Source organism: Prosopis cineraria, unplaced genomic scaffold (genome assembly GCF_029017545.1).
Source record: "Prosopis cineraria cultivar Desert tree isolate PC_DT_omini unplaced genomic scaffold, ASM2901754v1 PC12, whole genome shotgun sequence".
NCBI lineage: Eukaryota > Viridiplantae > Streptophyta > Magnoliopsida > Fabales > Fabaceae > Prosopis > Prosopis cineraria.
Genome location: NW_026555343.1, coordinates 41,472,062 through 41,544,150, shown reverse-complemented (window position 1 = coordinate 41,544,150; position 72,089 = coordinate 41,472,062). Strand labels below are relative to the sequence as shown.

At 31.8% G+C, this 72,089-nt stretch overlaps 3 protein-coding genes across 17 annotated transcripts; 2 read left to right on the top strand and 1 right to left on the bottom strand.

Annotated features, from left to right (window-relative positions):
* Nucleotides 1-11,850: 11,850 nt before the first annotated feature.
* On the bottom strand, nucleotides 11,851-35,665 carry LOC129288152 (serine/threonine-protein kinase ATG1a). Of its 9 annotated transcripts, none has more exons than XR_008587935.1 (14): nucleotides 35,056-35,665; nucleotides 34,822-34,939; nucleotides 34,487-34,545; nucleotides 28,330-28,394; nucleotides 27,722-27,815; nucleotides 27,571-27,651; nucleotides 27,353-27,464; nucleotides 27,123-27,177; nucleotides 26,736-27,031; nucleotides 26,297-26,649; nucleotides 25,417-25,714; nucleotides 25,259-25,329; nucleotides 23,779-23,976; nucleotides 11,851-12,239 (listed from the first exon to the last, which is right to left on the bottom strand). XR_008587935.1 is itself a non-coding variant. In XM_054924565.1 (14 exons), exons 1-13 carry the CDS (start codon nucleotides 35,299-35,301, stop codon nucleotides 23,780-23,782), a joined length of 2,049 nt encoding a protein of 682 aa, XP_054780540.1. In that variant the 5' UTR covers nucleotides 35,302-35,665; the 3' UTR covers nucleotides 11,852-12,239; nucleotide 23,779. The 9 variants fall into 9 exon arrangements, 7 of the variants coding, with proteins under 7 accessions (XP_054780540.1, XP_054780542.1, XP_054780545.1 ...); XM_054924565.1 differs by having other exon boundaries at nucleotides 11,852-12,239; nucleotides 23,779-23,980; XR_008587936.1 differs by lacking the exon at nucleotides 11,851-12,239 and adding an exon at nucleotides 23,515-23,651.
* On the top strand, nucleotides 12,477-22,873 carry LOC129288151 (protein LATE ELONGATED HYPOCOTYL-like). Of its 7 annotated transcripts, none has more exons than XM_054924558.1 (8): nucleotides 12,478-12,739; nucleotides 13,118-13,146; nucleotides 13,376-13,588; nucleotides 13,874-13,985; nucleotides 14,190-14,251; nucleotides 20,499-20,720; nucleotides 20,819-22,237; nucleotides 22,317-22,873. In XM_054924558.1, exons 3-8 carry the CDS (start codon nucleotides 13,523-13,525, stop codon nucleotides 22,707-22,709), a joined length of 2,274 nt encoding a protein of 757 aa, XP_054780533.1. In that variant the 5' UTR covers nucleotides 12,478-12,739; nucleotides 13,118-13,146; nucleotides 13,376-13,522; the 3' UTR covers nucleotides 22,710-22,873. The 7 variants fall into 7 exon arrangements, with proteins under 7 accessions (XP_054780535.1, XP_054780533.1, XP_054780536.1 ...); XM_054924561.1 differs by having other exon boundaries at nucleotides 13,118-13,588; nucleotides 20,819-21,368; nucleotides 21,528-22,237; XM_054924560.1 differs by having other exon boundaries at nucleotides 12,477-12,739; nucleotides 13,118-13,588; nucleotides 20,900-22,237.
* A 4,800-nt stretch (nucleotides 35,666-40,465) lies between the features above and the next one.
* LOC129289399 (soluble inorganic pyrophosphatase 1) lies at nucleotides 40,466-44,656 on the top strand. The gene is made up of 9 exons (XM_054926154.1): nucleotides 40,466-40,625; nucleotides 41,057-41,190; nucleotides 41,300-41,328; nucleotides 42,210-42,275; nucleotides 42,414-42,521; nucleotides 43,241-43,306; nucleotides 43,536-43,656; nucleotides 43,750-43,831; nucleotides 44,331-44,656. Exons 2-9 carry the CDS (start codon nucleotides 41,058-41,060, stop codon nucleotides 44,371-44,373), a joined length of 648 nt encoding a protein of 215 aa, XP_054782129.1. The 5' UTR covers nucleotides 40,466-40,625; nucleotide 41,057; the 3' UTR covers nucleotides 44,374-44,656.
* Nucleotides 44,657-72,089: the final 27,433 nt, after the last annotated feature.

Sequence of the window (72,089 nt, the reverse complement as noted above, 5' to 3'; positions counted from 1 at the left end):
TTTAAGTAAATGATAGTTTCACGTAACATAAAAAACATATAAATTTATTTTATTTTATTTTTATTTGGGATAATTTTTTTCAACGCATTATAGTTCAAATTCAAGAGGTAAGGGTATTCATTGAATAAGATGAGATGGGACTGAGACACTCTTGTCCTATATCTTTTTTGTCCCAGTCCTGTCCTATCTTGAAACATGATCGGGACTCAAATTTTGTCTCGTGTCCCGTCTCAATAAGAGTCAAGATAGGATTAAGACTAGACTAGGACATCTGGCAACCATCCTTAATTACTTGTATATTTAAATGCCTAGTAATTCTTAACCAACATGTATAAAGAATCATAATTCTATATACAATATTAATCAATTGAGTTTCAACATGTAAACAAATAGATATAAGGACATAAGTCATCTAAACACAAGAGCTCCTGTGCATGTGCAAGCTATTTGGTTACAGTTAAGGGTAAGCATCGATCTGATCGATGCTAAAATGTGTAAAACTAATCAACTGAGTAACATTAAAGATATGAACCGAATCGAATCAAATAAGACAATTGAATTGGACAAGGACAATTCGATTCGGTTGGTTAATTATGTGTTGAGTTTCATGTTAAATTGCTTGGACTTGGGTCAATTTTATTATTTTTTATACTAAAACAGACAAGGTTCATATATAAAATTGAATTTGTAAAGTAACAGTAGCCCATTTTAATAAGGATTTAGGGTTTTAACTTATCAAAATATATATTTACTTTTATTTAAATATACAATTAAAAAGAATAAATAAAATAAAGTAATTAATAAACTAAATATAATTTATAAACTAATAATTTATATATGTGTGTGTGATAAATTTAGTTGGTTTGGTCTATTTGATCTCAAACCTTACTAACTGAATCAAACCGATCAATTGAATTTTTTTTAAGAAAATCAAGTCAAACTAAAAAAATGAATAGATCAAATGAAATAATAAAAATTCTATATTTGATTTGGTTTTTTATTTTAGTCTGGTTTTATTCACCCCTAAATGCAACCTATTGTAAACATAGATTTTAATAAGTACCAACAACAAGACATAGGGCCCATTTGTTTAGGATTTAAAAATAAGTAATTTTTATGTAGTTTATAAATTTTATAAAAGAGATTTATTTTGTAAAATTGTTATAAAAAGCAAACATTATTTTATATTTGATTATAATAATAAAAAATAATTATTAGTTAGCTATTTTTAAATTTTATGATACCTTCCTCAATTTTTATTTTATAAAAAAGATTTACTATTATATTATTTAAAAATTTTATGATATCTTCACATATTTCACTTTTTTAAATAGCTTCTTAAAAATTAAAAACACTATCTCATATATGCATTAAATTATTTTCAAAAGCCACTCAAACTAGCTTCTTAAAATAATCAAAACTATGTTTTTTTTTTGAAATTTTGATTATTTTTAAAAGTTTAAACAAACATCTTAAAAACTCACGAAATAAAATTTTTTTAAAAAATAAGTGATTTTTCATGAAATAAGCTAAAACAAATGAGGTTATTAACTCACAAAATAAACTCATTAGATTATTTAAATGGCAGCAATCTAAGTTTAAATTTTTATTTCTCAAATTAATATCAATAATTATGAAAAGAACCTCTCGCAACTTGTTTGTCCAAATCAATTATCATAGAGCAGTGTAAAATTAAATAAAGTAAATATAAACAAAAAATATGAACAAATAAACAATAAACATAACATAATAATTTATATATATATATATATATATATAACATCAGGATGGGACGAGATGATCAGGATAAGTATGGGTTGGTCGGAATGGGCATGACCCTACAAAAGGTACCGTACATTAGATGAGTTTTGAGACCATTATCATGATTTAAATTATCCGAAATTGAGTTTAAAGATTTGAATTTAAAATTTTTTATTTATATTTTTTTTAAAAAAATAATTTTTGACACATTCTGTACCAATTAAAATAATAATTTATTAAAAATTTAAAAAAATTTGTAGATTGGTGCTCGTTACTTTTGACATTATAAGCACCAAACCTAATTTCGTTGTGCACCGGCGGGAGAGGAGTATCGTGTTTTTTTTTTTTTGTTCCATTTTTCTTTTCTCTTCACTTTCTCAATCTTGACTATCTATTAATTTTATAATTAAAAAATAATTTACAAGATTGGGAAAGTAAAAAAGAAAAGAAAAAGAGAGACCCTCTCCGCTGCAGTCCGCTTTGCATGTTTTCAACCTTTGACTGCGATTTGGTGAGGAACGAAAAAACCATTGACTGTGTAAAAAGCCTTAAAGCATTATGATCTTTCATTTCTTTTTTCTCCACCTTTTTGCAAAGTAGGCAATATCTCGGCGGATTGGGACCTACCTTTACCTGTAAGAGGCGCACCTGCCTTTTTGTTCAGCCGTGCGCGTTTCGCATTTGACTTTTTAGATTTGGTTTGGATAGGAAAATAAAAAAATAAACTTTTAATTTTCACTCTCATTTAAATAAAAAAATTTAAAATTGCATTATGTTTATAAAAAAACATAATCAATACTTTATTAAATGTTTTATATTAAAGATTAAAATATCTTTTTAGAAGGTATCAGAGGGAATATTTAAATAGGACTGAGTATTAAAAGAATAATAACTATAATTGTATTTACAGTCAATTGAATTCATGCAGAGGCCACCGAGGCATCCGGTGGAGTCAGGATCCTAGGTCAGGAGAGGCAGAATTATTTATATATTCATATTTAAAAAAATAAAAAATTATTTAATAATTATATACCTTATAAATTTTCTCTATATAGTTTTATATTTTAAAATCATTGAATAATCAGCTCATTGTCAATACTTTTAAATATTTTTTTTTTCAGTATAAATCGTGAGACAATTATACACCAATAGTTTTGCTCATTCAATTACGCAACCATTTTTCACACATTTTATAGTAGAAAAAAGCTTTTTCATCTGATTTTTTTCTCCAAATTTGATTTGAAATTTTAAACGATGTGGGCTAAAATATTTTTTTTATTTTCTTAAAGGTTTAGTAAATGTTAATTTTTTATAAAATAATATTACTATTTAGGTATATTGAAATTGTAAGCTAAAATTTATTAAGCTTTTGAGTTAAAAAAACTTAATTTTGGATCTGAGTTAAAAAATAATATGAAATGAGTTTAAAATATAAAATATAAAAAAGAAGGAGTACAAAATATAAATATCCATATCCTGTTTAAGTATTTTTTTCCATATACCCTCTTCAAATGCACGTGGCTTGGCCACTGGAGGCATCCCACCAAAGGATTTAAGGCCGCTCTAGCAACTGCAAGAGGTCAAATGCATTGAATCATGGTTGCATGTGGTTTCATTTTTTGACCAAGGCCACTAAACAAAGTAGACACATCAGGTTGATTCCCGCGACACCATGAAGCACGTGTCTCTCGATAGCATGATCGATTCTTTTCTTTTCTTTTCTTTCTTTTTTTTTAAACAAGTACTGAAAACTTCAATTACTCAGAAAAGAAACATACAGATACAGAGTCAGGAAACAAGAGTGGAAAGATTGCTACAAAAAAGGGGTAAAACAAAATCTTTCCATCATACTCCATCTTCAAAGGAAAGATGGCTTATCATCAAAGATGCAAAACTTATTAACTGAAGTATAATCAAACTCTCTGTGCATAAAATTTATGGCACATTCTAATCCCTGTTTAGTAACTTGATAGCATGCTGAATAATGTCCTTGTAAGAGTGGTGGATGATGATCTTGTAGTAATATTAAAGGGAAAAACTATTAAAACTACTAAAAATTTTCCTCCGTTCAAGACAAGCTTACATGTTGATTTTGTATCAAATTTACACATGTCGATCTACATAACTCACGTTCCCCCCTCTAATTGTCTTAGAGGCAGAGCCATCGTGATGGCACTGCTTGACTTTTTCTGTTTTCTTGTTCTCCTCATCTCTAGGTTTCCTTTATCTTGTTGCGCTGTGGTTTTCTTTACTATTCATGATGGAGGAATTTTCAGGCAAAAACTAATGAATAAATGAATGAATGAAAATAAAAAAACAGCGCACGCACTGAAAGATTGCAATCATATTAATCTAAAATATTCTAAGTTAATTCATGTCTAATGTCATGCGTGTTGGGAGGTGAAATATATGAATTCACTTGAGTTGATGTTGAGACTTGAGAGGTCAAAAAACTACCCATTTGCATAGATAATGGAAGGTCAAGTCTTCAATTAGACAGAATTGGTTTGGAGAAAAAGTTATAAGTAAAAGAAAAGCTCATTGCTTAGCTTTAAGCTTTTGAATTTAGATATAGTGTCAAACTCACTTACACGCATCATAAATCCAAAATTCCAAGTTATCCAGTAATATCAACCATTCATTTGCAAAGCAATATTCGTGAACATCTAAAGAAAGACATAATAATGCATTATGCATGCATATGAACATAGATTTAAAGGGGTCCATGGGTTTTTCTAATTGATACAGACTAAAAATCAACCAGGGCCCAAAATACCTCCCCATGTTGGCCCAATATTAGTAAGGCCCATTTGGACCCAAAACACAAATGGCTTGTGTCTATAAGTGGCTAGGCTCGACGTAATCTTAATGGACCACACTGTGGATGAAAATGTTGCAATGATTTTTGTTGGGCTAAAATGGAGCCCATGCATCACTATAACCAGGGGAGATTTCCTTAATTTCGAAAATAAAATTTGACTCATGTATTTTGTTTAGTAAAAAATTATTAGCTATTTATAAAACTTATAAATTATTATATTAGTATTAAATAATATGTCTATCATATTTTTATTTAAGGTACAATGAGCATACTCTACCAACAACAGAGACTAATATCCCTCCAAATACCAAGGGCAGCAAATGGTATACATGTGTATTATGCTTTAATTATGCAACCTAACTATCAAAAGATAAAGAATTTTATATAATCATTCGGGATAAAAAAATCTTTGATCAAACAATTTAGACCACTAAACAGACTATAGGGGCCGCCATTCTAGAAATTAGGAGGATTTGGCAGCTGTCATTCGATGAAAAGGAAAATTTCTGTTTTTGGCGAGGCATTCTTTTTGAAATAAACAAAACAGAAAGTCTTATCCACTGCTTTCTTCGTTATTTAGAAAAGATAAAGAAAGGGATAATGTGGAGTGTTCGAAATGAGCTTATATAATAAGGATAGGCTAAGCATTTGAAAATAGCTTATATGGTGAAGGCAGGCTGCGGGATAGGCAGTAACAAGCGTTTCATTGATCATGATATAACCAAAAAGTTGATGACGACTTAAAAATAAAATAAATATAAATTATTCTCTTATCTCTCGGAAAATATGTCTCTTATAAGTGAAAATATTCTTAAAGACAGTAGCATTAGTCATACCTTAAATTTTGATTCTTAATAATTTTCTCCCATATTTTCGATAACCGTTTTATGATTATTGTTCTTTTAATAAAAAATCAAATGCTAGATTCGAAGTGTAACGTGACATTATATTGTCGGGTATGTGTATTTGATAAAATGCATGTTCATTGCCCTTGATTGTGTGCAAAATAAAGTTTTGATCACTGTACGGGCCAATGAGGTTTTTGAGTGTATTTTTTTTTTATAACATTCAATATCCCAACCCACTAACTCGCGGCCCAGACTAATCCGATCTAAGCTGAAAAGACCCATTTCTAAGGGTAGGCTCTACCATATCCTCCTAGAGGGATTTACCATGCTGCTGCATAACTTGAGACCTAATTAAGCTAGGATGACCCTAGTATCAGTTGACCTAAGTGTTTGGTGATTCTTGAGTGTTAATACTAATGTATGATTTCAATTCACTAATTGGTGTGTAAAATCCTTTTTGTAGCAGATCACGTCGCATCTAGGGTTGGTCAAAGGAATCCCTACATAAGGTTGATGACGGGCTAAATGACAACATGTCATTTGCCCTGTTAGTGAAAGGCATTTTTCTTCCCTAAAGAATAATGGGCTAGGTTGGATATTGATGATTTCGTTAACATTTACAGTACAACTAATTGTAGTGGTCTCATTTGAAACAACCAAGAAAATTAGATTAAAGGCTACTCTAAATATTTTGGATATTATCCAAATATAGCAGTTGAGCTTATGGGCATTTTGGAAGGTTAAACATTTGCTGGGTTAAAAAGTTTGGTAAAGTTAATGTTTACTTTGACTTTACAGAAACTTTCTCCTAAATTCGCAACGAGTTATCTACTAATCACCTACTTTCTGCAATTATCAATAAAGTTAGAGATCTTATCATGTGAGATTGTACAATCACGTTTGATCACATTTTCAGGGAGGCAAACAAATGTGCAAATTGGTTATCTCATCAAGCTTCTACCGACAATATATATGTCCATATTTTTGATACTCCGTCACTTAATTGTTGTAATTTTTTGTATGTTTACGTGATTCATCTTGTTAATTAACATGATTTATCCGTGACTTTCAATTAAAAAAATGCATTTTACCCAACGAAGAAGAGCTAGGCTGCTGATGGCTACATTTTTAGGTTGTGCATCTTTGACATGTTTTGTTTATTGGGAGAACATCACCAAAAGACCGTAGAAGCACTTTAATTTCATAAAAGGACTGTTAACAAGTAAATATTAATAATTATATGATCCGTTCATGTCCTTATTAAATATTAAATTCTTTTAGAGATTTTTCATTGATATTTTTCTTGTTTATTTTATTTTATGGCTTTTTTTAAAAAAAGTCTAATACAAGGCCCCTGCAAAAAAGGTGTATAAATAAACAAGATTAAATCAAGTCATTAGACAAAAGGCGTCTCACGGCCTACAATGATTCATTTAGGATCCTAATGCCAAAATAGTTTTGATGCAATTGGTGAGTAAGCTAATTAACATAATTATTAATTTCTTTAAAAATGTGATTAAAAGTGATGACTCAATTCTTCACACGAGATTCCTAATCTATAGAGCAGTTGTTACTACAAAGTATTGCTTTTGCAGTGATTTTATCCTAAACTGCTATTAAGTTGCAACGCCTTAACTTGCTACTGCAACAAAGTATTATAATTTGGTCGAGCTATGTTCACTTTTTAAGTTGTGCGTAGAGATGTTGACCTTTGATGAGTTAGGTAAGTTGCTGAACAAAATTATTGTTACTCTTCATCATCTTGAAATGATATATTCTTTTTCTTCTTCTTCTTCTTCTTCTTATCATGGTTCATTTTATTGTACACCTTTTTGAATAAGCGAAGATCAGTGGCCTTATTCAATATTGAGAGGTGAACATAGATAATTATGAATTTTATAAAGACATTAATGACAATTGAAAATATTAAAATATTAAAACACTAAAAAAAGATTATAGTATTTGCGATTAAAATACTGCTAATTATTAAAATAACTAATAGAAGATGACTCATGAATTTAAAGAAGATCAATTGTGAATATATGAAAAATTAATTTTAAATAAATAAATAGTTTCATAAATACATATATTGTCATTCATGAATTTTAGGATAGTCATTTGTGAATTTTAAGAAAATTATTTGTAAATTTATTATGTATATTCAATTGTGAATGGACGTTAAAAAACATGATATGATCCCAAAATCATTGATTTATAATTAAGATTATTTATATCTATCTACAATTGATGTTCCATATATATTCACAAGCAATATTCTTTAAATTCTCAATTGATTGTCCTTAGATTACAAATAATATATAAATGGATGAAACTGTTTATTCATAATTAAGTTTTCATAAATTCACAACTGATTATTCTTAAACTCATAAATGATGATGTATACATTCATAAAACTATTTTTCCATTCACAATCAAATTTTTACTGATTTACAAATAACATTACTTAAATGATCATGAGTCATATTCCATTTGTTATTTTAATAAATATTTATTTTTTAATTGTAAATAAATACCATGATAATTTTTTTATAATATTTCAATAATTTGATGTCTTCAATTGTCATTAATGTCTTAACATGGTCTATAATTGTTATCTTCTCTATTTATTTCTTGTTCGTTTTTATTCAGGTGCTTATATTTACATATTTTAAAATTTTATTTATAAATTTCCAGAAAAATTAAAATTATATGTAAAAAAAATTGGGCTTGGACAATGGTTCAATCATAGAAGGCACTTGAGAGACGAGGATTTTAATTTTTTTTGAGGTAGCATTTCAATTATAGATTTGAATTTGTTTGAGTAGTTTAAAAAATTTCTAGTGAAAAAGATAGATGAGTGAGATTTGAAATGAAAATAAAAAATTAAAAATAATTAGTTTAGTTTTATTTTTTAACTGACAAGAAATGAGAATGAAATGTGAGAAAAGATATAAGAATCATAGAAGCATTAATAGTAAAAATAAAAAAAAGAGATATTTGAAGTGATTATAATTTTAAATAACCAGAAGGTAGAGAAAATTTAAAATTACAAAAACAATTGTATTAAAAAATAGATTTAAATTTAAATCAAATTCAGATTCATAAATTTTTATATATTTAAACGAGGAGTTTGGATCAAATTCAAATTTTTATTAATCTAAACGTATAATTAATATATTCTCATGGTATTGAGACAACTTCAAATCTTCCAACATGCGTTGTGTCATGGCCAAAGGAAAGCGGGTTATTTTACAGTCTGATGACAATATGCACACAAGGGCATTTGGGACAAATACCAACTGTACGGATAATTCCACAATGATTGGTTCGGAACAGGTAGTGTGCGAAGAGGATGAAAGGATTCAGGCTGTGAGGCGTGCCAATGGAGTGCGCACCAAGAGCTGGAAGCTGCATGTGAATGAGGATATATGAGGCTTGGGTCTCCTTGAGAGGGTATGGATAAATATGTTCTGAATCTCCCTCTGTATGTTTTCTTTTCTTCTGAGTCTTTTCTCTCTAGGTTTCGTTTGTTGTTCTGCAATATTCACCTCTGTAATGCCTTGTAATCGCCTTCTGCCATTTTCCCTTGTTGTGTAGGAGTGCTGAACCTTAGATGATGATTGAATAATACTGTTACTGAGGGAATTACTTGTTAAACTCTGTTATTATTATCATCCGATATTAACCTCGAAGTGCGGGTGACCGTAACACGTTGGTGATAATTGTCTTAATGATGAAGTTGGTCCTTCTACAGCAAACTTGCTTTCCCCTTGTAAAAGCAATTGCAAGGCTCGGGAACTACAACTTACATTGAAGGAAATGCTGTAGGTTCACATGCGCGCGCGCATATATTTTCAAATCTATCTCTTCATCTGATAAGCATTGCTCACATTACATTAACAAATTCAAAAAATGTTTCCAAATCTTCTTATCAATATATATATATATATATATAGTTACAGGGAGTTTAGAAGTGCTGTGAAGTGGCAATAAAAAGTGGCAATACTTTGTATGTTCTTGTCAATATATATTCTTATATGTGCCACTTAGCTTCTACCACGATAATTCACAAAGTGTTTCATATTCATTTGATTTAAAAACGCTCCCTTATAATATAAGTATTTGAGCTAAATATGAAATATTGCTCAAATAGGTCACAAGGTTAGTTGGGCTGAATAATTGAAGCGTCAGGCCCAATATCAATGAAAGGGGTCAGTTCCAAAGCTCAATAAAAGCCACAAAAAGGAAACATACCGAAATTCCATGAGCTGCAAATATTAGATCATTGGCACGAAAACACGATTTTAAGTAATGCCGAAATCTACGTCAAAGTAGCTTGATGAAGCGGGCTGGTTATCAAAATGAAGAGATTGTGCCATAAATTTTGCGAGATCCCTGATTTTTCAACAGAACGTGTTAAGTTTCAAGGAAAAAACTTCCACTATTCTAACCCTATAAATAAAAGGAGAAAATACAGAAAAAACTAGTTAACACTCCATCAAAGACTCGCAAATTTTACATTCATTAGCCCCTTTCAGTTTTTCAGTTTTTAGTCTATAATCTTTTTAAATTTCAATAAAAATCATACACTTATTCTACTAAAGTCTTGTATCTTTTTATATCCGAATGAACTGTAATGAGGGAGTTTGAAACTCTTTTCATTATCTATTAAGATCCAACATCTTTGATATGCTTGGTATTTATTGTTCAACCACGAATAATAAGAAAGCTTATATATAAATATAAAAGTAGTGCTAATAAAAAAAAATAGCGTGAGAAAGTTTACTACATGCAATGCCAGTGAGTTCAAATTTTTTACGCTTTCACGTGGTCATAGATTGCAAACCCACAACTTTGGTGTATTTGGAACGTGAGAGTTATGTAAGTAGTTGTGACGACAATATGCATTTTCCAAGCGTCTCTTATTATAGAAAGCTTGATAATATAGTTGAATTAAATTATCAAAAATGTTTTCCCGTGACACTTTTCAAATGTGTTTAGGCAAATACCACACTCTGACGAGGGCAACCCCAAGCTTGGTGAAATTTTTTCAAATTTCAGTTTTTATAATGGTTCAACACTGCTGCAAAAGAAGATGTCAAAAACTTCAAATTCTCAAATATGGTATCATACATAGCGCCAAAAAAAAAAATTAAAATCTTCAACTTTAGTAGTTTTTTTTTTTTGGGGTAGAACTTTAGTAGTGGTTTAAACTGTAAAACAGTTACAAAAGTTGATGCAAAAATATTCAAATTCAGAATTGAAACTTTGCATTTCAATTGTAACAGTTTTAAATCACTAAGATTCTTGCAACAATTAAAATCACTACTAGATATCTTGCTGTGACAATTTTAGTAATATTTTGTGAAACCGCTCTCGCACATAATAATCGTTAAAATATTAGCCAACTATTTTTTTTTTAATGGAGGGACAATCACTAAAAACCTGAAATTACATGTGAAATTAGACTTGTAACCTTTCACTTAATGATAACCTTACATATCACTAGGTTATGAGGCTATTGGCTAATAGTAGCCAACTACTAATTGCTACTATAGATACATTTTTTATAGTGCTTATTAAGTATAATTTAGAGTTATTTCAAACACCATTTCCTTTCAGTTATATGACTTATATTTGTAAAAATATATTAATTATTTTTTATTTTTATCTTTATGTTCTTAAAACAAAATATAATTTTAAAATTCTTAATTATTAGGAAAAATTGCCATAAAATCCCTTTATGGGAGGAAAATTATTTAGAGGGACTAAGACAAATTTAAAAGACCAAATGCATACCAGGTCTACCATCTTGTATGCCAAACATATTACTTTACATTCCAAATCTATCACCTTGCATTCTAATTAAATTACACCTTATACACCAAATCCATGGCTCTGCATTCCAAATCTATCATCTTGTACTTCAAGCTTATGACCTTGTACACTAAGCCTTTTATCTTGCATCTCAAACTTATCACCTTGCCTCCCAAACTCATTACCTTGCACACCAAACTTATAACTTTACACACAAGCCCTAATAAAGTTATATGTTAGTCTTCAAAAAGTTTATATAATTTACATGCTTCTAATTTGAAGAATTTATTATTCATATTATTACTTTCATAAAAACCATCACTTTAAGATAATATATTGTATTTTCATGAGATTTGCACCTCTGTGGTATGCAAGGTAATAATAGACTTGGTGTGCAAAGTTATAGATTTAGAATGCAAAGTGATAGACTTACGTACAAGATTATAGATTTGGTATGAGAGGCGATAATTAAACTTGGTATACTTTTAATTCTTACTTAAATTGACCTTGATTCTTCAAAACAATTTCCCTACCAAGAAGAATTTCTTGACAATTTTCCTTTAATTATTAATGTTGTGATTTTATTAAGTTTTTTTAAAATAAGATTTCGTATTTTTATGCGTACCTAAACAAGTTGTCACCGGACATAATTCAGGCGACATTGCAGGTTCACATTGATTATGAACCATTAAAAAAAAAAGGACAAACTTTACGAGTATCAAGATCGTACCCACACTTCCCACGTGTCTCCAATAAGGATCACAGTGCCAAACAGTTAGGCAGTTAGTGCGATCAAACGCCACGTACCGGTCTCTTAAAAGCGAAACGCCACGTTGGCTGAAAATCTCACCACTACAAAGCATGTGTCTGCACTCCTCTAACCGGAGCAAGCGGTTGCTCATGCCACGTAATCTCTGGGACCCGCACGCTGGCATCGCTTTTACGTACTCACTGAGAGCTTGTGGATGACATTTGAGCCTGAAGACCAAATTCTGAAAAAGAAAGCAAAAAATATTCAGGAAAAGCGCAAGCTGGGGTACGTGCAACATCCGCCACTAATTTCCTTCCACGTGGCGTGATTCAAAGAGAAATGGTTTGACGACTTTGCCCTTCCCCCCTTGCGAGCCTCAAATAAAAACGACTCCTAATTTTTACAAAAAATAAAATAAAATACCGAACACAAGAAATTATTAGTGGCTGAGATTGCTTCTCAGTCTCCGAACTGTTTGGCGTCGTAGTTTCCGGTAAATTGTAGTGGAGGGGCCTCTTACAGAGGAAAAGATTAATAAACTATTGCTGCTTCTGCTTCTGTTTCGTTCTGCACTTTTTCAGTTTCCTTATGTTCTCTTATCTCAAAGTTCCTCAGATTCGAATTCTTCCCATTGCCGAAAATGAGTTCTCAGGGGAGCGTCCGGTGAATTTGTTGTTTTTACATGCATGATCGCACCCCCAATATTCTTGTTCTTCATCACCGCCATGGTTTTATGCCGAGGTACTTAACTTTTTTGCGTACTTACTGTCCAGTTCCCTAGAAATTGAAGAAAAATGAACAGCGAAATGTATGTTTTACTTCACGGTATGATACCTTCGTTGCCAACATATCACTTAACACTTCTCTTCATTTGATATTGTATTTGATTTTACTGGCTCTTATTGATTTTAAATTATGGACGTTTATGATACTAATTATATGTTTTACTCTGCTGTCTGATACTTTCGATTTTAACATATCACGCATTCAAGTTAGCTCGACTCTTGATTAGATTATGTGTTTGATTTTCACAACTTATATTTATTTGAAGATGCGAATGGTTGTTTAATGTACTGATTATATTCCCATCTCTTTTTTGCTTGTTCACGTGATTGTAAGGTGTTGGCACGTATGGGTTCGTTGTTTTGGTGAGGATTCTGATCAAGCAACTTTGTTTTATTGTTTTGGAGAAGCGTCTCTGTTGCGGTGGATTCTTGAAATTTTAAGTTTTTTTTTCCCTTGGTTTCTGGATTGTTATGGATAATATGTATGACATAACTATAGCCTCGCTGCTTGTGAATTGGAGTGCTTATCAGTGCTGATACCAAACAGAGACGGATCTCTGCCATTTTTTCTACCTTTTTTTCTTTTTTGCAGTAGCACCACTATATCAGATTCTGCTTCCAATCACCACGGCTTTACGATTCAGTGTGTTTCATGTTGCCAAACATGAAAGGAGGTCTTCCTTTTATCCACTGCTCGTCAGGGAAGATCTAAAGCAGCGCTTGCTGCAGAGGTCCTATAATGGACGCATACTCCTCAGGAGAAGAAGTGGTTGTTAAGGTAAGGTTAATATCTGGCCGAGAAAAGGTAAAGTTAATAATGTATTATGAAGAATTAAGGTTGTGTTTATTTTCGTGCTCCCATCTTTTGTTCACATAAAAGACAAAGAAGGGAATTAGCCAAGCTGAATGTTTTTTAAGTAGAAACCTGGCAATCATAGACAAGAAAACTGTTTACTTGCTGCTATGGTAAGGTTATTATGATAGATTAAGTTTTTATTTCTTTTCTTGCTGCTATGTTTTGTTGATAAGACTACAAACAAGGGAAATAGTAAAGCTGAGTATTTTCTAAGTAGATAACTGGCAATTACAGACAAGAAAACCTTATACAATCACAAAGCAAAGAGAAAGATGGACTGAGGAGGAGCATAATAGGTTTCTAGAAGCCTTAAAGCTTTATGGGAGAGCATGGCAGCGTATTGAAGGTAATCGTTTTCTCGTTTCTGAAACAGGTCTTCCCTTCTGTTCATTTCTTCATATGCAGAAAAAGTTTAGAAGTACACAGTAAAAGTGCTCTGCAGATTCATTACTCTGAATTCTTTTATGAGAAGATGATTTGGACGTCTCTATTTATTTTATTAACAGTAAACCCAGCGATCATTTGTGATGTTTTACCTTTTGACATGCAGAGCATATAGGAACAAAGACTGCCGTGCAAATCAGGAGCCACGCGCAGAAATTCTTTTCAAAGGTTACCTAGGTTTATATGAAATTTTGGTTGCTTTATTTGAATTGTGCTCTGTTTTGATCTTCTGCTGATTTATTTATGATATATATTTTCTCATTTTTATATCATGTTTGATTCAAATTAATCAAAAAACATTTCCATCTAAATTGCACCAAGAATTCCTTGTTTTAACTGCCCTGATGAACTTGAAATTATAGAGGAATCAAGATGCAAATGATATATGAGAAAGTTCTAATAAATGACCATCTCTCTGTATGAAATTCAACTAAGGTTTTGAAAAATATATTAACCAAGAAAATTTCCAACTCCTACCAATAGTTTGGCTAGGTGCTAAATGATGATTTTTCAAGTAAGAGTTGCATAAGAAATCAGTCGAATAAATGAACTGAAATGCAGCAAACAAAACTGGTAAGAAAGAACAAAGAGATGTATAGAGAAAATGACAGTGATTTGTAATTAATGGCCATTTTGTCTATGTTAAAAAGTTTATGACCAATTTTCTTTAACAAGGATACTTCTTTTTTGTGCTAATTAACGGAGAATTAATAATGAAATAAGAATGTGTAATTATTTTATTGCAAGTGTTAATGTGTTGTATAATTTTGGACGCAGTCATTTGAGAATTTAGAAATTAGTTTGCCTTACATAAGGCTGAATATTGTCATGGGGTTTTCAGTTTGTCATTGAAACTTATCAGTAACAATATGAAATTTTTTTGTTTTCCCTGTTGGATTACACTTTCTGTTCTAGCATCCTGATTAAAATGTCTCACTGGCAACGTAGATAACTAAAGTTGCTAATTTATGTTTATTATCAGGAGAGCCTGAACTACTAATTTAACAGTGGAATTATATTTTTTATTTAAAAAAATTGTCTTTTCTCATATACCAATGTCTTTGATTGTTTATATATATATATATATATTTTTTAAATATAACTTTGTCGGTAGTTTCTAATGCACTCAACAAAATAGTTTGTGACTTGGTACTTTATCATATCCTTGGTGATTGCAAGAGCCTTATATTTCATTTATAGTCCTATTCAAGGTGATAGTCCTCGTTTTCTCAGGTTCATTACATTAGTGTTGGGCACAAGTAGTAGACCCTTTTATTTCATTTATATTAACTTTCCTTGGGTAAGTTTTAGAGATTTTCAAAATTCTCCGCCAATTTGTGATGCCATTGGTTTATTTGGAAATTACTTTTGAGATTGTTGGAACTTGGAATTAAAACACTAGTTTACTTGGAAACATTCCCTTTTTTTTGGGGGGGGGGGTAATAACTACCCATTGAGATGTATATTTATTTCCTTAAATTCCATGCTGAAATTATTCGAGAATATTTCGTCTTTATTAAAGATTTTTAAACTATTTTTTCCCTGTAACTTAGGAGGTTTGTTTGTTCAAATTTTAAGTGAGGTTATTTAGAGAAATTAGTTTAGCATTAGCAATTTCTTTGCAAAGGGATTGTACATGCTGGCCCTGTATAGTTTGCTGATTTAATCTCAGAGTTTAGAGACAGATTATTAACAGATCTTTATATGATCTTTGGAGGTGGGTGACGAGAAATACTAGTTGAATGATGTATGACTGGTCACTTATTTTACTCTGGAGGTGCGATTTTAAAATCTGTTCTCTCTAGAAAGGTTGGTTTCCTAGTCCCTTTTGCTCACTGATTGGAATTCTTGGATGAAGTTTTGGTTTTAAGATGTCTAAATGATTAGGAGTCATTTATGCTTAGAGTTTTGTTCTCATGTCAAACTGTTGACATGATACAAGTACTGGTAACTGTGAAAGATCTGCTGGACACCAAAATTGATCATAGCTGTTATTAGTAGTTTGATTTGATATCTACTCATGTGACTGGATAAGTTTCAGTGACCTCTGTCTTTCCAGGGGTGAAATTTTCTCCAGAGGTTGTAGGAAATTTTGAAAAAATATCAGAACTCAAAGCTAGTGTACTCTGTAACAAGGAAAGTGTGGCAGGGAGCCATTGGACTGTTTGATGGCAAGGATATGGTTGATTTGGTAGTTTTTTCCTTTTCTTTTTTCCCTGAGATCTTTGGATTATACATGATGGAGAGAAAATTTTGGGATCAGTAGCACTGGGTTATTACTTATTAGGCTTATGAGATAAAGGAGCAATTTGAAATCCTCCAGCTTCTATTTTGTGGTGGTGTGAAATAACTAATTTTATCTGATAGCAGAGGATGCCTATAGTTCAGAGTGACTTTATTGTATTGCTTGGATTTGTTGGGATTTTGTGTTGAGACCACTAAATTATATACATATCGCAGGATGACTGGAAGAAATCAGAAGGACTTTCTTGTGTGTTACTTTGCTTTATTGCTCGTTGAAAGCATCAGTAGTCATTTCTAATTGCTTTCTCTTCTGTAGAGTTAGTTTTCCCACTTCAGCAAAGGGGGGCTGGTTTGGTCAAGTGATCAATTTGATTGCTCGCTCAAACCAGTCCCCCCCCCCCCCCTAATTGCGCTACTACAGAAATGAATTTGAAAAGAAAACGGAAACACGATTGTTTGGAATATGTAATTGAGAAATTCTATCTTATATATAGAGCAATGCAAGGTGCAGTCCCATCTGTAATATAACTGAAGGGCAGCCAGTACAAGGATTAATCTATACACTATTCCGACACTGCATCTTTAGCTTGTGCGTATATGTCATATGGACCAAGCTTATTACAAATGTAATTAATCTAAGGACCTCGGAGAGATTTAGTGTTTGCTAGTTGGTCATTGGAGTGGGCAGACCAAGTGGGCAATACAAAAAGACTGAATCTTTTCCCTAGTAAGTGGCAACCAATTTCAATGTTTGGTTCTCTCATGAAACCCAATTCTGACAGCATTCTAGTATTTGGAAGAGAGAGATGTGGTTGCTACTCAACTCTAGTGCAAAAACTCAGTATCGTGCAATTGGCTTGATATGCTGCAAATCCTCTTGAAAGAGATGGGTGCCGTTGGGAATGTGAACACGTGTTGCATGGTTATCATTAGCTCATGCCATGAGGTGCTGGGTTAATTCCCACAACGAGTGTACCCCTCGTGTTTAGTTGCTAACATTGAGTTTGAAACCATGAGCAAACTAACATTAATAAGCCAAAGGAAGGTGAGGATGACATCAAGTCATCATGTGCCTTTGGCAACATGTGAACTGATTAGATAGCTGTGGAGTAGTATGAGAAAAGACCAAGGGGTGACCAAGGACTGGAATGAAGCACCATCAAGGAAAGAAAAAGGAAGGTGCTGTTGGAGGGAGTCACAGCAAGAGATGATATCGTAAAGAATATAGATGAGGAAAAGGAGACACAATTGTTTTAGACCACGCAATTGAGAAAGTCTTAACTTTTAAATTTTAATCTTATGTAGAGTTATACAGGATGTAGTACAATATGCAGTACAACCGTAACATAGCTATAGCTAGTAAAGGACTAATATTTACACTAGTTATACAGGGTAAAAACTATAAAGTTCCGGCTGTCAAGATTGAAACTCATTCTAGAGGTCTTGGTTCATGGTAGCACGTTGAATTTGAAAGGCAAATGCTTCCTCTGGGAAATAATCCAACCTTCAGTTAAATGGCTCATGAAGAAGAAGGAGCTAAAGCTCCAAGAGCTTTGTCAAGTGGAGTTATTGCAAAAGCTGTTCATAAATATCTGTGACAGATTTTTGAATTGCAAGAGTATAAAGGAAGCTCACAAAGCGAGATGAGGAATATTGCAAACGGTAGAATGGAGATCAAGTATTTGAAGTGTCAAGATCATATTGCAGATAGTTTTTTATCAAGACATTGAAGACTAAAGATCATATTGAAAGTTTAAAAGCATGTTATGGAATAAAGAAAATTTTGAATTTAAGGAGCAGTGTTGGGAAATGTAAACTCAAATTTATAGGTTGGTTAATATTATTAATGAGTTTTAGAATTTCTAGGTTTAGTTTTGTGAGTCCAGTGTTGCGTGCAAAAATATATGCATTAATGTTCTTGAAAAAGTGCAGGTTATGGTTTTCAGTAAACTTTATTAAATAGGAGAAAATTTAAGGGTTATGAAGCTTTGTATAAATGGGGAAAATAAGCTTTTGTGTTTTGTGGGAGTGGAGTTGCAAGAGTATTGCATGAAAATTTTGAGTACTTTTTTCTGTGTCTCTCATCCCTTTTTTTTTAACAGGACTCAACTAGACTGGGTTAAGTTGGTCCAAAAAAAAAAAAAAAACTAGACTGGGTTAATAGTGGGGGAGCAGGATATAGTCCAGGTGTGAAATCGGGGTTTTTATTTTTATTTTTATTTTTTGGGTGGGGGGGAGGCTGGGACTGCAGGATCAATGATATTAAAGTAATCTAGTGCCCTGGGTGTTTCATGATGGGAAAACATGAACATTTGCTACAAGTGAATCTCAATTGTGGAGCTAGTGTAATAGGATCACATGGAAGTTGGGAAGTTGGAAAATCTCAAGACTGTAAGGACATTCAACTTGCCTAATCTCGTAAATAATCAAGGCCAAAAAAATCAAGGGATGGAGGCTTCATCAGCACGTGACAATAAAAAAAAAATGGAACCATGTTTTCTAAGCCGTTGCAGGTAGCCACGTGCTCTTGAGTTTTGTCTTGCAGAGGCAAAGGCCAAGGGTGCATGATTGAACAATATAGATAGGTGGTTTCACAGCTATTCTATGAAATCTAATTGAGGCGTATGAGTTGTTGCAGTCCTATATCTAAGGATGATCATCAAAGCAAAGAATTTAAACAACTACAAGGTATATAAAGACAAACGTGGAATTTAAAGTGGTAAAACATACCATGTTAATGAGAACATACATACATACATACATATATATATATATATATATATCTTGCTATTGGGTCATTTGTTGCTCTTCGGTAGCTTCTAAGTAAGTCAGCGTCAAGAACTAACAAAGAGGGGGGAATGTTAGTGATTAACAATGCATATGCAAGGAGGCAGTAGGTGCACGTTCGAAGTGAGGAGTAGAATTGAGCATACGGCTACCACACCATGTTTGCAAAAGATATAAGATTTTATCTAGTTTCTTTTATCATATAGTAAATGGATACAAGACTTTAGCGCTCTGACAGGATGTTTTAGGATAGAATCCTAAGTATGATCTGAGAATGAAACACCATTTAAAGAGAACTGAATAATATAACTAGAGAGGAGAAAACTTCTACTTCCTCACTTTTTATTCCTTAATTATTTCTTTGCTCTCATTTTCCTTCCCTTTAGATATATTTGGTTTCAAACCAAAGATGATGAGGTAGCTGTAGGGGTTGCTTAGACCAATCTAATATTATTGGCATTGGCTTCTATTAATTTTACGCTTGACATTTGAAAGAAGCATGTCATTGGTTTAAATGTGAAAAAGAAAAAGAACATAAGGGATATTTAAGAATATATTAATTCATAAAACAAATATTTAGGCTAAGGAATTGCTTTTATATCACAAAAAAATTTATACAAGATACAAAGATGCAAAACTTCTAAGTAGTTATTAGTAATGCTTGAAGACACTACAGCCAAAATAATGAGCTTGTTCAGAGTTAGAGCGGTTCTTCTCCTCTTACAAAATAAATATAGAAAATTTTCTATAAAGCACCAAAAATTAGAGATGAAGAGTTTAAAAGATAGTTTTGCTCAAGAGATCAGTTTTAATGGAAAACTGAAGCTTTAAGAGAAATATATCAGTCTTCCTTCAAAAAGGTATTTGCTATCCAAATCTCTAGTAATGTTTGTGCATAAGTTGTTTCTTTTTGGGCACAATGTTTGTGCATAAGTAATATTAAATGAAGACATATAATAATGCATAAATTTTCTGAGGCTGGTCATTTACCACTTTATTTGGGTTATACTTGACTAAAACTAAAGGAGATTTTTCCTCAAACATGATCAGAGAAGGATTCTGTAGGTTTTCTTTTCTCAGCTTTAATATAGCGTGGTGTTTTGGCTTTCAAAACTACATACAAGGGCAATCACACACACACACACACACAACCAGCAATGCATGCTTCCTTTAAAATCTCACTTGCTGCACCATTGCCAAAGCGTTGATATATCAATAGTCATGCATGAATGTGCTGAAATACCGGGTATCAGACATTTAAATTCTTTTATAACACTTTTGGGACTGCACATAAAAAAATTGCTCAGACGCCTCAATCAGTGATTTTGAGTTGTTCTTAAGATACATCACTTGCTGATAATCCAATTACAATTTTAACTTTCAGCTGGAGAAAGAGGCCCTTGAAAAGGGTGTTCCAATAGGTCAAGCTCTTGACATTGACATCCCTCCTCCACGGCCTAAAAGAAAACCAACTAATCCTTATCCTCGGAAGACCAGTACTGGCTCTCCAGCATCACATAATGGAGCAAAGGATCGCAAACTAACGTCAGTTTCACCTCCGCATGGTAAACAAGCACTGGACTTAGAGAAAGAACCACTTCCGGAGGTTACTTATTCACTCTTATTTTCAAAGTTTCACTTACCAAGCAAATTTCCGCAGTTTTTACTTTCAGTTCAATTATACATTCTTTCTACTTCTCTCAGAAATGTAATGGAGATGAAAGACCAATAAATGTCACTGAAAATAAGGATGAGAACTGCTCAAGAGTATTTGCTATTCCACAGGCCTGTTCCACTATATCTTCAGCAAAAAACAGATCAATTTCATTGTCAGTACCACTGAGAAACTCATGCATTTTAAGGGAGTTCATACCTTCAGTAAGAGTGGGAATTACTCGAGATGAAACAAATGATTCTTCTGTCACTATTGAACTTGAAAATCAGAAGTGCAAAATAGATGATGGAAAACCAGAACAGACAAAAGCCTCTAAGTTGGAGGGTTCTGATGCTTCAGGTGTGAAATTGGTTCCAAGTCAGAAAACAGATGATCTCAATTGTGCATTAACAACAGATGGGATACAAGACAATCAGAATTACCCAAGGCATGTCCCAGTGCACGGTCTTGATGGGAACCTGGGAACAAGTGCACAAAACCCTCCCCAAGAAATGCTATTACGAGACTCTATATTTCAGCCTGTGGGAGAGCTTAGTGGGCAACCTAATATTTTCACAGATTCAGCTACGTCAAACACAAGTAAGAATAACACACCTCAATGTCCTAGTCATCAAATATTTCCTGCTTGTCCTCCCTTCCCGCAAGTTCTCTGTAGTCAAGATCATTGCCATTCATTTTTTCACATGTCCTCCACATTTTCAAGCCTCATTGTCTCCACCCTAATGCAAAATCCTGCAGCCCATGCTGCAGCTAGTTTTGCTGCTACGTTTTGGCCCTATGCAAATGCAGAAGCTTCAGCTGATTCTCTTGCTTCCTCTCAAGGAGGTTTCACATCAAGACAAATTAGCTGTCCTCCAAGTATGGCAGCTATTGCAGCTGCTACTGTGGCTGCTGCAACTGCATGGTGGACAGCCCATGGACTGCTTCCCTTGTGTGCTCCACTCCATTCTGCTTTCTCCTCTCCTCCTGCATCAGCGGTGGTAGTTTCTTCCATGAATACAGGTGAAGCACCAGCAGCTAGAAAAGATCAGAAAGAGACTACAGTTGAGAATCCTCCTCTGCTAGATCAGCTGCCAAATGGAGAATATTCAGAAGCTCTGCAAGCTCAACATTCAGACTCCAAGTCGCAAGCTGTTTCTTCATCAGATTCTAAGAGTGGAGATGCCAAGTTAACCACTTCACCTAAGGCTGCTGAACATGACAAGAATGAAGCAATTTCTGAGCACCTTGATTCTAACAAGACCAACGGAAGAAGACCAGTAGACCGTTCTTCATGTGGCTCCAACACAACCTCTAGTAGTGATATAGAGACAGATGCATTAGAGAAGAATGAGAAAGGGAAGGAAGAGTCCTTAGCACCAGATGCAAACCACTTAACTGAGCCCAGTAACCGCCGTAGTAGGAGTGCTGGCAACCCTACTGATTCTTGGAAGGAGGTCTCTGAAGAGGTAACAATATCTAGCTATTGGATTTTACTGTGATGCATATATTTAGTTGTTTCGCTTCTCACATCACTCATATTATCAGGGGCGACAGGCCTTTCGGGCTCTCTTCTCCAGAGAGGTTTTGCCACAAAGCTTTTCACCACCACTCTTGGAAAAGGACATTCAGAAAGACCACAAAAACGAGGATCACAGGAAGAACATGGTTGACAAAGAGGAAGACCTTGACAGCAACAAATACAGTCCTGATCAGGTAGGAGTAAAGAAGAACATGCCATTCTTAGAATACACACATAAAGAGGAAGGACTTTTAACGATAGGGCTCGGACAAGGAAAGCTTAAGGCATGTCGAACTGGGTTTAAACCTTACAAAAGATGTTCAGCGGAGGCCAAGGAAAATAGGGTTGGAACTACTAGTAACGAAGGTGAAGAGAAACGTCCGAAGAGAATGCGATTGGAGGGGGAGGCTTCCACTTGACCGCATTTGATATTTGCATGCAGTCACACAAAATGAAAACTTTGGTTTTGCATTTCAGTTCTAACTCCCCTTGTCACCTATTGTTTATTCTCTAATTCTGCAGCTTCACGAAACTTGTGTAGGAGTGTGTACTATATTAATTTTCTACATGCTCATATTTACTATCTCGGGACTTATGTTACAACAATTAAAACTCTGCTAAAGACTTTTAAAAGAAACATCGAGTACCGTTTATGCCTTGAATAGAAAGTAATCTATAAGCCTTCGTTCAGTGATTTTCGTCATCCTGTAGATTATTTGACATCCAAGAACAATTCTCTTTGTGCAAACTTCACAAATAGATGTTTTTTCTGGTTGGGAGAGCTTAATGTCTCCTTTCTTTAAAAAAAAAAAAAGGATGATTGTGAGCCGCTTCCTCATGAGTTTTAAATATGTAATTTTCAATTTTAAATTATCTGTTGACTTCTTCCCTACCTTCCTCAATAGTGCCATGTACCCTTCATAATAATATACCTTGGTTTTCAATTTTCATTGTGAAATTATCAGATTTGAAAAAGATGTTCAACCACAGCTACTTGTGAACCATATCTGCTGGGATGAATGTAAAAGAAAGCTAAACCTAAATTCCCTGCAAAAGGGAACCACAAACACATCTTTACTTTGTGTCACTCTCAACTATTGTATTATCGTAAAACATCTAAAATCCTCATCAAAGCCTTCAAGGACAGTGAGATTGTAAACAACTCAACCGATTTGAACTGATCAACACTTGATCAGAACTGTACAACATACAAAACTATGAAAATTTCATGTGGAAGGATTTATAATATTATATACAAAATCGTCCAATAAAGGTAAGTTCCTCTACAGTACCACCATGCTAAGTCATAAAATTCACTGTACATCATATCTATCAAATCAAAGCTTTTCTTTTTCTCTCACCTAGGCATAGAAAAAGTCAATATTCAATTCACCAACAAATTGCTCCTGTTTATCAGCAATCCCACATATAACTGTACAAGGACTACTATACAAATGGTTATTTACTTCATAAAAGAATGTCGGATACCTTAGAAGGATGGCGAAGACTGAAGTTGACGTGACTGCAGCTTGGAAATATACTGTAAAATTCTCTCCTTATTAGCAGGAGTTAGTGAGAATGGTGGGTTCAGTGGAAGGTGCACTGCTTGGTTCACAACGAATGAAAGTAGAAGCATCGCTTTTGAGTATGATGCAGCTGCCTTGCCTCTATTTTCCAGACACTCATCTACCTAGAAAAAAGGCAATCACTGCTTAGTCAAGTAATAATTAACACAGGGGTCAGTTATACTTTACTCCACGTACTTGACCTAAAATCAATGTCTTCGCATGTTTTAAAGTGCGTCATTCAACTCCTTTGTCATTTGTTGTATTATCATTTACCCATCTAATACTAATTCCAGTATATTGAAGTTAAAAAAGATGAACAAGTCGTTGTTTAACATGTTTCACTTGTGCTTTGAACAAACTTAAATCTTTCACAGCTATTAACATTTGATGGGGACCCAACTCCCAAAACTAGCATGAGGCAAAACAAAAGTTCCACTTAAATACTGTTGTGTAAATATAAATAGATGTAGGAATTGGGTCAAAGGGCAAAAATACCTGACAATTTTTTCTCTAGGAGCACATAGTATCCTTATGTGAATAAAGGTGCAATAATACCAATGGACTTGTTTTAATGAGTGCAACCTTCCCCATCTTGTTAAATTTGCTTGATGTCCGTTAACGTTGACCGATACAAAAAAAAATGGAAGCAACCGTAAGGTACAAAAATACTCATAAACTTTCTCTCCAAGAGCTTCTAGTTCGCTAAGCCAACAATGGTATATGGATACCGATTAACTTTATAAAAGATTATATGGGCTGTTGTTGACTTAATGATATTAGAAGATTTTGGAGGAAAAGTTTATGGATATTTTTGTACCTTATGTTTGCTTTCTCTCTCTCTTTTTTTAACAATTAAAGTTAACGGATGTTAGGCAAATTTACCAGGATAGGAAAGGCTGCACTCGTTAAAACAAGTCTATAAATACTCCTGCACTTTGTTTACTTAAGGATATTGGGTGCTCTTGGAGAAAAAGTTGGATATTTTTGCCCTTTAACCCATAGGAATTAGTTATGTTGGTTATGTTCAGTTATGTTTGCTAATGACCAATATACTTAGATCAGTATAAATAAGGAGGGTTAGGACTGGATATCTATCATGCATTGCTTATTGACAGACTAGTAAATCTGAGTTCTCCTTCTATTTCCTCTCTGTTCTTTCTTCTCCCAATGGGCCCAAATATTCACATGCTTATTTTTGTTAAAATTTGGATATAAAATATCATAGGATCATTAAGTGATAACTGCACAAACTTCAAGGGCGTTAAATGACACAATTTAAATCACATGAAGTTAAAAGGTAATTTATCATTTGTTTGTAATAGCCACCATTTTTATGCCTCGGCAATAGAGGACATAAGAATGTAAAGAAAAAATTGAACCGGAAAACCATGTCTACTTACAGCACCGCTTGTGCCGATTGATAGTACCTTTTGAAATATGATCTCCATTGCATATGGCATCTCAGCTGCACCTGCAATATATTTTATATTCTTAGTACATAGTGCAGAAAATTTTTCCTCTGAAAGAAATAAAGTTAGAACAAGAAAGGAAGTCCTACCATCCATATTTTGAATAAGGCTTGAAAGTTTATCAGCATGATCAACTGCAAAAATAAATCCTTTCTTGGCCCACAAGGACACAGCTGAAGGATCACTAAAATCTATTTTCTCTAGCATGGGTTGTGATATGCTTTCATCTCTGTCTGAGATTGTGGATTCCTTCCCTGAAGTGCTTCCAGGCAACTTGCCCTCAGCAATGGAGGCCAGCCACGAGTTACAAATTTCAAGGGCTTTCTTCCATATAGCCAAAACCACCAGCTCGATTGCAAATGATTCTAGATACAATCCTGCATCATACTGCAAGAATAACCATTTAAACTAAAACCAAAAGACAAAAGCAGAGAGAGAGGTAGAGACATGCCAGTAGACTGTTGAAGCCATGACTAAATGGGCTGGCATCTAAACACATGGGATGTGTAAGGTGCGTGAGTGCGTGAGAGGTTTTTTGGTTGAGTATATTGGGGTGCAAAATTATCAATCATTTTAATATCATTTTGAGCTTGGGTTCCATCATAGAGTTTTGATATAGCATTGATATAAGTAACACTGAAATTATTAATTAGAGATACAGATTACACATTCAGTCCGTTCTGGACTATATTATACTTCCAAGTAAATGAGTTAACAGGCAAAATGTTATATGAGCTTCTTGCATGAAATTCTGATTGTTGAATCGTAAACGTTATATTTGCATATATCTAATGAATGTATAGACCATTCTTGAGAGTAGGCAGAACGAATAGGAAGGGGAAACATGAAATAAAATGGAGGGGAAAGAATGAAAGAAGAATTTAGCTGTGATAATAACGCAAGCATAGTTTTAAAGTCAACGCGCATAATATATTAACACAAAGATGTAACTAAAAGAGCAAGACTAACTTTTTCTTGCGAAAGTGCCGAGAGAGCCTGTACATATTGATGCAACAAATCTAACCTACTTGAAGGCTGCTTTGAGGATGCACCCTGCTCTTTCCTCGGGACGGCAAACACAGAGGATGTCTCAAGTTTACCACTTTTTGACCTTTTTTCTCTATCGACATTGCAAAAGGCTAAATCCTTCGTTTGCTTTGCAACTCCAACTTCAAGGTCAACCCTCTTTGAAGGACAAATAGAAACCCTGCTTGTGATATTATCTTGCGTAGATGCCTCAAAGTAATCAGAGGAAACCTCCAATGATGCAAAGTGAGGAACTAGGACATAGTCTTCCTCAATGGACTCCATCAAATGAGAAGCTAAATAAAATGAAAATAAAAAGGATCAGGAAAAACAGGTGAAAAGCCATGAAACTACAAGATCATAGTAATAGAAAGTATTGGACCTTGAGGCTGGTCTGACAATTGAGCAACATTACCAAGTCCCTGCTTATCACAAGTAATTCTTGAAATTATGCCCTTAACACTCTTGGTGTCAGCAGTATTTCCACTATGCTTTCTTTGTAACAGCACAGTCTCATTGACAGCTGAACTAATTACCACTGGGTCATCTACTGATTTCTTCAGATGAAGAGCAGAATGCAAATGAGGCCTTTTGTCAGATGTTGAAATACTACCACATTGCTGGAACATTGATCTTTCTGGTGGTTGTACAGAAGACCGTTCAACATTCACAATTGACCTATATGAATTAATGAGATGTTACTGTGGCATGGAAGAACATGTGACAGGTATACAAGATGAAAGGTTTTAAACTACTAGTAAATTATAACCTGGGCTCCTTCAGGAAATTGTGACCAAAGAACTCTTTGAATGTCAATCGCTCAACTGCACATCACAGTTCAACTTCAGAGAAGTTGTCTGCATGCATTCTAAATGATATAAAATGTGATAAACTGACTGATCATATTCAATCTCAGATCCAGCACCTTTACACAAACACACAGCCATAAGCATATAAGATAGTGCACATATGTGCAGGCCATGCAGCTGCCATCGATACCTGGGTTTAGACGTAACAGGCTTCTGCAAAGATCCAAACAGTCTGGATGTAGCTCATTCAAAGACTCTTGTGGGAACTGCAGTTCAGTGGATGTTAAAATGTTCTGAAAAAGCTGCAACACAAAAAGTGATCAGGGGAAAAAGGTACTTCCAGTAACAAGGAAATACTGTCTTCATCATTCTTGAAGGAAAACAATAATTGTGATCCTTCTACAAAACCTGCAATTGATTATTTCCATCAAATGGTGGCCTCCCAGTCACTAGCTGGAACAATATGGCTCCAACGCTCCATAAATCAGCCTGCAACAACAAAATCAAATAATTAGAGGGGGACATCTGCAAGTGATAATGTCATTCTATCTTTCATCACCTTGGCATCATACTTCTGATTTTGAATTATCTCTGGAGCCATGTACAATGGTGAACCACATAACGTGTCTGCCAACCCTTGGGGTGTGAGAGACCTAGGACATCCATAAATCAGGACTTACCAAATCGGAGGGGAAAAAAACTCCAATATCTTCACATTCTACTTCTTCTTTTTTGTAACAAACCATTCAGTATCTGATGCTGCCAACTAATCTAAATACAAGTCATGTTTAGCCCCAAATGGGAGGTATCTCTCCCGACATGGATTTTTCCATCTAGGCTGAAATTCAAGACCTTGCTTTAAAGGTGTTGAGTTCCTTATTACTCAACCAAACAATGATCGCAATCATGTTGAAGTAAAAAATATTCAAAACCAATAAAATAAAAAATGTCATTTGACTGCTTGCCATATAAAACTATGAGGGAGAGCATATAAAGAAATATTCATTAAAAAAGCTGATCTTCACTGAAAAAAAAAATGTCTTATGTGTAAATTCACACCCACAAAATGTGCTTAATTCAATCATCAACAACATTTTGGCCAAAAAAAATGATCAACAACATAATAACCCAATTTGCAAAGTTAAACCACTTACAGAGCTATCCTACCTTGCAAAACCAAAATCGCCTATTTTTAGAAGTGGTAAACCTCCAGTGCTAGACAATAGTAAGTTCTGCAAGTTCCAAAAATATAGAATCATGACATTAACATATTAAAATATGAGCAATAGTAACTATGAAACAACTACAGATGATCATAAAGAAGTTCCCCATATCAAGTTAACAAAAGATTCTAAATCAGCAATGTTTCTGAACTAAGAATGGCACTGCAAATTTTGATATTTAAGTCAGTAATTTATTCTTCCTTCATTACATCGCTTTATTTAGCAGTGACTCATTTTTGTTCTAAGGAATTAGAACTATAGTTTTGCTTCACAATGCAGCTTCTATAGATAAAGGAATAAAGCTATAATAAATGGAGAAAAATTATGTACAAAATTTAAATTTTTGCCATCAGGTTCTCTAATAAAAGCATGACACATAATCTTTTAAGACAAATGCTGAATTATTGTCATTTCTTTCACACACACACATATATCTTTTATTAAATAACCTAACGACAGTGAAATTAAAACCTATATCAAAGTCTGTTATGTTTTTATAATTATGACATTAGTTAGTTTAGTTCAATATAGCTGTTGGGGGTTATAGCCGTTGGGGGTTTAGGGTCCTATAAATACTTCTCTATTCAATTGTATCGTTGTTGTTGAATCAATAGACTTCGGATTATTCACAGCCCCTCATCTCTCTTTCTCTCTTCCTTCTCTAACCTCTTGTCTCTCTTCTTCTGTCTATCTTCTCTGTTCTTCTCTCTATCCTCTTACTCTCCTAAAATCTCTCATTCAGAATTATTCTACCACAATAGTGGTATTAGAGCTAGCCAATCCTTGGCCATCGGCTCTTTTTAATCTTCTCCTTACACAGACAGTTTATGGTACAAACCAGAAACCAGAAAAAGCAAGAGATGGATGATTGTGTCACAAGATTGGAAGAAAGATTCGAAAAGATGGACACTTTAACAGAGATGGTTGAAGGCATCTCTAATCAGTTACAACTACTTATACGAGAAAGAGAAGAAGGCCCTCCTAATCATGAAAGAAGAGGAAGGCGCAATCTTAGAATAGAAAGTCATCAGGACCGAGATGATGATTTACGCACTAGAAATGAGCACACACGCAAGACCCAATTTACAAAAATGGAGTTTCCTAAGTTTTTCCGGTCTGATGTCGTGGGATGGCTTATGCGATGTGAGCATTTCTGTGAACTGGACAACACCTCAGAAGACGAGAAAGTATGAACAGAAAGTATATACTTAGACAATAAGGCATGGTCATGGCACACCATGATAGAGAAAACATGGGGTGGTTTTGAACCCACTTAGAAGCAGTACGTTGAGTGGCTTCAAGAAAGATTCGGGCTTGTACATGAAAGACCTATAAGCAACTTGATGCGACTTTGCCAAAAGGGGTTTTTGGCAGACCATAATGATGATTTCAATGCCATTGCATGCAAGCTCCACCTTTCCCAGGACTATCTTGTTGATGCTTACTTGGAAGGACTTATGGAAGAATACGCAGGACCTATGCATCTTTTTAAACTGAGGATTCTTCAAGAGGCTCAATCGCTAGCTCACATGCAAGAAATCTCGATTCAATGCCTGGCAAAAAAAAAGATGGGTGGCAAGACTCCATCACATGCGTCTCTTTCTAGGAATATTTCATCACTGTTGAATCAGACCACTTGGCCTTCCTATAAAAATGCCCTTCTGAGCAGTGGGGCCCAGCAAAAGGGAAAATCCTCTTCTCTTCCAAAAATTAATAATTCTTCATCAAAAAGTGGCAGTAACACCTTTAAAACTCTGATTGCAGAGGAAGAAGCTGGACATCGAAGCAAGAATTTGTGCTTTGATTGCCATGGAAAATTTTCTAGAGACCATAAATGCCCCCAAAGACAGAAGATGCAGCTCCATTTCATTGAAATTCAAGAAAACACAGATGAAGAAAAGTCAACTGAGGACTCAGAAAATAATGATAGTCCAGAAGAGGGGTCACCCTTAATTCCATTATATGCAATAGAAGGAATTGACGACGCTTTATCAATGAGGATTGTGGGCTACTGTGGCGGAAAACAGCTCCAAATTCTCATTGATAGTGGAAGCACGCATGATTTTTTAGATCTGGAGTTAGTAAGAAAGTTAGGGTGGCAACCTGGTAATATTCACGAGTGATGGGTTGAAGTTGCTGGTGGTCAGAAATTAAAAATGCATGGGTGTGGAAGGGTTTCAAATGGCACATGCAGAGCTTGGATTTTACCTTTGACTTCAAAATTTCAGAATTGCATTCATATGACATGATTTTAGGGTTACATTGGCTGAAAAGCATTAAGAATACTTTTTGGAACTATGAGACCCTCACTATGTTTTTCTAGTATGAAGGAAAGCTGAGTAAACTCTAAGCTAACATTCCTAATCAATTGAGGGTAGTCCAGTCAAAGCATTTAGGGAGGAGAGACTCTTGGGAAAGTTAGGTTTATCTAATACAACCTGCTATAGAGCATCCAACGAGTCTGCAAAATTTTTATCTTCAAGCTCCTGAAAAAATTCCAGCAGAAATTGCAGCCAATTTGACAGATTTTTCTGACCTATTTGTGGAGCCTAAAGGATTACCACCTTTTAGAGAACGCCATAACCATCCAATTGTTTTACAAAAGGGCACCAATCAAATTAATTTGAAGCCTTACAGACACCCCGTTGCATAAAAGGATGTAATTGAGAGATTAGTTGGGGATCTTCTTCAAATAGGGGTTATCCAAGAGAGCTCTTCCCCTTTTTCAGCTCAAATTGTCTTGGTTAAAAAGAAAGATGGTACATAGAGGATGTGCATAGATTACAGAGAGCTAAATAAGAAGACTATTAAAAACCAGTATCCTATTCCTTTAGTGGAGGATTTATTTGATGAATCGAGCATAGCAAGGTGGTTTATGAAGCTAGATCCATCATCAAATCAGAATGATGCCGAAAGATATACATAAAACTGCCTTTAAAACTTATAGCAGACATTACGAATGGTTAGTTATGCCCTTTGACTTAGCAACATTTCAAGGCGCTATAAATAACATTTTCAAATCATTTTTTAAGGAAGTTTGTTCTGGTATTCTTTGATAATATTTTGGTTTATAGTGCTAATATTAATGACCATGTGCAACATTTGAAGCAAGTTTTCTCTATTTTAAGAGAAAACCATTATTTTGTCAAGAAAAGCAAATGCTCTTTTGCTGCCAAAGAGGTGGAGTACTTGGGACATTTGGTTGGAAATGGCTTAGTCAGAACTGATCCTAAGAAGTTACAAGCAATAGCTGATTGGCCTGAACCATAGAATGTTATGCAATTAAAGAGCATTCTTGGGTTTGATGGGGTAATACAGATGCTTTATTAAAGGATACGGGATTTTATCATTTTAACTAAGCCCTTAACCCTTCTCCTCAAGAAAAATGGGTTTGAATGGTCACAAGCAACTGAAGCATTTAATAAACTCAAAGATGTTTCGATTTCAGCACCTGTTCTCATACTTACTGCTTTTTCACAACAATTTATAGTTGAGGCAGATGCTTGTGGAGTGGGTTTGGAAGCTGTGTTAATGCAAGAGGGACAGCCGATTACTTATTTTAGCAAGGGTATGACTGAGAGACATCAAAAACTCTCCATTTATGAGAAGAAACTGATGGCAGTGGTGCTGGCAGTAGTCTGTTGGCACCAATATTTGGAAAGGCAGAAGTTTATCATTTGATCAGACCAGAAAAGCCTGAAATATTTGCTTGGACAGAAACAGAAAACATCCTTTCAGATGTTTTAGATTCACAAATTAGCTGGATTATTATAAAATTCAGTAAAAAAAGGGGCATGAAAATTCTGTAGCTGATGCTCTTTCCAGAATTATGCAAATTATTTAAGACATTTCTTTGCTTGAAATGCCTGACAAAATCAAGAAGAGTTGGGAAGAAGGATGTCGTAGTTACAGAAATCCAACAAAAGGCTCAAGCAAAAAATGGATTTTGGAGTCATTTCTCCTGGGATGGTAACTTATTAAAAAGAAAAGGGAAGTTGGTAATTGGTCATGATCCTATTTCAAAACAACAAATTCTTGAATGGTTGTATTCTAGCCCTCAAGGGGGTCATTCATGCATTCAAGCTACTTACCAGCAGGTTAAGGCATTGTTTTGGTGGAAAAAGCTTATTAATGATGTCTCAAACTTCGTCAAACAATGTGATACCTGTGCATAATATAAATATGAAGCTATTGCATCCCTAGAGCTGTTTCAACCTTTGCCTATACCTCGTCAAATTTGGAAAAGTATTACTATAGACAATATTGAGGGACTTCTTAAATCTAATAATAAGGACATGATTTGGGTTTTAATAGATAGGATGAGTAAGTATGCACATTTTATTTCTTTAACTTGTCCTTATTCAGCATCTTCCTTAGCACATATTTTTATGGATTGTGTTTATAAATTACATGGTGCTCTTGCTAAAATTATATCTAATCGTGATCCAATTTTTGTAAGTGGGTTTTAGAAAGAATTTTTGCAGATTTTAGATATTGAACAACACCTTTTTTATAGCCTATCATCCTCAAATGGATGGCCAATCCAAAGTTCTTAATAGGTGTTTAGAAACCTATTTGAGGTGTATGTGTTGGGAGCAACCCAAGGAATGGATTAGATGGCTGTCACAAGTTGAATGGTAGTATAATACTACTTTTCATACAGCAACTAAGACCACTCCGTTTGAACTTTTATATGCTCAGGCTCCTCCTCTACATTGCCCTTATTTACCTCACAATTCTATTCTAAATGTGTTAGACAGCTCCTTCACAGCTAGGGAAGAGATGATAAAGGTTTTAAAGCATCATTTGCACCGTGCTGCCAATATGATGAAGCAAAGGGCTGATGCTCACAAATCTGATCAAGAATTTATTGTGGGACAGTGGGTTTTTCTTAAGCTACAACCCTATAGACAATTATCTGTTGCTACGCTAGGAGTTCTTAGAAATTAGCACCATGATTTTTTGGCCCTTACAAGGTGCTGGAAAAAATAGGGGCTGTTGCTTACAAACTTGATTTATCACCTGACTCTAGAATACATCCTACCTTCCATGAGTCTTTGTTGAAGTTGTGCCCTGATCCTAAGGTGAAGCAGGGATATCCACCACTTGATTGGCCAAAAATTCCAGCCACAATCGAACCTGAGCAGATTTTGCAGAAAAGAGTGGGTCCGGTCGAATCATTACTGAAATTTTAGTTAAATGGAAGCAATTGCCAGATGAAGAAGCATCTAACATCTTGAATGCCTTTGCACCAATTTCAGCAAAAGTTTTCTATCTTTGTTATCACTAATCCTTGAGGGCAAGGATCTCTCTCTCTTTTTTTTTTGGGGGGGGGTTATTGTTATGTTTTTATAATTCTGACATTAGTTAGTTTAATTTGGTATAGCTGTTAGGAGTTATAGCCATTGGGGGTTCAGGGTCCTATAAATACTTCTCTATTCAATTGTATCATTAATGTTGGATCAATAGAATTCGGATTATCCACAACCCCTCATCTCTCTTCCTTCTCTAACCTCTTCTCTCTCTTCTTCTCTCTATCTTCTCTGTTCTTCTCTCTATCCTCTTACTCTCCTAAAATCTCTCATTCAGAATTATTCTACCACAACAAAGTCTGGTCAGAAACAATCTGAAGCAAAATCTAGGTATAATTGTAAAGAACTTGCGTAGGAATTCAAAGGTTTAATTTTCCTTTTAACTTATTTTATTAGAATGGAGCAGCATGGCATTTATAGTTGATAAACAATCAGAATAAACTGCCGCTCCAACAAATAAATCTAAAAAATAAGATATTTTTACCCAAATCAAAATAAGATAACTCTCTTTATTAAAATAAAACAATCATAAATGCATAGAAACATTGTCCAAAAAATAACTGAAAAATAAATAAACCTTAATTAAAATAAAACAAATAAATAACTTAATCAAAATCAATGTAACTTTCCACAACTTGCATATTTGTTGTCCTCTGTGTACAAAGATTGGACCTCATAAATAATAAAAAGGTGGGTACTTGAACATAAACTAAATAAGCAGCTGACAATTATTAGAAAGAAGAGATTAAGATATACCCGTACAAGCTATGAAAAGATTCACTCTGGTACCTGAGGTTTTAGATCTCTATGAATGAGGTGATTTTCTTGGAGTACCATCAAGCCTGCAGCTACAAGTAAGCCCAGGGTGAAATTAGAAATTCACAACATAATTTTATATACAACAGAGGAGGCCAGGAGGGTAAATTAGAGGATCAAGTTAGTATATGCAGAATCGTCAAACCATTTGCAAAATCCAAATAAATTGGATAAATGAACCTTATTATTATGGCATATGCTAAAGAAAATCACTGAAAGGACCATCTTTCAATTACCAGGTCAAATAAAGATCATTGTATATGCTAGAAAATGCTAAAAAGTAAAACATCCGCCTGAAGTCTACTCACCTAAGTGTCTCATAAAATGCCGTGCAATGGGTTGTGAAACTTTTCCGCGTCGATGAATGTAAGTAGCAAGGTCACCACCATTACAATACTCCAAAATAAGGTAAATCCTATCATTGGTCTTAAACCCCAAACATCCAACATTACACTCAGAATCAAAACAGCTCAAATAACAATGAGATTGAAGAAGCTTTCAAAAATGGAACAAAGAAAACGGATAAATTATCAAGACTTTACCTGGATCGCTTCGAATAATCGTATAATGTTGGGGTGATTGATGGTGCTGAGAATAGAAATCTCTTTAAGCAGATTCTCACTGACTTTTGGGCTAAGCTGTTTCTTCTCAATCTCCTTAACTGCAACCTCCAAACCCGAGTGACGATGCCTTGAGCGCCACACCACCGCGAAGGAACCCGACCCGATTTGCGGTCCCAGCATGTACTCTCCGACCAGGCGCGGCTGATTGGGGGCCCCGAAATCCATGAAGAATCCGAACCGGATGACCCGAGCCACGAACTGGGGCTGTGACTGTCTTCGTTGTAATTCCCAGAGGTATTGTCTGGCTAAAAATAACTAAAATTTATGGATTGGATGATGATGATGATGCTGGTGAATTTGTAGATTGTCGCTGAAATTGAAAATAAATGATGATGAAGCTGACAAAGAAATCAATGAATGAAGAAGGCTTTTCATTGTCGTTTGGATATGTTTTTTCTGCAGAAACTCCGCCGATATTAAGAACCCGAGACGCACTTTTGACAGAATGGGGAATTGCTGACGTGCTTTATCTGCAAATCTGCGATATACTCACCAGATCATTGCTGAATTCTAAACAGAACAAAATGATGAAAGCCGTTTTTTCGTTGGAGGCTAACAAAAATGATTACTATGTGTTAGTGTAAAAAAAAAAAAAAAATTGATTATCCGTCAGGGAGATTTTGTTTTTTTTTGGGGCCAAAATAAGGGGGAGGGTTTGTTATTTAAATTAATTTGATCTTATTTGAACTATAAACTTAGTATTTATTGATCATATAATCATTTTATAAAATATAATAACCGTTGGTTTATTCTATTTATTTATTTATTTTTAAGGTAAATCACCCTTTAAATTATATGTTTAATAACACCATAAAATCATAAACATTAAGCTCATCTATTATATAAATTCTTTATTTAATTTTTAAAAATAATGCAATCTAACATATATTGTTAATAAAAATTAACTTTAATCATTAATTAATTAAATAATAATAAAAAATAATTAAATAAATTATAATAAAAAATTAAAAAATTACAGAAAACTAAAAAATTAAATAAAAAATATAAAATTATAGATAATGATACGAAAAAAAGAATCAAAACTTTTTTTTTATCAAAGTCATTTTCTATTACTTTTTAATTAATTAATGATTAAAATTATTTTTAATTAACGACAAAAACTAAATTTTAACTTTTAAATTTGCACAATAAACAAATTATAAATCAGGAAATGCATTTTAATAACTCAAAATTTAAATAAATTATAATAGATATTTTATTTAAACTTAAAATTCTATATTATATTAAAAAAAAAACTAGCTTATTCCTATCCTTTTAAATTTAAGCAAAAATAACAAAAAAGAATTTTAAAAATAATATTATAAATTTTTAATTTGTAAAACTATGTCTCATTTTGAATTAATTTACTAAAAAAAATCATGATATCATTCAAATTATATTTTTTCAGATGAATAACTTTTTTTTTTGTTGAAAACTTTTTTTTAGATATAAACATCTTTAATATATACTCCCTCCATTAAAAAATATAAAATACTCTTAATCAAATTTCACTTTTAATAAAGTAATTATCTATTTTTAAACTAAATTTATCTTTTTATATTTATTCTTATTAAATACCCTATAATAAATATAAAATTATTCATTAAAAGGGATACTTTAAAAAAAATAATTACGCTTTAAAAGATTAAAATTGTTTTATATTTTTTGATATTCAACTCTTTAAAAAATCTCTTATATTTTTTAACAGAGAAAGTAAGTAATGAAGGTTATCAACATAATCTAATCTTTGGAAACTTTATTATAACCTTATAAAAGTTTAAAATATTTTTTCCCATAACCTAAAGGCTTTTTCAAAAATTATATTCGTCCATTTACAATTTATTTCACTGGCTTCGACTTGAAGTGAAAATAAATAAATTTAAATTAAAAATAATACAATTATACGTAATTTTTTTCCCATATTTTCCAATTAGAAAATATAACAAAGACATTTTCACTTAAGATTTATTTATTTTCATTATCTAGTCCCATTCTACATCAGTATTTAATATCTTGGCGTGTAAATTAAGCAGGAGGCCCACGTAACTAGTATCATCTGATATCTTGAAACAGGCCCGGTACGTTTTTGCATTTGGGCTCATGCAAAAAAATAGGCCCAGTAGGCTAACTGGGCCACTACAATATCGAACTAGCAAACATTTTGATTTATCTTCTCATGTAAACATTGGATTGATCAAATTCTCATATTTAAGATTTAAAAAGAAGTAAGTTTTAGATAATTTAAAAATTTTATAAAAAGATATTTATTTTATATAGATTATGTAAAATGTAAATATTATTTTATATTTAGCTACAATAATAAAAAATTAATTATTAGTTAATTAATTTTAAATTTTATAATATCTTTCTTAATTTTTGTTTTATAAAAATGATTTATTATATTATTTTAAAATCTTATTATATCTTCATGTATCTAGCATATTTAAAATACTCCCTCTCATTTACTGTATTAGATTATTTTGAAAAGTTACTTAAAGTAATTTTTAAAAATAATCAGAAATCTTTTTTTTATTCTGATTATTTTCAAAAATTTAAACAAACATAAAAAAAATCACAAAATAAATTTTTTCAAAAAACAAGGGACTTTTTTATGAACTAAGCTAAAATAAACAGGCCTTACCAAACAAGTTTTTTTAAAGATGCAAATGCAAGTCCAGATCATCATTGATGATAGATTTATCAAATAGCATTCTTCTTTGTTGCATTTATTTTTTTAAAAAAATCTGGGTCAATAAGCTCTCAAATATCTAATATTGTTGGTTCATTTCTTTTTATTCAAATTGATTAAGATTTCAAATCTCCTATCAACATCAATTTCAGTGTTAGTGTCAATATCAAATATCAAATTCCTAACAAGTCATACTAATTATTCCTCAATGATATGCAATCCACTAAACATCCACCTAATTATACTACAATTAATATATATGTCTTCTATATATAATAGTATTTATGTATTTGCACATAGTAAATTGCAATACTCATCACTAGTCAGATTTGGAAAATGCTTTTATAGGAAAAGTGTAACTTCTGATTCTTGATTTTTTTTAATTATTAATTTAGTCCCTGAATATAAATTTGGAAAATTTTATTATTTTTTTTTACAAGATCGAAAATTAAGAGAAAGCTTGAAAACCAAAAGTTATATTATTTTGTTTTTATATATGAATTTAACCTCAAAAACCGAGACGTGAAGAGGAAGAAAAAGAAAAAGGACAATGGTTGGAATGGAAGTGATTAAATTAAAGTATCAATTCTTCCGATGTTTTATGCTTCTCATATACCAAATTATGTTTCAGCATATCCACTAAAATCTAACATTGGAGGTATAATTTAATTATTGTGTGTAATAATAATTGATTTCCTTGCGGGAGTATTATTGTTATGCGCGCGAATAAGGGACAAGAAAAGCTGGCAATATCTAAACTGAAGGAACAAATGATGACTTTCCGGCAAAATGTGCGAACAACTTTAAAAGAAACGAATTCGTGCTTTAACTTGTTTCTCTGGATTGCTTCGTGAGCTCCATACCATAACTTTACATGTAAGATTTATAAACTTCATATTATAGAGGCAGAAGAACGTGAGACCTTGTGAGCACATGCACGCCAACTTGTAAAGTTGTAATTTTATCATGTGCCTCTGTGTCCGTGAGAGTGAGAGGGATAGAGAGAGACCAAGTCAATCACTTGATCACCTAACCTATCTCAATCTAACTCAGATCTCTCCATTTTGAAAGCAGGACTGGAGTGATGAAGTAATTAATTATTGATTAGACATAATTTTTTCTACAAAAATTGTAATTATTAACTCTAGTTCTTTATTCTACTGCAAGCAGTTATGGTCAAATTGGTCTCACATCTTCATATGCTTAGTGAAATTTCAAACTAAAACCAACTAAGAGACTATTCTTGAGCACAGATATCAATGCTATCAAGTTAGTCCCGTTTTAAATTTTATAATTTTTTATTTTGATCCCAAAAGTCTCATTTGCCCCCTAATTAAGCTTGTGTATGTTCCCCCCTTTTTACCTATAATTCAAACGATTATAATACACAACTAGTGTATTTTTTTTAAAAAAATTATGTCTTTTTTACATCCTTTAAATATTTAATAATATAAAATTTATAATACAACATAGTATTTATAAGTTACAAATAATAATCAGTTTTAAATTTCATGCAATATACCAAAAACGACATCCCGTAATTTCCAGCAAATAACCTGACTGTTTGTGGATTGTTGAATAAAGTAATATTTTATAATCCAACATACATAAATGATTGGTTGGACTTTTGAAATCATAAATTGAATAGTTAACATTTGCTGTCCAATCTCTCCCCCTCTCCCAAGCGATATCTGCAGTCTAGTTCATGTTTTTGCGCACCGAGTGCGCCATTTTGTAGCTTCTTTCAATGAATTTGTGCTAAAAAGGTCAAAAAGCAATATTTTGTTTTACAACAAACTTATTCAAATATTTATAAATTATTTTTAATATATTTTATTAAAACTAAAAAATATTTTAAAATTTATTAACTCTATCAAAATATTTAATAATTTCTAACTTTATTTTTATTAAATATACATATTTTAACATCATATTTTTTCTCTACAATATTTAATAGAGAATAAAAGAAAAAATTATAACAAAAATTTAATAAATTGACTCATAGGATAAATTTTTTTCTCTATCTTACTTCTTTGGTCCTATTTATAGGGAAGAGAAAAAAAATTTTTGATCCTATTTACAAGGTAGCTATCAATTTTTAATACTCTTCTTTATATTTTTACCCTAATTAAATATCTTGAATAAAAATATTAGTAATAAAATTTAAAAATATTTATTAGAGATAGAGGTAAAAGCTTATTAAATTTTAAAAATAGTTAATAAAATTTAATTTTTTTAATTTTAATAAAATATATTAAAAATAATTTATAAATAAAATCAGTATATATTATAAACAGCACCAGAGAAAGTAAAATGTTAACAACTCCTGTTTGGAGCAACAATATGGATGTGGGATCTCTTCTTTTTTTTTCCATTTCTCTTCATTTTTTTCATTCCCTTCATTTATTAATTTCATTATTTAAAAAAATTATTTAATAAAATAATTTAAATAATAAAATTGAAAAAATAAAGAGAAATAAAGAAAAAAAAAGAGAGACCCCTCTCCCCAATGGTGTCACTTCCAAGATTAGCTTTCGATGCAATCGAGAGAGATTTTTTTTTTTTTTAAAATCATACAGTATAATAACCAGTCGAATAGTGACATTTTAAACTCTTTTGGAATTAGTTTACACACCAAATGAACGGATCTCCGAATCTTCGCAAGACAAGGTGAGTCAGCCTCGCATTCGTCCTCGTCAGTTGTGACCTAATGTTACACATATAAGTAGCATCGACCTCGCTTCCGTTCCCCTATACAGCCATTGACCATTTCTTGAGATTACTCAGGGTCTTGGTGAAGGTGCGTTTTTTCGTTGGTTCAGAACTTATAATCTTCTTAAGAGCCTCTTTGTTTGATTGATAAGTTATTTGTTCGATGCATCGAGGAATCATCTTTTACTAAAATTATATTTTCTGGGTTTTCTTCTGCCATCGCTAATAATTCTCTTTCACTCATTTTGAGCTTAGAGCTATTGCTCTGCACATAAGACTGCGAAGCTATAAAGAACATGCTATTTTGTATCTTTCATTTTAATCATATAAGAGCTGATTTAGCTCAGATGAACAGCATAATATTGTTTTTTGATGCCTTGATTTTTTCAGTGATTTAGGTGTTAGACTTGAGAAGATAAATCATCGTCTCTTGCCAACTGACAAAACCCATTTAGGCCAGACAATTTTTTGCTTTTCTTGATTCGTTATAAACAGTATTTTGTGCTCTTTCTGTATTAGGATGAGTCACTCAGAGGAGAATAAAGAAGCTTCAGCTCCAGAAAACCGACCAGTTCCTCGTTTGAACGAAAGGATTCTTTCATCTTTGTCAAGGAGATCGGTTGCCGCCCACCCCTGGCACGATCTTGAAATTGGTACTGTCATTGATCATATTGCTTATTTGCACTAAGTGACATAGAAGACTTGATCTTGTTGCTGATTATCTTAAATTCTGAATTGCTGTATGGTATCATTGGTATGCAGGACCTGGAGCCCCCATTATTTTCAATTGTGTAAGTTTTCATTTTCTGCTTCTGGAGATGGTTGTCTGATTGTCTCCTTCCATCTACTGGAGGAAAGAATTTGCTTACTTATTGGTAGAAGAGGGATAAAGTAGATGTGAATTATCTTTTTTAAATTCAATGCTTGTGGAATTTTGTGGCATCTTATGATCCAATGCGGTTCTGAACATAACACCAACCAGCTGTGATGGATTGATACACATTGAATTCTAGGAAGTTCTGACTTGATGGTCTTTTCCCATTGATTTTGGCAAATTACAGATTACTTATAAAAGATGAAATCATACTAGTTGCTAAAACGAAGCAGAACATCATACAGTCTCTTGCCTGATTTAGAAGAACTTGGATCTGAATTTTCATGTTGCAAGATTGTTCTTTGCTGAATTCATTTTTGACTTGGATCTGCGCTTATGCATTTAAATACTGAACAGATTCTCAAAATTTGAAGTAATTGGATTCATAAAAATCCTGTCTTACTTTATTAACCCTATCTCAGAGCTTTCCCTGCCTCCATAAATGAAATCCTATATTTTTCCTTACCTCTTCAGTGTTTCCTAATAGTCACTTTGAATCTCAAATATCCATTATTCTCCTATTAAAGGTATTTGTTTATAACATTAATCTCATTTTGACCTGAACTTTCCTTGTGACATAGCAATTCATTCCCTTCATTCATGCATTTATAAATCTGGAGAGGGAGTGTCACAGAATAGATTGGGAGTGGGACCATATCCTATTTTTATGCCCATTATTATTTTTTTCTTTCTAGCTCTCTCAAAATGTGGGGCACGCATTTACTTTTGAAAATGTAGGGGATCCAGATTAGGAAACATAATGTTTCTGCTTTTTTAATGGTTAGTTGCAACTTGCAGGTTGTGGAGATCACCAAGGGAAGCAAGGTGAAATATGAACTTGACAAGAAGACTGGATTGATTAAGGTATGAGCCAATTCCCAGCTTATTCAATAATATTTTTGTCTTCCAGTCTTGTAGACTTTTCATTCCTATAATTGCTTCGTCTGCCTTTTCTCATTTATCCGTCTTTTAGATTCTTCATATGATCTGAATAATGCTCAGGTTGACCGGGTCTTGTATTCATCTGTCGTTTATCCTCATAACTATGGCTTTATTCCTCGTACACTGTGTGAAGACAACGATCCACTTGATGTCCTGATTATAATGCAGGTAAATTTCTTATTGTTTCAGACTATGTTCTTGAAGCATTTCATCCTGTTTTTTGGATTCTATTGATTAGCTCCAAAGCATACCACACCAGTCGATTCAATTTAATTATATTGTTACGCTCACTTCTATAATTCACTGTCTATTCACAAAATTCTTTTTTTCTTTATTTAAAGCTGCTACTGAAGATTTTTATTACCCACTTTTTTTGAGGGACTTGTCACTTCTGAATCCCGTTAATTGCCCATGTAATTCTCATAGTCTGATTTATCTTTATCTTCTTTCAAAAGATGAAGACACCAAATCACGTAAATGCTTCATTAGCTATATCTATGATGTATCATGTTGCAAAATTAACAATTAATTCTATGATTCAGTGCCTGAAAACATTGTGCACAAGTCATTTGAATATGAGTATAATCACGCAAGGTTCCAGACCACTGTTCTATTCACACAATTGTTTCTTCATTATCAGTATTCAATAGCTGCTAATGAAGTTTATATGTTTGAATTTTTTTTTTTTGGCTCGATGGATGCATCAATTTTGATTTTGTTCCTCAGTAATCTCTCAGGCAAATCTCGCAGTCTAGAGTTATCCTTACATGGGTTCCAGACGTGAAGATCCCAAACCATCTCAAATTCTGCATTGGCCATGATTTATCATGTTTGATTCTTTCAATTCACGAGTTATGATCAGCTAATTGAATATCTGATGTGGTTAGGAGCCAGTTCTTCCCGGTTGTTTCCTGCGAGCCAAGGCCATTGGGTTGATGCCCATGATTGACCAGGTACCCTTTTGGCTATAATTTTTTTTATCTGCTTTTTTTTTTTTACCATTTGAATTTAAATTTGGAATTTTCCACCTGAAATTTTGTTCAAATCAATATATGATTCAGACACAATGTTTCTGTTATGTTATTATTAATTCCATGTATTGCTCAGGGGAAAAATTAGTTTTTTTTTTCCTTATTCAAACAATTTTATGTTAACAAAATTATGACGCCCCTATTGATACAGGGAGAGAAGGATGATAAGATAATTGCAGTATGTGCCGATGATCCAGAGTACAAGCACTACAATGACATCAAAGAACTTCCACCTCATCGTCTCTCTGAGATTCGACGCTTCTTTGAAGACTGTATCCTTTAGAATCTTAATATAAGAACTTAACATATTTATGTCGCTTTAACAAATTGTGTTTTGTACTTTTGTTTCTTAACATGGTTCTCAGACAAGAAGAATGAGAACAAGGAGGTAGCTGTTAATGAGTTCTTGCCCTCAACCACTGCTGTTGAAGCGATCCAGTATTCAATGTCAGTATAGTTTAAACAACCATTAAGTTTCTTCTTCTTTTTCTATTTTTAATTCTATCCAACTAATCTTTTTTTTTTTTTGGGTAAATTCTATCCAATTAATCTTTGTTAGAAGTTGTTAGGGAGGGTTTGTAACCAGCTCAAGAGTCAGTTACACATATTTTCCTTGAGTTATGCTAAACTATAAGAGTATAATAGTTTTGTACAATCCATGTAGCCGACATCATTTAGTGGGATAAGACTTATTATTTTTGTTATATGCTAAAACTACAGGACCTTTTCTTCCTAGAAAAGAATTATACATGTGATCCCTATAATTTAAAAGTTTGCAATTGAACCACTGCTGGTAAAAAGTTGTATTTTTATGTGTTTATGATATAACTAACTGTACACTGTATATTATCTTAATACTTTGAACAAATATGATTTATAAGTTATAACAACAAAGGTGAATCAGCATTGCTAGAAATAATTTTAAGCTTTATCGGACATGTTGCAGGGATCTTTACGCGGAGTATATTCTGCACACCTTGAGGAGATAGTCAAGGATGGTGCCTGCCATAAATCAATCATAACATGCTGCACTTTAATAAACGGGTTTTTGATTGTTTTAATGGAACTCTATTTTGTATGTTATTATCTATTGGATCATTAAAGTTGTTTAGTTCATTCTGAGAGTACCTTGAACTTTTCTTAGTACGAAATGCTTCATGTAGAATTCCTTCTGTGAAATGTTCTCCAAATTTTTTGGTCCGCTTTTGCCCTTGGAAACTTGATATCTGCAAGACACTTCATATATCTGATGTGTTGGGTTCACGTGTTCAACCTTTTAAGTTTTTCCCCCCTGCCAGTGATTTGGTTAATCTGATGCTATCAGCTTATAATTTTCTTTTTCTGCGGTTACTTTGGTGTTAATATGGGGACTCATGGGTCAGAAGTCAAGTATATGTCTCTTGCAGCTTCTCTACTTTTTCACCGTAGTTCTGAATGATTCATGTCAAATTTTAACCGGTTTAGATTAATTTACTCTTTTTTCAGTATATTTTAATTCAATAGTATTTTTTAAAATGTTTAATTTGAAACGCCCATATTTAATCGGGTTTTTGGTGGAGAGAAGCCTGTCATCTCATGCGGACTATGGTTTGGTGGGAGGATTTATTTTAAACTCATTGCTATGTTTCGTGTGTGTGTGTGTGTGTGTGTGTGTGACAAATGCACAAGATATTTTGCGAGACTTTTAACATTCTAATTCCCTTTAACTTCTTGTTAATTATTTTGTTGATATGATCCTGTATATGAGGTCTAGTATGGTGTTATATACTTCCTCGTGTGGATATTTTTGTAGTTTTTAAGGAATATTTTTCCCCCCATTTTTACCTGTATTTTGCCCAGAATTTTTACCTGGGTTGATTAACCTGCATTAAGCAATTATTTATAGGAAATTGTGTTAAATGTGGACAAGTAATTATGCATAGAAAAATTTGAATTTTCTTAATATGTCTAATATATTTTGGAAGTGTCCTGCATTATGATCCAAGGACAGGTAGGGGAATATGTATAGTCCATCCGATGTGTTCATATTTTAACCTGAATAATCTGTATTCATATGTTCATATTATACATTCAAAGTATAGATATAAAAGAATACAATTGTGTGTAAGGTTAACATCTTATTATTATATTTATCTTTTTTTCTCTTGCGTTTTTTTTATATTTCTCTATATTTTATAAACTTTTATATACTTCTCTTTAATGCTATATATATATATATATATATTAAATTATGTGAAAGAGATATATTATTGAAAATCACGTTTCTATTTTCTAACAATCCTCCGGCGACATGTGATGATGGGTCATTTAATTTACATTTTGACTCTTTTATTATATGCTCTGTATAATGAAAACCATGGAAAAAATTAAAGTTTAAGAAAATAAAATTTAAACTACCTAAATCAAATTCTCATTTTCATCAAAAACCATGAATTAGGACCCAAAAAATAGTGATGAGTTAAAACCTATTCATCCACAGGGTGAATGGAGAATGAAGCAAGGCCTTGGCCCACAATTATGGGCCTATAGTCAATTCGGATTGATGAATGAAAAGGGCCATCTGGACCAAAAGGTAGGCCACTAATAATGGTTCCCAGTCATTTTTAACAATGGGACCCACCTGAGGAGCCACCGTTATGAACAATAAATTATGTATTTATTTTCCTTTTCCCATAATGATAGGATCATGAAGTCTTGTAAGATTATTCAAACGTGAAAGACAAGTATTTCATTGGTCATGAATTTTTAGTTCTGTTCCATCTCCATAATTATAGTTTTGTCAGAGCTCTTTATACCTTCCCTGGACGATATATTACTCTGATCAAATTAACAAGATAAAATTAGACTATTCCTTGAACTAATTATCAAAATTAGACCCGACGTAATGGATTTCTTATATATGTAACCCGCATTTTCCGTGTGACCCTATATATACTTTGTGAGCTATCTTATAAAGCAAGAGCCCAATCCTTAATTCCTAAATTCTAAGCCTAATGAGATAACCAAATTGATAATCTTGATTAAAGTGATAACTGAATTTTTAAAATGAGTTTCAAATTCAGACCTATGTCAATAGTTTAAGGGGGGAAAACACAAAAAATACACACACCCTCCAATAAAGCAGTAATTCAAGCGAGTTGAACCTATTCATATCGAATTCAATTTGAAATGAATTTATTCGGACTATAAGTACCTAAACAAATAAAAAAAATCTTTATAATTAAGCTTTGCCCTAACACCTTGGGTTTACAAGTTGACTCGAATATCTTAATTGTTATTTTTTTAAGTCAATTTCAATTTTTACCTTAAAAAATAATTTTTTTTTTCAAATAACATAACACTTTAACACATGTTTATATTTTTTTGGGGAAGAACATTAATGAAGGACCTTTGAAATAATTTAATATGCGACAATGACCTTAGACAAATTATACTGGATACTTATTAAAATAATAACTTCACTTGTTAATTTATTAATATTTATTTATCAAAAATCCTTATGAGATGTTAAATTTTTCCAGATGTGTTGAAAGCAGAAGGTAAAGTGACATGGGACATGGATGGGGAGGGAAAGCAGTATATGGGGTGAAAAGCATAGGAGCAGAAAAGAACATAGAAATGAGAAGTGAAAGGGAAAATGATATATGAGAGTGTGAACGTAGGGAAAAGAGAAGCAAAGTTCGAGTCAGCATCTAGCTCTGCCTCTGACCGTTATGTGATTCACGCACATAGGGAAGGGGTCATATCAGCATACAAACGTTGAAAGAGCATGTGTGTGAGAGAATCTTGAATTCGGGCATGACATGTGTGTGACTGATTGATTGTGAGATCAATCAGGTGGTCGGCGATTCATACATATCCACTTCGCTTTCACTCACCTAACTTGCCCGTCCTTCCCCTCCTCGCACAGCACATCTCCTTCTTTGCTTCATTATCTCGCGCACACTCCCGCTGCAACCAAACAAATTTCTACTCCGATCCCAACCTCCAATCACAACTCGCCACATGTCCTCCTCCTCATCATCACTTTTACTTTTCTTCTCAATTCCTTTTAATTTCTCTTTAAAATTTCGCCTTTTGAGTGAATATATACTAAGCAGTTGAGCGCATTTTCCGAAGGCCTTTTCTTTTTAAAAAAAAAACGTGCAATCTTGTATTATATTAAAAAAAAAAAACGTTAAACACTTACTAGATTCAACATTCGTGGGTTGAGAGTGACTTTTCCCCCCTCAATCCTTAGCAAATATCTATACGCTAAAAACGTGCGTGATTTGATAAATTGCATGTATATTATAATATAATGGTTGATTTCAGAAATTTTAAACTCGATCGAGTGCAAACCCTTTTTTCAACTTAGATGAATATCCAATATAGCTTACGTTTAATTTTAATTTACAGCGCTTGCCCATATGGATGGATGGGTGTGTATTTGGGTGTCATGTCATGCTAATTAAGTTAACAAATTAGGTATTAATGAAGTGGCATGATTGTAGGTTAATTAGTTTTTAATCCTTTGAGAGCAGGTTTCATTAACGTGAGCGTTATGTTCCATGTGTCTACATTAACAATTCAATGAAAAACGGAAATTGGATTTCTATCATGTTTATTTATAGGTTAATTGTATATATTATTATTATTATTATTATTATTATTATTATTATTATTAGTATATAAAATTCTTGAACCACCATTGTATTCTTTGTTATAATAGCTGATATTATTGACTAATTAATCTGATTTATATTTAAATATTATCGACTCAATTGGTTCTTTAGGTCCTTAATGAACAGCCTAGTTACATTGCCAGGCAGAGTAAAATCATATACTCCTTCTGTGAGAAAATGTAACGCATTTTTTTAGGATTAAATGTTAAAAAATGTATGATATTTTTAATATTTCAAGATATAATTAATGTACTTTTTTAAAATTATTCCTAATAAATAAATCACTTTAGAAATAAATATAAAATATAATATTAGTTTAAAAATAGCTGACTACTTTATTAGAGAGTGTAATTTAGTTAAAAATACTTCATAAAGGTAGAGCATGAGAGACCAACTATATTCGAAGCATAAATGAAAGATTGAGAGTGACAAGTTTACTTTTATTTATTAGCTAGTGAGAGATGAGAGATGATAGGAGAGGTGAGAATAACAAATTAAAGGGATCAACAGTGAACACATAACATTAATGAAAGGAAAGGTAGCTAAGATTTTAAATTATAAAGATCTAGAAAAGGAACTTGAAATTACCAAAAAAAAAAATTATAATAAAAGATGAATTTGATTAAATATAAATTTCAAGACTTCTATGTATTTAAATAAGGGATTTGATTTAAATCAAATCTAAACCCAAACCTTCATGAATCGAACCTCAACACAATATGATTGGAATGAGTGGCTGAGTTGAGTGAGGAACTAATATGGTGATGACTTCTAAAAACCAGTTGGCTTTTGGGGAGAAGGGGGAATGGGACCGTACAAAAAAGGGGATGATAGAAGCAAGGAATGAGGAAAGGTATATACCGTGGCAAGGTAAGAGAAGGGGAAGATAAGAGAGAAAGAGTGGGGCACATCATAATGGTACTGATGATACATATAACAGTACTCCCAGAGTGCCAATATATATACATGAATAAATGAAAGAGGATTTATGGGCGTAGCTGAGTGGCAGCTATTGCCCCTATACATATAAAAACTCTCACACAAGCTAAGGCCCCTAAGGTCGGAAAGCGACCCAACACAGTACTGAGATGGAAAAAGAAAATAGCCCTCAACGGTTTTCACAGAGGGGTGGTATTGTAGCACAAGTAATGGTATGTGGTGATACTGATCATGAACAAGATGCAGCGGCCAAGGGCATGTACGTTTGTAGGGCTTCTCTTACGTGCACCTATATTCTAGCTAGTATGGGGTTACTTCAGTTTTTTTCTTCTCTTTTTCACTCTTTCGTATTAAAGCAATCAAAAGTGCTCCATCAACATGCAAGCAAGCTTTCCTTTCCCTTAATGCTCATCATCTGCTAACTGTAATTACATATGCTTCTACACCTACCTACCCTATACCCTACATAACTCACTCCTCACTTGCGCGCGCTCGCAGATGCATGTAGCTTTGGCCTTCATCTACTTCTATTGTTTTGGCTCTTTCTCCCTAACATTGCACTGCTCATACCCTCGAAATATATAAATGGAGTTTACTTTGGGCGAACTTGCTTTCCACTGAATAAAGCTTCTTCCATTTACAGACACCAGGATGATCTGTGTGTGTGTCCCCATTCTCCTACATATGGTCCCACACTAGCTCTGATCTGCTTCTCTGCGCTATATATATATATATATATATATTATATTATATTCATACAAAAATACAAATCAGAATCTCTAGATAACCCGTCGTTATTAATTCTTCTTTTTGTTTCAGATGGTCCATCTCCTCACATTCATTTGTAAGCTCGCTATAATTAATGAGAGTTCAAAATAAGGAATTGCTACTCCTCCTCATCATTCACTTCTACCAAATATATATATATATATATATGTATATGTACACGTTATATTGAAGAGCATGTAAATTTTGCAATTAGTGCCGAAAGTTTACACCCACCGACATATATATATATATATATATAGGAGTTCTATATACTCTAAGTTAGATTAGTCCCAAAAATTAAGCTCATAGAAGAGTAGTGTCTATGTAATTATGTATATTTTTATTTTTGGCAAAAATTAGATCGAACCCGCAAGGCCTTGACCTCCCACTCATAGGGAAGGTTACATACCGCCAGGCATACAAGACCCATTCAGTGTGTATGTATAGTTGATTCAAATTCCCCAAAGGAATGTAAAGCTTGTCCTTTTTTGCCATGATGCTGTGGGTCTCTTTTCTCAATAATAATATAGAAGATATCAAATTGAATATGATATGATGCTTATTATTGGCATGATTAAGGATTGCTTAATCCGCTAATCAGTACCACTTGACAGTTGAAAACTGGCAAAATAGAAAAGTATTCCATTAATTAATTTAGGCCTCGCAAGGGTGGACAAAGAACAAAATTATAAAGACCATACATTTAGCCCGGAAGATATAGTATTTATAATAAGAGATCAAAGCTAGCTCAAAAGAAAACACCCAATGGACCACATCATGTGAAGGGGGTGAATATTTTTACAATATTAACCAAGATTTTGCGCATATATAATCTAGGAGATTCTTCTCAAAAGTCTCCTAACAAAGTAATTTACTTTTGGGATTGCCGCAATTTTTTTAGTTGGATTAAGATATGCAATTAAGTGATTTGATAGGCAAAGTGTTTAACATGGTACTATATGTTGGAAAAGGAAATTAAAGAGAAAATGAAAGGAAAAGAAAACCCTAACTAGGTCCTAATAAAGTTTATGATCAATAAGGATAGGTTGTTAGATGAACATGTTTTAATCAAAGTTAAGCTATAATTTTGCTAATTCCTATTCTATAATAGGCTACTTTAATTAATTACGGCATGTGGTGACCGGAAAAAATTGAATCTCAAGAGCCATAATCAACATGAAAATCAACGTTGAGGTTGATGATGATATCCCAAAACTCCACCGCTAGCTGTATATATAACTTTGATTGTTCTTAAAATTTCAGTTCGAATTTAGAAAAGCTATAAAACATAAGTAATTTATAGGATAACAAATAAGCCAAGCGACCCCATTTTCATTTGGTGAAAGACCTTCAAGCAAGATATATGACATCGTCTAGCTAATTAAGCATTGAAAGTCTTTTGGAAAGTCATATATTTGAAATATCCTATTTCTATGTACTTAACCCAAATCGTACCTAAATTCTCACCTAACGTACGAAATAATAATGCCTATTGAAATGTAATCAGATTTAAAACAGAAAATAAATTAGACACCAAGAAATTAAAAAAAATGAAAGATTAAGTTTTTCAATGGATATGCAATCATAGATTAAGATTTAAATTCTTGCAGTTGGAGGTAAGTGCATAGAAAAACACAAAAAAACATAGGATTTAGTAAGCTACATATGTTACTATGTTAGAGATCCAGAAGAAATCAATTCACTAAAAATACAAAAAAAAAAAAAGGATTTAGTAGTGGTTTTGGAGCTTTTCTAGTAACACAATTTAAGCCGCTATTGGAGACTCTAGTTCCAATAGCGGTTTGACAAATCACTATTATACAAAGCATAGCGAGGTATATAGTAGTAGTGATTTTTCAAACTGTTACCATTGGAGTCTAAACGATACTCAAGATATGTAGTGGTTCAGAGAAACCCGAACCAAAACGAAGTTTAACTCGAAAATTTGTTCGTTGGTTTGAATTTTCGTTGCAAACATATATGGTAGCAGTTTTATGGAACTACTATGATGTATGAAAATTTTAAAAAATGTGCCAACATTATTAGATTTATTTTTTAGTGTTATAAATTAAAAGGTAAAAAAAAAAAGGAATTTGGGGTATTGAGTTGGAAAAACCTATAAAAAAGAAGAAGAAAATTATTAGTAAAGATTTTAAATGGTAGAAAAGAAATTAAAATGAATTAATTAACTAAACAAACGTTATCAATGAAATAAAGAAATAAACAAAATAAATAAAATAAGATAAAAAAATTACCAAGTCCCAGCAAAAACCCAACACTAGAGAGCTTATCAATGAAGAGGAGAGGGATGAAACAAAGGAAACGAGCAAATGGAAAGGGGATCCATGGGTTTTTATAGACTTTAGAAGTTTTAACAGTTCGGGTAGCGATTTCCTCCAAACCACTATGCCATAAGTTGTGGGTTTCTATTATAGTTGTTTGTGTCCAAAATCGTTATGAATCTAAAATATTGTAGCAGTTTAATTTCTTTGGGAAACTGTTAGGAAAATTTGAATTTTTTTTTTTACAATTTCATTCATATTTACTCAAATTTTAGTATATTCAACATACACTCAATGAATTTAAAATACTTTAAACATTCAATCAAATAAGCTGGTTTCCATTGACATCATTTTTCATCCAAATTCCTGTTAAAATTGTTATTATATTATTATTACATAAATAAAACATAAATTATTTTTTAAACTTTGTAACTTTAAAAATAAAATTTTACCTGACAAGTGATAAGTGATCATCTCCATTGGGAAAGAAATTTTTCAAGTTATTTGGTTGGAATGGCCTATTATCATGGATGATATCAACATCATCATTACCTATATCATAAAAATCTTGAGGTTTTAAATGAACAATCATGTTCCAATCTTTATGTTTTTCATCTTCAGCATACTAACCTTGTTGTGCCTCTGAAGCAAGCATATAAGGTTTATTATCTTTATGTTCACGGGTGTGAATTAGTCGAGAGAAGTTGATTGAGGTGATGCTCAAATCTTTAGTTGTTATCCCTCGAGCAATTGTTGTATTTGCCTACACACAGATATTTAGATAGGATCACTTTAAAATGCCCTTCATAATTCAATTCAATTATATCTACAATCTTGGCATAACAAGGGATGCCTCCGTAACGCATGTTCCGTCAAAAGATCTCGCATAACTCTGGTTCTAAAAGTTACAAAAATTCTACAATTTTGGTCTACAACCATTGATCATATGCAATCATGCAAAGCCTAAACCCATTGACATTGTATGTTGTAAAAATTCTTGCACTAATAACTAGACCAAGAGTGAGAAATCTCAAATTAGGCGAGTAGGAGTCACTATCAATATTCACAAGACAATGTGGCAACCAAGAAGATAATTCTCTATACACTTTCTTATCTACCTGAGCAGAATTTTTCACCATACTTCAGAATTCCCTAGAAGAAAATAAAGTGAGAATTAATAAAATTTTGACCCTAGCGTATACTTGTCTATTTAATGATATTATGTAACAAATATAATATTTACTGAATGTATGAATCAACTTGACTACAATTTATCAACATATGCCTATAAGCCTGCAACTTCTCCTTTAAGTTTAAAATACCCAAACTCTCCAACTTCTTTTCTAATAAGGGGAAATAACAAGTTTATTATTGAAGGACCAACATCATTAACAAGACAATCATCAACATGTAATGGACAATTGAAGGCTATCTCAATGCCATGGAAATACCTTGAACAAAAGTTCCACACCTCATCCCGTAAACACCTTTCAGCAATTGAACCCTCTAGCCAAGCTTTATCTCCGACACATGATTTTAATTTGAACCCTTTGGCAAAGATTTATCTTTGACATGGTATTGACTTCCCATACCTTTCAATTGGATGGATCTAACGATATTAAATTTTCAAATAAGGTGTGCAGTCAGATAAATCATAACTATGAAAAAATGAAGGAGGAAAAATAATATCAAGATGGCAAAGAGTAAGAATAATTTCATCCTATAGCTAATTTAACTATTCATTAATGCTCAAAACCTTTGTGTACAACTTCTTGAAAAACGAACACAATTTGACCAATAACCCCGGTACTTCTAGCAACAATGAATTTTTCATAGCTAATGGGAATAATTATTGTATCAAAGCATAGGAGTCATGACTCTTTAAACTTGCAATCTTTCAAACTTGTAAATCCACATATCTAGAGATATTGCTTGAATATCCATCCGAAATTCTGATATTTTCTAATGTTACAAAAAGATATCCTTATTTGATTTTGCTAAGATGTCTTTATTTTTTTACTATTGAATTTAGTAGTAGTATGTTTAAAGCGCTACAAACGTTTTGACCATTATTCGAAACGCTACAAATTTTTTAATTTCACAAAATCTTATCTAATTAAATGTTAAAAATTGTTCTAAATAATATAAAATGATTGTACTTCGCATAAAAATGTTAAAATTAAAATTGAAATAAAATTAATACTTTAATTAAAATAAAAAATTCAAAAAAAAATAAAAAGTTAATTCATTACATTTTAAAATGAAAACTAAATTAAAAGAAATAAAATGAAAACTAAGTTAATCCATTTGTATTTTTAAAGGGAGACTTGATTGAATTTTATGAATTGAATTTTCTTTCAATTATTGTGGGGTTATTTCAATTAGTATTGTTTTTCATGAGATAATACCATGGGATTTCAAGTTATTATAAGCTATCATTCAATTGACCCATATCACCTTGAGTATGATAATGTGTGAAAAATGTATTGTGTTGGGTTTCAGTGTTCAACTCTTTGATATGGTGTAATTTAAAAATAAAATCAATACCATTAGTTAATTCACTTTGTAAGCTTTATGTGGATACTTAAATCACTTCGAACTAACATTAGATGGAGATATAGGGAGTGCCGGAAGTTGGCTCCTGAATATGCTTTGTGAAAGCATGAATGATGTCATTCCAATGCTTTACGCTATGGAGGATAATGCCTTCATCGTGGAGCACAACACTAGGGAGGTTGGCCGCAGAACACAAGTGCACTAGCCATGAAGAATGACCTTTGAGTCATTAGCCATGGCAGATACATTATTGGCCACAATAGATGACCCTCATTGTTGAAAAATAATTTTTAAATTGTATTTAAAAATGATTTCAATTCTAAAAAGTATCTCATGCTTCCATATATTTTATAACTCTGATTTTTATTTGTTTTGATTTAAATCTTTTATGTTTCTAAATGTAAAACTTGGGATCCCATTTTGAATTAAACTATTTTCTATTTACCATGGTGAAAGCTTATGGTCCATTCTTTATTTATCATGGTAACGTGTGGTTAATTTGGTTAAGTAAGTGGATTAACTAGCTCATATTACAAGAACAAATCCGGAAATTCTATCCATCCTCAAATGGTGGTGACATTCAGAGTTTCATCTATGGGCGGATGAGTGATCTTGGACGTCATCTTGGGTTTTGATTTGTAACTTTGTATTTTTGGCCTTTTATATGTTGTTTTCACTTCTTTTTCTTGAAAATGCTCTAAAAACTCCAAGTAAGGTATCCATTACCCGAGACAATGCGGTAGAGAGTTGGGTCACCAACCGCTCCAAATATTGCAGCGGTTTCATCATCCAAACCTCTACTAAGTTTTTATGTCATCTGTCAATGGTTGGCACAGTTTTGAATAGTAAAATCGCTATGATAACCATTAATGCTTCTTGCCAAAAGGTGCAGGTCAAACTATTATAATGTATCAGCGGTTTGGGTCAAAATTGCTGCAATAATCACATTTGGTAGCGATTTCTGCAAACCACTACTATATAACCGTTACTAAGTAACCCCTTTTTTAAGTGATTACATATATAGTGGATTTGATACAAATTCTTAACCTAAAATCTTAAAGTATTAAGACAACGAGTTCATACAACCCACGTATCCTTGTTTTTTTTTAATTGCATACAAATGTTATTTTATTGGAGATAATTTTATTTGAGACATGATTGGGCATTTAATATAGGTACATTTCTTAGCAATGATCAATTGGAACCTTAGCATGTCATATTGTCAGAAACTAATCCCTTTTGCTAGACCTATATTTTTTTTAAAATTCAAATTTATCCAATTTTAGATCATTGGGTACTTCTACTCACACTTGAACATCTTATAAACATGACTTTGAAACAACGGAAACATGACATGCAGTTATACTATCGAATCTCTGAAACTTATATATAGCTTAATACGTCAGATCTGTGGTAATTAATTTTTTAAAACCCCTACAAATTATCTGAATCGTTTATAGGGCTAGTTAAAACCTGGTCCATCCCCTCAACAAAACTCCATAAAGGTAATTTGAAAAGTTAGAGAACCATCCAACAAGTCAGGTTCAGTATAATTCTGGACTTAAATAAAACCTGCAAAAAGAAGGCCGGGAAATTAATGAAACTAACAAAGCTTCCAGGTAAATAACTGTACTATATAATAGTTGTGTGTGTGTGTGTGTGTATTCAACGCATTACTATCAACTAGTATGTACCCGTGCATCGCGCGGGTGTCAATACATTTCATAATATTTTATTAAGTATATTGTTAACAATAAAAATATAGTTATATACATTATTTTTATAGTTATTATTAATGAAATTAATAAAACATGCCATTCTAAAATAAAACTGCTTTGTTATTTCAACAATTTTCTTATCATTTAATTAAATTTTTAAAACTGTTAATTCAAATTTTTGTAGTATTTAGTGTCCAATCCTTCAAAATAATTTATTCAAACGATGGAACCAATATTTGAATTTTTGTATCTTTAAAACCATGTTATTTACAAATTCCATTCATTGTTCTAGTTTGCATAAAATTTTTATGAATTTGTGAAGCAAGAAGAAAGATTTGAATTCATTTGCCAGCATAACTAGAATATAATGAGAGTAAAGATGCAAACCCATTCTTCTTTTTCTTGATACTACCATCATCTACACATGAAATATATACCTCTTATTCATAATTTTGCTTTGCAAGATTATTAGAAAATTATAACTTTAAAAATGCATAAAATTCTCAATAACCTCATACACACATATATAATTGTAATTTCTGTATAATTCAAAATGATATTGCACTCGAGAAAATTCAATTTGGGAACAAATGTTTAAAATCACTACTATAAAATAGACTTTTCACATCATATTTTTAAGTCTTTTCACATCATAATTTGAGAGGACATCATACTGGGGGACTTAGAATAATGGCTTATTTACGTCACAGCTGCTGTGACGTGAAAAAGGATAAACCATGTCTCCCTTTAGTAACATGGGATGTAATTTCTATACGATTCACGTCCCCATTAACCAAAATGGGAATGTGGTTTTCAGAAATACCTCATTCCTTCTTCTAGGTTGTGGACACAGATTGTAAAGAAATCACATCCCCTTACAGTTAGCAAGATGTGGTTTACTATCAACAAGCTACAAGGAAGAAAAATTGCCCCCCACTACCAATAGGGGACATGGTTTCTCATCCAATTCAAGAAACCATGCCCCCCTCTATACAGGGGGCGTGGTTTCTTAATAAACCACATCCCTTGTGAGATAGGGGGACGTGGTTTTCTAATCGTATTCTCAATGCATGTCCCCCTCTAGTAGTAGGGGGATGTGGTTTTTAATTTTTTTTAATATACAATTTGTATTTACTTTTCAACCAAAATAGAATCAGTCAAAGTATGCCACAGAGATAGCCAAATTCATAAAGCAAAAATTCAACAAATAACAACTCATTTACAGGCTTTCATACACTATTGCATCAAAATATACCAAATGCAATGGAATAACTAAACTATTGTCACCTATTTAAGTGTCAATATTTACAGCCAAATTTTAATAAACTATGAAATCACTATATAAATAGTTCTCGAAGAAGATAACTTGCTAAACTGTTTCAAATGTCACTTGTGTCTTCCCTTTTTTCCCCCCTCCAAGAATGGTTATACATAAATAACCATGTGAAGTTATATACATAGATATTAAAATTATATAAATATTAATTTATTTGTATAACTATTCAAATTATTTGTAAGGATATATTTATAAAATTGAATAAACTGTATACTTTTTATTTTTGATGAAAAATTCTATAAATTAATATCATAAAAAATTTAATTTATAAGCTTTAGATGATTATTATTACTTATTTAATTAACGTGGAGCAAATCTTATGCATTGGAAATATATATGAAGTTATATTGATCTCAATATTAATTTTATTTTATCAAGTTATTTTATTTTGTATTCAAAGTTAAAATATAAAAAAAGTTAAAAACCATGTATTGATCATAAATCATGTTTAATTCATTCGCAATATATAATATAACAATGTTAGGCAATTTTTTTTACTTGAATGTCACACACTAAAACCATATCTTAATAAAAAATATATCCCCAAATAAAAATAACATATATTGACACATACAAGAACAATATAGGCTGCTTTGATTTCCCTCAAAAAATAAAACAATAATAACTTTTTTTATAGTTTTATTTTGCTTTTGGTGATACAGCATAATATGTTTATTTTTTGGATTTCTAATTAACCCCATCAAACAACAGTATCGTAACCCAATTTCAACACCTCACATACTTTACCACTCTATCTGTTCCTCAGATTTTTACTTGCATGCAATCAAATCTCAAAAATTGAGCCTTAGGGGGGCATCATCTGCCAACATACAGCTTTGAATCAGTATAAGGACAGGGAAAGAAATATCTAGAGACAAGAGAAGATGTTTCTAGGCTTCTTCTTTAGTCGTGATCACTGGCTAGGCTTCTTCCTCTATAGAGTTGCCGAGAGAGACAAGGAGAAGACAAGAGATACAGATGCAATGAGGAAGTCAAGAAATGAGAGATAGAGACTGAGGTAAGGATCTAAGTCGAGAGAGGGAACTGAGATGAAAGGGAGTTGAGAGTTGAGACAAGAGGGAGCTAAGCTGAGACGCAGATAGACAAGAGATGAGGGAACTAAGATGAGAGAGGGAGCTATAAGTTGGAGGCAAAGACAACAGAATGACAAGCATGGAGCGACACTGGTTTTGAAAATTGCTAAAGTAGGTGTGTGAAACTAAAAATTTTAGACATAACACATCTCCCTCCTTAGAGGGGGATGTGAATTCCAAATCTATGTCCCCCATTGGGATGAGGGATGTAGATTCTTTTACAGTCCACGTGGATTGCTACAGCAGACCACGTGGACATCTGCAGAAGCCATGTGCCCCTAAGTGCAGAAGCCACATCCCTTGAGGGGAGGCTTTGGGGGATGTGGTTTCTGAATAAGCCACGTCCCTGTAAACAGGAGAGGGACGTGGCTTATTAAAATTATAAAAAAAATATTTTTTCAATCCACATCCTTTTTTTGTTTGGGTGATATAGATTGTCTTCTTTTTAAATCTCATTTTCAAAATGTGACATGAATTAAGGTTGTAGAATTGCCTTTTTGTAGTAGTGAATTGTTATAAAATGATTAATTGATAAAGGATGGAATCAGATTCTTGAGTGTATATACACACCATACTTGCACCTGACATAATTATATATAAATCAAAAGACAACATCTCTATAACAACTTTAGCATTATACATCAATACAAAAAAATACAAACCCCTCAATCTCATAAGACATTGTTGGGATAATTATAGCATCTCCCTTTCATTGTTGATAATACAAGCCTGAATTGTAATTTAGTATTTATAGGACAAGTAAAAATTTGAAGATGAAATGGGAATTTATGCTTGATCTATCATACAAAGAAGCCAAATATAGCTCATAACGCTATAACAAATATGATCATAGAGGACAGATGTCTTGCCTAATAGAGGATGGTTTCCAATCATCAACTATTTGACTATCCTCTATTGCTAAAGATGTATTGGATGGTTATAAAATCTCCTATATTAAGCCCAATATAGGATGGTTGTACAACAACCATCCTATATGAGGTTTCAAATTTCAACCAAATCTGGAACCTCTAAAAGCATATAGGATGGTTATAGCTATAACTATTCTATATGGCCACACATATAGGATGATGCGTGTTACAATTGTCATCACAACAATCCTATATGAAACGTCCTATACGTGCAGTTTTGTAGTAGTGTAACTTTTTACCTCTGCAAAAAATTATGTCATATAAACAAATATACTGTTGTTTTGTAGTACTCTAATTGAATAAACATCATATCTATGTGAAAAAAAGGTAATTCCTAGGGTCTCAAAATACTTTTTTTTTTCAATAAAAACTAATACCTCTTTAATAAAAGCTTGTGTTAATGTAGTAAAGGTTTTAGAAACTATTATTCAGTAGTTATAGAAAGTACTTGGTGCCTAAAAAACAGCCACAAAAACATAGCATCTGTTAAATTGTGTAGCAAGAATAAGCTTTCAGCTTCCCTCCAAAAAACACAAAAACGTGGAACCTATTATGCAGCAAAGCATTTGAAGACAATAATGCAAACTTAATTTCACATTTTTTAATGATCAATTAATCATCAAATCATGTGATCATTCAATAAAACATAGAGAGAATGCCCATTTTTCAAATCATCAAAGAACAATGACCTACATTCAAACTATCACCAATAAAGTTGTTCAATCATCCTTCACCTCCATCTTGTATCTTCTAAATTTGAATTATTAGTCTCCTAAAAAGGGAGAATTTTCATAGAAATTAACCAAAATAAAAACCAATGTAATCTATAATAAATCGTAGTGTTTAAAGACAAAATTTGGCAAGGAAATAGGTTGTTGATAATAAAGCAAGAAAATTTGCTTTTTTTTTTAATTAGATCAAAGCATTTGAAATACCTTATCTGTAGATCGATTTGAAAATTATTATGAGTTTGAGGGGGAAGGGACTCAAACTTTTGGCAAAGGAAAATAATTGGTTCAGTGAAAAGTGCAAAAATATGCAAATTCATTACTATTTAGCAAACTCATTGACGTTACTCCTTAAGTACATAATAGTTTTTAGGTATCTAATTAAAAGATAAGATCAAACAAATAACAAAAATAAACTTAATGAAGATAAATCATTAACAATTTTGCCTATTCTGACTTGTAAAGGTATCAGGGTTATCTATCCTAGAACAGATAAGCATTTTTATTTATTTCAATAGAAAATCCACATACCAAAGTCTCAATAAGCATTAAGCATTTTGTTCTCATGCGTTAATCTATGCCAATGCACATTAAAAGAAAAATTGAACAGTGAAGTGAATCAACCCCAATGACGCATGCCTGTGTTTTGTTAGTATCTATAACGGAGGATTTATCGTCTAAAGTGGTGCACAAGTTGCCTCATCGAGAGGTGGTCACTCCATGAGCAGTCTTGGATTGAACATAGATGCATAGAAAGGGAAGAAAGAAAGAGTAGAAGGGCTACGGTAAAAGTGAGGTTACAATGATAGGAGAGGAAAATTATGACTTATGATAGAGTGAGACAGATAAGGTAAAAAAATTATTTTATTCATAATTAAAATTTTAAATGTAAAAACCAGAATTACAAAATTTTAAATTATATAAATTTAAAAAGATTCATGGATAATAGTGTTAGGAAGTTACACATTTTTAAATTTTAAAATATAAATAATGTATCTTTCCGATATAATTCTTACCAAATTCTAAGTGAATCTTGCATGGAGTTAGGGAGTTATTAGGATAATAGAATAATATAAATAACTATCCATATTTAAATTTAAATATAAACTTTATAATCAATTCAAATTGATTTGAATTAATTAAAAGAGGGATCATTGTATTCGATTATAAAATTTAATTATATGTACAATTTTTTTTTTTAAAAAATTGCAAATTCAATCCTACATGGATGGTAGAGTTAGGAAGTCATTAGAATGATATAATACTCTGAATAACTAACTGTATCTAAAAGAGAGATCATGCGGTTAGGAAGTTAATAGATCATAGGATTAAACAGTTACTAGAATGAAGGAATAAAAATAAATTATATTCATAAATTAAAAATAATTTTGTAAATAAAATCCCACATGGCTCCCTAGAATTGAAGTGTTTGAAAAAAAGACACTTATTATTCATAAAGATGTGCTTGTTATTCTTCTATTATATATGCGTGCGAGTGTATGCTAACTTAGCGCTTGAAAAATTGGTTGTTGAGGAAATCATATTTTAGAATGTTTGAGCCTGTTTGGTTTTTGTCCTTATTTTTTATTTTTAAAAACTGTTTTATAATATAGTTTTTAAAATTATTTTTCAAAACAAAAAAATTAAAAATCTGTTTGATTATGTCAATTAAAAACAGTTTTAGAGTTAAAAAATGAATCAATAATGATAATTATAAACATTTAATGGTGGTGATTAATAATAAAAGTTAGTCAAGATAACTATAATTTTTAATAATCAAATATAATATATTTTAAAAACAAGAAAAATAAAACAAAAACAACTTGAAGTTTTTTTAATTTAAAAAAAACAAAAAATGAAAACAGTTCTGAAAATAATTAAATGAAAAATATTTATCCAACAAGTTTTTAAATTTTTTTAATTTTGAAAAATAAAAAACAAACAAACCCTTATTTGATGAGACTTCAGTTTAAGATATGCTGTTATCAAAATCTCAAAATAGGGACGCACATTCACGCATAAAAGCCACAAAACTTAAATTGGTTTGAATTTGAGTTCTTAGCTATATTATTGCGTACTCTCTCCGTTTTTATATATAAAAAAAATTATATCATACAGTTTAAAAAAGTTGATTAACCATAATAATTATATTTAACAATAAAAAAATTTGACTAAAATGCCCTATATTAATTAATATAAGCATATATTAATTATTTTTCATTAATGTAAATTATGTGAGTTATTTAAGAAATGTGTAATAAATGCTTATTGAAACAGATGATTTTACTTATTTAAAAAAAAGTAAAAAATAATACTTTCTCTTACAAATATATAAAAACGGAGGGAGTATATATTAATCTAATCCATTGCATAAAATTGCCTTGGTACTAATATAACAAGTCAATACTAATGGGCGCCGTGAATTGTTAAGTATGCAATAAATTTATTGAATAATTAATCATAGCCAATGTTACAACTACATAAATATATCTTAGGTTAAAATATACATTTTATCTTTTAACTTTACACAATTTTTAATTTTAATCCTTTAATTCTATAAAGTGTCTTTTTAGTTTTTTAACCCTAATATTGTTAGTTTCATCTCAATAAATTTTCACATTAAACTTTCAAATATTAAAAAAATATTCTTAAATGTTAATATATTAAATTTTATTTTTTAAAATTAATAATGATTGATATAAAAATAATTATTTGAAACTAATGATGTTAGTGTTAAAAGATTAAAACAATACTTTACAAAATTAAAAAATTAAATTGAAACTTATGTAAAATTAGAAAATTAAAAATATAACCTATATCTTATAATACCGACGTATTACCGGCTAGGAGTACATAGAAATTAATGAGCTGACGTGAATGTTTACGCAATTAAGCAGTGTTAAACTACAAGATGAGATTTAGACAGATGAATTTTAGACGAATAGAAATCATTTTCATGCAAATGTCAATGCGGAAGAATCGGAGCACATCACTGAGAAGACCAATAAAAATAAAAATAAAAATAAAAGGGATAATCCTGAAATATAACATTGGTGCAGGATGGTAGCTAGGGAAGATAATATCTAGAGTTTGGTAAAGAGCCTGAAAAACAAAAGCATAAGTAGACGTGGAACTACCAAGTCCATCAACCCTAAGAGAAAAAGACAATAGATGCGAGAATACCAGAATAGGGGGAAATGAAAAAAAAAAAGTTGAATGACAAATTCTCTTTCAAATTATTGGTCCACTTGGAGCCATCTAGGATTTTAAACTTTTTTTTTTGCATTATTTCCCTTCATCTTTTAAAAATAATAAAATATAATCTCTATTATTAATAAATGTTAACTTTAATAATTAATTAATAAAAAATTAAAAAAAGATTTACAAAATTATAAAAAAAGACCATAAAACTTTTCCCGATCAAAAGGACCAACAAATTTTGACCAAGAATATTTTATTGATCATTTTTTTATAATTTTTGACGTCTTTTTTATAATTTTTTGGTCAATTAACAATTAAAAATAACTTTTATTAATTATAAGGACGACATTACACTATTTTTAAAAGTTAAAAGAAAATATTGCATAAAAAATAAATTTAGGATTGTAGACCTTTCTAGACCTATAATTGAAGGGTAAGATTAATCCTTTTAAAAATCCTTAAAATGCAATGAGTTTGTTCTTTTGGAGAAGAAAAGTAGATTGGTAATTTATATAGGACGAAGGTTCATTTTTATTCCTGAACTGTACGAAAAAGGTCACAAATGTCTTTAAATTCAACTGTAGCTCAATTATGTTTCTTAACTTTAAAGATTCTCTCATTCATCACCCTGACATTAAAAACAATTAATATCCGTCAGTCATCAGTGAGTTCTACTATGTTTTAATATTTTTTATCAGGTTAAGGGTCATTTTTATTTTTTAACTCAAATATTTTATAATAAAAAATATTAAAAATATAATGTGAATCCCACTAGTGGTCAACTAACGGTGAGAAAATGACAAGGTAATGACGAAGGGAATCTTTAAAGTTGAAGGATAGAATTGACCCACAATTGAGTTTAAGAGCATTTATAACATTTTGTATATAATTTAATGATAAAAATAACCCTTAACCCATTTATATATAACATGAGAATAGTTGGTCAAAAAATATATATAACATGAGAATAATTATGAATAATTAAATATATAACATTTAAATTTTTGAAACGTTGATGCGATTTTTTGGAATCTCCAAGCGTAATTTCTATTAGACAGCAAACATTATTCTCGCTTGGGCTATGGAATGTAAAGGGCAAGCCTCTTTCAACTAGATTTGATTTGTTTCATGTCGATGAAATAATTTACAACAAGTCAATTTACGCAATAGTCTCTTCCAAATAAATTAAAATTTAGAAGACTCCTCTCTCTATGGATGTGAATTTTAAAGATATAAATTTAAATTAAATTCTCCACTCTTCCCCCCCTTATATACTCCCTCTAGTGTTGATTATGGAGCAAAATTTTGTCTTATTTGATCCGAAATACTCTTCTCATTCAAAAATGTAAGTATTTTTTGAAGAGGTGAATGTTAAAAAATGTAAGATATTTTTAGTCTTTCAAGATGTAATCATTATTTTTATCTAAAAATGCTCCTATTGATAATGATTTTATACTTATTGTAGGGTGTTTAATAGAGGGTAAATATGAAAAGATAGGGTTAGTTTGAAAGTAGGTAATTACTTTATTGGGGTGAAATTTAATTAAAAATATTTTATATTTTTTAACAGAAGTATATGTCAATGATAAGACAGTTAATTTTTTTTTTTCCTGACCTTGGACTAGATGTAGTATATTTAATGTTAGTGAAAGATAAAATTGAAAAGTCACATATTTTTTTACAATTTTATCAACTAACACTGCCTAGGAACCCTGAAATTAGTGAATATTTATTTTTTCTTAAATTATCTTACATTTTGAGATAATAAAATATATCTAAAGTTCTCTTATAATTTAGGACAGATCGAAAAGCAGTATTTTGTGAAGAGAATTAATCGATTAGGCAACCAGCTTAGATTAGCATATTCCTAATTAAGGCCAAACTTGCTCTAACCTGGCCCTACAAATTCTCCCAAACCCCCCCCTTCGTTTTTCTCTTTTTCGACTGGACCAAACTTATCGGGCTAATTGTTAAATATCCCTACAAAGCTCCTTTAAAATTCGGCTATATATGTATACACACTTATATAATAATTTGGTAGCCTTTTTATCTCAATTCACAAATATTGTCTCGAAAAAAATCCAAAAGTACATTTAAAATTTAAAAAAGTGCTATCCAAACCGGCAAGTAATCGGCGGGATTGGATGCAAACATGTATGCACCTATTTCCTAATAAATTACATATTTCACTCTCTCTTTTTTTGTTACTCAAGTGAAAATTTTTGTTACTCAAGTGAAAATGATAATTTTAATTTTTTTGAACACAAACATCCCATGCTTATGAAAAGATAATGCGATTAATTAGGAAAGAAATAGAGAAAAATATAAATATAAATAGGGTACACAGTTGGGTGCATGGAGGGGAGGGCAGACGGAGGAGGTGGTCCAAAGTGGCAAAGGCTATACACATAGCTAGAGGCAGTGGGTAACCATATTGCGAGAAGACAAGTCTTGCCACGTACCTCTCATAATTGTCATCCACACCCTTGTTACATCTCACCACTTTGCTGCCCAAGATACTGTATATACATACATGCCCTCCTAATTAAATCTCACACATCAGAGGGGTCCCCATTTTTCAATACTTTCTTTCGCTGATATGCCACCCACCCTCTCTCTTCTGCACCCACGTAGTACTATATGAATATAGATACTCTGAGAGAGAGAGAGAGAGAGAGAGAGAGAGAGAGAGATTCATTGATGGCGTTTAATTAAAAGTGTGTTTGGAGGAGTATCTAAAAACAGTAGGGTGGTTTGGCGGGGCTTGTTGCTGCTAATTGCCCTAAGCGCTTCCTTTTTACTGGGGAATCTAGGACTAGCATCTAGCTAGGCTTGCGTGCTCTCTCATTCTGTCTTCGACATGTGGGTTTCTATCATATGTCTCTGTGACATTTCCTCGGAAATTCTCGGAATGTGTTACTTCCCAACTGTTTGCACATCATTTCCAGAAACCCACATCACCCTATTTTAATTATTCCCTTTCAACGTTACAAACAAACCAACCTCATCAAGGAGAGCACGTACTCCTAATCCCATCCTACGCGCCTTGCTCACAAGAACGTCTGTGCGTATGTTGATCAGATAGATGCATGTTCATCAAGTCCGTTTCATCTTATTATTTTTGGACACCTTGTTGTGTGTGCGTGTGTGCGCATGTGTTTGCATCTATATTTCCTTCTTTTGCAATCGTTCTCTCTGATCTGGAAAACAAACCATGGGTCTCTCTTCTCGTTGCTCTTGCTGTAACTATAGATTCTGAATTCTCAAACCCAATCATAACCCTCTGGTGGTCAAGGAAACTATCATATGAAAGATCGAAGAGGAAACACTCCCTCTGAAATGCTAAGTTTTTTAGGAGTTAGATAACAATTTACATATTAATTAAGAAAATGAGTAAGCTATTTGTTAAAAAAGCGTGTATGAATTCCTCTAAAATGCCCACTCTTTTAATGATTTACATTGCGAACTATTCTTATGGATTTTATACACTTTGACGTCTGTAACTGATAGAGGTGGTCTGGAAAAAATGATTAAAAAATTATTTATCTGAGTTTTGATTCAGTTAATTAAAACTGATTTGGCATAACTCGGTTCTTAATTAATTTCGATTTAGTTACAATTTAGTTTTTAAACTGACTTTTGTAACTCAGTCTCTAGATATAATTTTAATCATTCAAAATGTTGATCCTTGTATATTAGAAAAATAAGATTATAAAGAATAAAGTTATTCTTGAAGTTTTGGGACAAATGTTTTCAATGGCAAAAATTACAAAAAACTGAACTGCATTTAGTTGAAGTTGAGAAATCATGCTTTAACTTATGAGTCAAATCTGTAGAGAATGAATTGTACTATATTTCTATATTAAAGTTTAGGAATTGAGTTATAATTAATCAATCAAAACTATATAAACCAAATAATTCATTTTCCCAATAATATACTCCCTATGTCCTAAAATATAAGACAAATTGAAAAAAAATAATAATATTTTTTCAATGTTACCTTTTAAGTGGAGAAAAAATTGAAATGCTATTATAGCGTGATAGTTAAAGATATAGGAGCATTTTTTAAAGTTTATAATTTTATTTTAAAAAAATAAGTTTGTAAAGTATCATTAGTACTGGTATGTGTATTTTTGTCTTAAATTATATTATAATTTTGGGAGGAAAGAAATAATAACTATAGGAGGTCTTGTATCTTTAGGATAAGCATCATATATATTAAAAAGTTGAAATTAAATATATATAGAAATAAAAGAAATGTGGGAAATGAAAAGGGAGAGCATTTAGAGAAGAGAGGGCGGCGTTGAAATTAAATGTGACGAGACGGAATAACTTTTGGGAAGGAAAAGCCAACTAGTTGGATTATGATCTACCACAGATCTATGCTTCTCCACTCAACTTTTAAGTAAGACGTAGCTAATCTTTTTTCATGTCTATGCGTGCCCCCCAGAAACAACTATGTATATTGCTTTTTGTTTATTGTTTATTGGGATCGACCCTCTGTCCAATCCAACCAAATGCCCACATTCATTCATGCATGCACACTCATTCTGGACCACTTTGATACTTACAGCTCACAAGCAACATAGCTATCTATCATGTTTATATGTGGCTACTTACCTCTTTCAATTAATGACCCCTCTTCAATTCTTATATTTTGTTTATATATTCCCAGGACAGGGACGTGCTTCCTTCCTGTGTATTCCAAGAAACCATTGCTGTGGAAACCCAAAATATCTAAAACCCTTCTTCTGTATTTCTTCCTAATAATAAATAATGTTTATATATGGGTAGCAAATTTAGATCTTGTATAGTATGAATTTGTCTTTCAAAATAACAAATATATTATGTAAAAAATGGTCTGTTACAACATTGATCTTACTTCGGTACTAGTCATTATTATTTATGAGAATAATATTAAAAGTATCTTAATATATTGATCATAGCGGACACCCTGTGAGACTTTTTTGTTTAGCATTTGACCAAGGGCATGATGACATTTGAAGTTAAAATGTCTGAATCATTTTTATTCATGGCGTCATAAATTGGAATCTACTTCTGAATATAGTAAATTTGTGATCATGTAACATTTTTTTTTGGTACTTCTGTGGTACTAATTTCTCAATCTATTATTCAGAGGATCTATACATTTAAGGTCGTCAAAATTTACTACCATTTATTATAATGTTGTCAATCATTGGGACAACTAAAATATTATTCCTATTTATATTTTGATGTGGTGAATTGTTAATTTTTAAATCTATTATTCAACTCGACCATAACTTAACCTCGAATGAAGTGTCATTGACAGTGTGCCTGTGTATCATTTTAATTAGAATTTTTTTTAGTAAGTATAAGGAGTAAATTTCACCGATAGTAGATAATGTCTTCCAGGATGTACTGAAAATAATGGATAGATTTTTTTCAACTAAATTACTACATATACAAAGGCTAGGGTTCAAATTCTCAAATACTTTATCTGTTTTTATTTATAGGAGAAAAATTATATCACACAGTTTAAGAAAATTAGTTAACTATATTAATTGTGTTTGAAAATAAAAGAGTTAGATTATGATAGCCTTTATTAATTTTATCTAGAAATAAAATTACACACATGAATACTCATAAAAATAAATTCTTATTTATGACTAGTTAAATTCTACCATTAATTAACACTAATTCACTTGAGCATATATATGCAATGTAAATTTCCATTTTAGCTATTTGAATTCGTATTTTTTTATTCATTTGAATTGGAATTTCTCTACAAACTATAAAAAAAAATTAAAATTCATCACTTGCTAGCTTGCTTTGTTTGCATACTTTTATTTTTCATTTGGTTCTCTAAAAACATAAATTGTCTGAAGTTAAAAGGTTGGTCAACTAATCAATTTGTTTCCTTGACGATCAAATGGGAAGTTTCACATGATAAAGAGTGAGAGATATTAAAAAAAAAAAAATAGATACATACTAACGAATGAGATAAAAAAACACTTACTACTAAGCACTGATTTTCTTTTGTATTAGTAACACGAAAAGCACAATAATTTGTGAGGTTTAATAATTCGGGTTAATGAAAAGACAGGCAACCAAAACTATTTATAATCGATCTTAATGATTCTCTCTGACTTCTAGGAAACTGGATTAGGTGATGAGGAGACAAGGCAATAGGAAGATTGAGGGAAAATTAAAGCTTGCGCTTAAATACCCTGACCAGGTAATTAGATAGTAACGCTAACATTTCCACCTGGTGAAACATCGAGCACACACAATAGAGTAATGATTGATATAACTGGTTAAAGGTCAATCACGCGCAGAGAACTTCTTGATTACTAAGCTTCAAATTTCAACTTATTTTCCATGCTTTTTCCAACTCTTGGATTTATATAATACTCCCTCTATCCTAATTTATAACATGTTCCCTCCATTTTAAATTATAAAATATTTTTAAATAAAATTTTATATATTAATAAATTTTATTAAATACACTTAATAACTTATCTTTTCAAAATAAAAGTATAAACTTTTAAAAGTATCCATCATTTGATATATTGAAAAGAAAAAAGAAAGAAATTAATTATAGAGAGAGAGGGCAATGTTGAAATTATTACATTTAATGAAACCTTAATCTACTCAAAGCATCTCTTAAAATAAAAAATTTCTTCAAAAGTACCTTATAATTTGGGATAAAAGTAGTACTTTTGAGAGATATGTGATTTTTTAAAATATAAAACATTTTAACAAAAATAGAATTTCATTAATGATACCCTTTATGTCTCAAATTATAAGACATTTTTTAGATAAATCTTTCATATTAATAAACCTCATTGACTACACATAACAATCTTATTTTTTGAAAATAAAAGTATAAACTTTCAAAAATATTCATTATTTAATATATTAAAAAGAGAAATGATGAAAATTAATTATAGAGAGAGAAATATTAATATTGGAATAAGCCTATTTAACAAAACTTTAATCTTCTCAAAGTGTCTTATATTTTGGTATGTTGTATTTTTTTCAAAAGTATTTTATAATTTGAGACGAAGGGAGTGCTTTTCTAATACTACTTTTCCTATTATATTTTTTTCTCTTTAATGTTCTTTCATAAATAATGGAGTATTAAGTGAATAATATTTTTTAAATTTATATTTTTCTCTTAAAAATTTAAGATTTAAATTTCAACTTGTGTTCATGCTTTTTGGGACTCTTGGATTTATATGATATATCTACCTGCAAGCTCTCTCTCTATATATAATTATATATATAAATATAATATAATATAATGTATTATGTGAATGATTGATGTCAATAATTACCTAAAAATAAAAATAAAAAATAATTATTATTTTGAAAAGTAAAAAGTATAAATCAAGAAAATTGACTTATTCAAATTAAAAAAAATACAAATAAGGTATTTACAGTGATACAGATAATTGTTTATTTATCTAAATTGATATTCTACAGAATCCAGATCTCATAATTAAAATTCGAGCATCTAGCTTTGGGAAAATTAATTATTTAATTATTATAATTTTGACTCAATTGTAACCTATTCTTAAATTTTTATTTAGTTGTAATTTTGTTCATAAAATTTAAATTGATAAAACTCACTCCCTATATTTTTAATCATATTTTAAAAATTGGTTCCTATATTCTAAAAGATAAAAATTTTAAATTTTAAAACAATTTTAGAATTTAGGAATTGAAATTTTAAATGAAAAAGACTTTTATAGCACGTTTGAAAGAATATTATGGATTGAAAATGAACAGTCATTAATAAAATAAAATGGGCTAGTAAAATGAGATGAAGTGAAACAAAATAAAATATTTCATTGTTTGGGAGTTTTATTAAAAGAATAAATAATTTTATTTAATCATCATTTAAGAATAAACATAAAATTAATATATTTGAATTAGATATAGTTAACATTAACATTTTTAGTTTTGCAGTGAGTGGAAATGAATGAATGAGAAAGGGTGAGAAGGATAATGGGGTAATTTTATAATAATATTATTTATATCATATCATTTCATCTTGGGGTCAAGAAAAATGAATTTAAGATGGTAAGGGATGTCTTGAAAAGCCATTCCAAGCCACTTCATGCTTTTTTTAAAATTCTTCCAATCAATGATATAAAGCTTATAGCCACCCCATTTCATTTTATTCTATCTTTAAAAAAACTTCCAAACATCACTTAATCTTTATAAATATTATAGGTATTAAAATTTTAATCTTTATAATTTTATACTTTAAAATATAGGGATCAATTTTTATAATTGTTAAAATTATAAGGACTAAATTATATCAAATTAAAGTTTAGAGATTGAGTTGTACCGATTCAAAATTATAAAAACTGAATTACAATAAATTAAAATTTAAAAAATAAATTATAATTAAATTAAAACTATATGAATAAATAATTAATTTTTTTTAAAATTTTTTTTTAGCTAGTGCAGCTTATGGGATCATTTTAAATAGAAAGACAT

Coding starts and splice junctions, on each gene's coding strand:
- LOC129288152 (XM_054924565.1), bottom strand. CDS start 35,301: ATGGATTTCGGGGCCCCCAATCAGCCGCGCCTGGTCGGAGAGTACATG. Junction 34,940..35,055: donor GATTATTCGAAGCGATCCAG/GTAAAGTCTTGA, acceptor TTGGGGTTTAAG/ACCAATGATAGGATTTACCT. Junction 27,652..27,721: donor ATCAGAAGTATGATGCCAAG/GTGATGAAAGAT, acceptor TTGTTGTTGCAG/GCTGATTTATGGAGCGTTGG.
- LOC129289399 (XM_054926154.1), top strand. CDS start 41,058: ATGAGTCACTCAGAGGAGAATAAAGAAGCTTCAGCTCCAGAAAACCGA. Junction 43,307..43,535: donor TGATGCCCATGATTGACCAG/GTACCCTTTTGG, acceptor CTATTGATACAG/GGAGAGAAGGATGATAAGAT. Junction 43,657..43,749: donor TCGACGCTTCTTTGAAGACT/GTATCCTTTAGA, acceptor CATGGTTCTCAG/ACAAGAAGAATGAGAACAAG.
- LOC129288151 (XM_054924558.1), top strand. CDS start 13,523: ATGGACGCATACTCCTCAGGAGAAGAAGTGGTTGTTAAGGTAAGGTTA. Junction 14,252..20,498: donor CGCAGAAATTCTTTTCAAAG/GTTACCTAGGTT, acceptor TTTAACTTTCAG/CTGGAGAAAGAGGCCCTTGA. Junction 20,721..20,818: donor AGAAAGAACCACTTCCGGAG/GTTACTTATTCA, acceptor TACTTCTCTCAG/AAATGTAATGGAGATGAAAG.